General features: G+C 43.2%; 2 protein-coding genes and 1 long non-coding RNA gene across 3 annotated transcripts; all 3 read right to left on the reverse strand.

Moving 5' to 3' along the window:
* Positions 1 to 33,262: 33,262 nt before the first annotated feature.
* Positions 33,263 to 40,125, reverse strand: LOC126995039 (uncharacterized). Its single transcript, XM_050854341.1, has 2 exons — positions 39,799 to 40,125; positions 33,263 to 35,708 (listed from the first exon to the last, which is right to left on the reverse strand). The coding sequence occupies exons 1-2, from the start codon at positions 39,940 to 39,942 to the stop codon at positions 34,008 to 34,010; spliced, it is 1,845 nt and encodes a 614-aa protein (XP_050710298.1). The 5' UTR covers positions 39,943 to 40,125; the 3' UTR covers positions 33,263 to 34,007.
* Positions 39,799 to 52,543, reverse strand: LOC126995038 (uncharacterized). Its single transcript, XM_050854340.1, has 3 exons — positions 52,373 to 52,543; positions 40,578 to 41,814; positions 39,799 to 39,910 (listed from the first exon to the last, which is right to left on the reverse strand). The coding sequence occupies exons 1-2, from the start codon at positions 52,541 to 52,543 to the stop codon at positions 40,927 to 40,929; spliced, it is 1,059 nt and encodes a 352-aa protein (XP_050710297.1). The 3' UTR covers positions 39,799 to 39,910; positions 40,578 to 40,926.
* Positions 52,544 to 62,935: 10,392 nt separating this feature from the next.
* Positions 62,936 to 65,027, reverse strand: LOC126995040 (uncharacterized). Its single transcript, XR_007749840.1, has 3 exons — positions 64,421 to 65,027; positions 63,234 to 63,443; positions 62,936 to 63,000 (listed from the first exon to the last, which is right to left on the reverse strand). It is a non-coding gene; the product is annotated as an uncharacterized LOC126995040 (long non-coding RNA).
* Positions 65,028 to 72,089: the final 7,062 nt, after the last annotated feature.

Raw genomic sequence — 72,089 nt, forward strand, 5'->3', positions numbered from 1 at the left:
CGTTGACAAATGTAAAGTGTTGCACATCGGAAAAAATAACAATCGCGTTCGGTACGTAATGAATGGCCAACAACTTTCTGCAGTAAGTAAAGAAACGGATCTTGGAATCACTATATCAAGCGATTTAAAGCCCGGTCAGCATTGTTCAGAGGTAGTTAAAACTGCAAACAAATTGGTTGGCTTCATCGGACGAGTCTTTAACAATAAATCGGAAAAAGTATTATTAAAACTGTATAATTCATTGGTTCGACCCGGTCTAGAGTACTGTGTACAGTTTTGGTCTCCCTACTACAGAAAAGACATAGAAAAGTTGGAACGGGTTCAACGAAGAGTAACAAAGATGATTCCTAGGTTGAGAAATTTACCATATGAACAAAGGCTTAAAGAAGTAAATTTATTCAGTCTATCAGAACGAAGAATGCGAGGCGATCTAATAGAAATGTTTAAAATGTTCAAAGGATTCAGTGATATTAATGCGGAAGATTACGTTACAATTGATCGATCAAATAGAACAAGAAGAAACCACAATTTGAAGATAAGTGGTAAAAGATTCTCGTCGCACGAAGCTAAACACTTCTTCTTCAATCGAGTTGTTAATGTTTGGAACTCTCTCCCCTGTGATGTCGTTGATAGTACAACAGTTACGGCCTTCAAGAATAGATTAGACAAGTATTTTGAATCCAACCAGCAACTAAGATATTACTCATTGTCGTAATAACGTTAAGTTCTTTCGAATACTGGTGTCTTTGTCCGCTTTTATCGCCCGGTTAGTAGTAGCAGTAATGGTAGTTCTTTCCTCTTTCCTACATAATTTCCATGCAGTTTTTCCATGCTGCATGGTTCTTTTTCATTTCCTGCCAGCTTTGGCTGGAGGTCCCAGCAACTTCAGCGTGTTAGCATTGTGGTGAGTCAGGCGGGAAGGCTCACTTTCTCGCTTTGAACTAATATTTGTAAACACCTGATCCTCGTGGGTGTCAGCGGATTAGCCTGGCGACGGTTGCATTGGATTCCTTTACTGACACGCGGCGCATTCCTCCTGCCTGGCCGTGGATTGCTGCGTCATGTGGGTATTGACGTTTAAGGCGTGTATTCTCAACAACAAACTTCCCAAGGCCACAAAAGGAGATTAGTCCGGGTTCTCAAAGTGTTTTTCACGTTCATGGTGCAGAAGCCATGTCACACTATCCCTCTAAGCCCATAAAACTACCATGGCAATGCCTACAACCTTTACTGCCAAACGCTTTCGCCTCCTCCCCAGTCAATATTTTCAAAGGCCACAAGGAGGTTAGTCGTGTTCTCATGGGTGTTATTTTTACGTTCTGGTGCAGAAGCCTCGTCAAACTATCACTAGGCTCATAAAAACTACCGCCAAATACTAACATAGCAAAACATCTACGAAAGTCTTACCAAATGTGGGTGAGTGAGCGCTAAAATGATTGAGAATAAGGTAACACAAACTATCACTAGCTCATAAAACTACCCATGGAAATACCTAACACCACAACCTCTAGAAGATCTTACCAAATGGGTGTGTAGGCCCCGAATATTTGAGACTATAAGTGTTAAAGAGGAAGAAGTATGAGGCGTGGAGGAGTTAGATATGAGGAGTATGAAGGCGTGAAGGTGAGGATAAAGAGGAATATGAGGTTTGAAGGTATAAAGGTTAGGTTAGGTTAGGTTAAGGTTGGGTTAGTTATTAGCTAGTAGCACATTTTGGCGGACGAGCTCACCACTGCCGCTGGGATGACAAGAGCTCAAGGCCGTTCTTTATTGAGGGTAGATTAGGCGCTTCCTTGTTGTCCTTACGACGACTAATTCTAATGGACATGTCTGCGAGGAGCTACTGGGAGAATATGTGTTTGTTTATTATTGTGAGTGAATGTATGTATGTGTGTTGATTGTATTTATGCTAGTATGTATGTGGGCAGAAGGATGGTGGGAAGGAGAGAGAGAGAGAGAGAGCATCATGGATTAGGTAACAAACAAAAATAAAGATAATCTAACAACAAACAAGAACGAGAAATGGACTCAGCAGGACACAGCACGCGGAGAACTGCCATCAGGAGGACAACCAACAGCAGTGACGACCAGAACACACTTTACGTCAGGGCGGGCAGAGGGCGAGCAGGTGGAGAGATTACATTAGATCATTGGCCGGGCAGGATGGAGCACACTAACATCAAACAGAGAAGGTAGAGGAACAGACAACTGGGGAAGGCCTTTGTAATAGACTGATAATAACTTTTGATGGTGAATATTAGAGTATTGCAGTCACTTAAGTTAGAGCATTGCGGAGCAGGATGGCGTAATCTAACATCAAGCACCACACACTGTGCTGCCAATTGAAGACACCTAAACATCGTACCAACAATATCCAGAGCAAAAATCATTAAAAACACAGCAAACAAAACAGAAAAATACAAAACAAATCATAAGAAAGAAAAAGAGGCGTGGCAGGCCGGCGGGGCTTTAAATTCCCTGGGCATTTAAAGCGCCATTAACCTGAGAAAGGAATTACGTCGTGGGTCACGACAGCGGGTCGCCCGCGATGTGGTGATACGCTGTCTCACTGGCTTTGAATTTTCAAAGAGAAATCGATTTTTTTCACAGAAATGACAGCAGTTAAGTTAGAGCATTTGCGGAGCAGGATGGCGTAATCAGCATCAAACAGAAGGTGAAGAATAGAGATGGACCATTGAGAAGACCTCTGTTTACTGCCATAGACTGACGATATAGAAGTTTCAGTGTCAATCCTAAGTTGAGCATTGCCAGAGCAGGATAAAGAAGTCTAACACCTAACATAGAAAAGGTGGAGGACGTTGAGGAGAAGAAACCTGTTTTGTATTGGACTAGCAAAGATCTTAAGACGAAAATTAGATTAAGTTTGAGTATTTGCCAAACCACGATGGTATAATATCAGGGAAGGCGAGGACGTTGGGAAAGGCTTGCGGCTGTATTGGACTATGACCTTAAAAGATGAAGATTAGATTAAGTTTGAGTATTTTATGAAGCCACGATGGAATTATAATATCAGAAAGGTGTGGGACGTTGGGAAAGGCCTTTGTTTTGTAGTGGACTAACAAGGCCTTAAGATGAAGATTAGATTAAGTTTGAGTATTTGCCAAACCACGATGGAGTATAATATCAGAGAATTTGGAGGACGTTTAGGAAAGGCCTTTACAGTAGACCTTGTGCCTGAAGATGAAAGATTATATTAGTTAAGAGTATTTGCAAAGCACGATGGAGTATATATCAAACAGAGGGGTGGAGGACGTTGGAAGGCCTCATGCTGCAGTGGACGATCATGTTGAAGATTATGAAGGTCAGAGTGAAGTTAGCTTCTAAGTTGGAATTGGGTTAGGAGGGTGGAGGACGCTGGGAAGGCCTTTATGCTGTGATGGACTAGTAATGGGTGAAGATTATGAAGGTCAGAGTGGGTTAGCTTAGGTTAGGTGGGGTTAGGAGGTGGAGGACGTTGGAAGAGCCTCTGTCTGCAGTGGACTAGTAATGGGTGAAGATTATGAGGATCGGATTGACTAGTGGCGTTAGGTGGGGTCCAGGTTCACAGGGAGCTGCCTTGTATACGCCACCACGACCTCTCACCAGACTCCTTGGTTAGTGGCAGACGCTTCCCTCCTGCTATTTCCAAATGCAAAGGGATCAATTGGGTTCTCATGAGGTGTTTTCAGGTTCATGGTACAGAAGAATCAAACTACTACTAGGACCATTAAAATACTCCTGGAAATACCGAAAACTCATACGAAACCGTGTCAAGTATGTGAGCTCCGAGGCGCCAAGAAGTGGGTTAAGATTCGTTTTGGGTCCGTGCCGTGTCTCATTACCTGCACTTTTATGAAACATCAGTATCTTCATATATCTTTTCTACAAACCTTTAACAGTCAAGGAAACCTTTGAAACTGAATTCAAGGACTTTTTTACTCCTGAAAATAGGAGATAATGTTTACGAAAGCGCGTAGCCTCCTTTGGCGGCGGCCACCGGCGACACTGCAGCCAGTGTTGCGAGAGAAAACCTTCTCCTTTGAAATAAATCCTGCCATGTGGAGGGGGTCCAGGGGTGGGCGTAGCCCCCTGGATTAAATGTTTCTGGTCGAGGGGCGCCTTCCGTGCGTCGTCGTAAAGTTTGGTTGGAGTAGTTTAACTATGCTCCCCGACCTAAACCCTTGCGAGCTATTTCACCAGCTGCGGCGACTGCGGCGACACAGCGTCGCCGCAGCCGTCTCCAGAAAGGCGACACCTTCGTAAACATACAACACGTTTGTGGCTCCCCAACCGACACAAAACACGACGAAAATTCCTTGTATGGTGTTTTTTCATTTCATACGCGCATACCCTTGAACTGGCTCCTCTGCTGTAAGGAAAAAAAAAAAACGCCACAAATTTTTCGTCGTGTTTGTGTTCGGCTGGGGGCTTTAACGATGCTAACCTGAACTAACAAAGACTGGCCCTTAACATCAGGTTCTTTATTTTTCCTTTTGCTTTTTATTTGCATTATATTCGTCACATGAGTCATCCTTTACTTTTTAGTTGTTGTTGTTTCATGGAACCCTGGAGCCGAGATTTAGGTCAGATGAAATTATGACGTCATCATGCTGTACGTGGAACGACTGTGTATTCTTGTAGTATTTCACGAGAAACTATATAAAGTTACAGATAGAACCTAGAAGAGGGTAGAGTGGAGGAAGAAAGGAGGAAGAGGGAGAAGCAGCGGAAGGGGTGGGGAAGACTTTAATCCAGACCCAATAATTCTGGCGATAGTAAAACTTTCTTCTCTGAGATCGAACCCCATTTTGCTTCCCCATCTCTTTCATAACATTTACCATTCGGTCATTTTTTCCGACATACTCATGAATAAGTTCCGCACAATGGCGTACAAATAAAAAAAGCTGCATGCTGACTTCATCAACATCAATGAAACTCTATGATGTAAAACTCAATGATCGTGAAAGAAAAGAAAAAAAGAAAAAGCACTTGATGGCAGCTATTTTTCGTGTGTTTGTGGGAGGAGAAGTGGTGGACAGACTTTTTGTGTGTTGTTTTACCTTTGAGCTGCTTCCTGTGATGCGAAAATAAACAGATAAATGGGAGAGAGAAAAAAGGAAAGCACATGATGGTGACTGCTTTCTGATTGGGAGAAGTGGTTTAGTATTTTTGGGGTGTGTGTTGCCTTGAGCTACCTTCTGTGATGAAAATAATTAGATAAATGGGAGAAAAATAGAAAAAGCAAATTATAGTGACTGTTTTTCTGATGGTGGGAGAAGTGGTTATCGTTTTGTGTGTGTGTGCTGTGTAGTGTTTGCCTGCTATGATGCGAAAATAAATATATAAATGGAGAAGAAAAAAAAAAAACACATGATGGTGAGTGCTTTCTGATTGTGGGAGAAGTGGTTGGTGTTTTAGTAGGTGTGTTTTGTTTTGTCTTGGGCCGCCTCCTGTGATGCTAATAAATGAATAAATAATTAACAGTGCATATCCTTAACCCAACAGAGGACACTCGGCTCATACACTTGACAACTCTAGGCTGACGGGGGTCCAAAGCAGATCAGTCTGATTCTCAGGTGTTTTTTAGGTCCATAGTACAGATGGGAGGTCAGACTACCACCAGGGTCGATAGCTTCCCTGTATTACCCACAACGCCTACAGCTGTGTGTGTGTGTGTGTGTGTGTGTGTGTGTGTGTGTGGAGAGAGAGAGAGAGAATTAAATAAATAGAATTCATAGATGGAAACAGGATGAAAGAAAGGGAGAAATAAAATGAAATAGAAGATAAAAAATAAAAGAGACGGACGACTAAAGAGATGTGGGCTAATGCAGATATTGAAAACTCTAGCAGGCCGTCCTCATCGAACGTCACCACTCTCACTGGTATTTTTCTCTCGGCAGGTGTGTGGGTGCAATGTACACCTGAATGGTGTGGTGGTGGTAAAGATTCTACAAAACAAAATCAATCCATCAATCAATCAGAAGGAAATATAATAAAAGAAAAATTGGAATGAGAAAGAAGAAACGGATGCTACGTCGCGAGAGCCGTCGCGAGGATTCCTTTGGATGCTTGTGCGCGTTCCCGGCCGTCAGTCTTCCATCCCTGAACCGATAAACGCGGTGACCGGCGCCTTCACAGTAATTATAGTTAATTTTATAATCAGTCTAGTAGTTTTAAGAAGCGGTTCTTGCATCCTCGCCTCGGCAGGGTGTGCTGGGTGCCAGCAGCCCAGGTCTCCCTAGCGAGGCATGGCAGGAATGGAGACTCCAGGCGAGGCTCCTCAGCGTCCCTCCGGGCCCCGACGGAGGTGCCGGAGATCTTCCGGCTTCTGAAACCCGGGCAGGCAGACTCGTTAGCCGTGTGCAGAGCAATCTGCATAGGAGAGGAAACTCTATACAAACCCGGGCAGGTGGAGGTCGTTAGCCGTGGTGAGTAATTCACCAGAGGCAAACTCTGTAAGCCGGGCAGGTGAGCTCGTTAGCCGTGGAAGGCAATTCACCCTAGGAGAGCAAACTCTATACAAACCAGGGCAGGTGAGGCTCGTAAGCCGTGAAGCAATTCACCTGGAGAGCAAATAAACAAACCCGGGCAAGGTGGAGGTCGTTAGCCGTGGTAGGCAATTCACCTGGGAAACAAACTCTAAACAAACCCAGGCAGGTGGAGGTCGTTAGCCGTGGTGGGCAGATTCACCTGGAAGTGACTCTAAAACAAACCCGGGTGGAGGTCGTTAGCCGTGGTGAGCAATTCACCTGGGAGAGCAAACTCTAAACAAACCCCGGGCAGGTGGGGGCTCGTTAGCCGTGGAGCAATTCACCTAGGAGAACGACTCTAAACAAACCCAGGCAGGTGGAGGTCGTTAGCCGTATTGAGTGAATTCACCTAGGAGGAGCAAACTCCAGACAATAAGCCCGGGCAGGTGGAGCTCGTAAGCCGTGGGAGGCAATTCACCTGGGAGGCAAACTCTAAACAAACCCAGGGCAGGTGGAGGTCGTTAGCCGTGGTAGGCAATTCACCTGGGAGAGCAAACTCTATACAAACCCGGGCAGGTGGAGGTCGTCAGCCGTGGGAGGCAATTCACCTAGGAGGCAAACTCTAAACAAACCCGGGCAGGTGGAGTCGTTAGCCCGTGGGAGGCAATTCACCTAGGAGAGCAAACTCCGAACAACTCACAACCAGGCAGGTGGAGCTCGTCAGCCGTGGTAGGCAATACACCTGGGAGGCAAACTCCGAACAACAAGCCCGGGCGAGTGGGCTCGTCTGGCCGTGGTAGGCAATCTGCTGGGAGGGCAAACTCCGAACAACAAACCCGGGCAGATTGGGCTCGTCGGCCGTGGTAGGCAATCTGCCTAGAGAGTAAACTCCGAACAACAAACCCGGGCGGGTGGAGCTCGTCAGCCGTGGTGAGCAATCTGCCTGGGAGAGCAAACTCAGACAATAAACCCGGGCAGGTGGAGGTCGTCAACCGTGGTGGAAGGCAGTCTGCCTGGGAGAGCAAACTCTAAATAACCCAGGCTTGTGGTGCTCGTTATACTGTCATGAACAATCCACGCGATGGGAACACCAAGGAAAGAATAAAAAAAGAACACCAGAAAATGGAAAATACAGAAACGAAACATCAAGAAAAGAAACAAAAGATCATCCACCTTTAGAGGCCCTAACATCGCCAAAATTATGGGTGGGTCTCTTCACAGGGAGAAAGCAGCTCACCCAGACCAAGAAGGCACATCAACAAAAAAGGATAATGCTTGAATAAATGAACATAAAAAAACAAAGAAAAAACACATCAGGAAAAGAAAAATATAATAAACATCATCCACCTTCCAGCTGACTAACATCACCAAAATTATGGGTGGGTCTCTTCACCAAGGAGAAAACTGGCTCCTTAGACCAAGAACATCAACAAGGGATGATACAGAAAGAACACCCAAAAAATATGGAAAAAAGGTGAAAATATCGAAAAGAAAAGCAACGAAATAAATGAACAACATCAAGAAAGAAATACAAAAACATCATCCACCTTTCGGCCCAAACAGCATCACCAAAATTATGGATGGGTCTCTTCTGGGAGGAAAGCGGCTCATCGAACCAGGAACATCAACAAAAAGGATGATGGGAAAAAATAACAACAAAAACATCAAAAGTAAAAAGAAAAGAACAGGAAAACATCGAAAAAGAAAACAAAAGCAATAAAAGAACGAAAAAACGACATCAAGAAAATAAAATAAAACAAACATCATCCACCTTTCGGCCCTAACAACATCTCCAAGAGTATGGGCGGGTCTCTCTTCTGGGAGAAAGCAGCTCTTGGACAACGAACATCAACAAAAGGATGATAGGAAAAAGAACACCAAAAAGAACATCAAAAAGAAAACCAACAGCAAAAACACAAAGGAAAAAAAGAAAAGAAAAAGAAAGAAAGAAAACAAATAGAAAAAGAAAAGAAAGAAAAGAAAAGGAAAAGAAAAACAAAATAACAAAATAAAATAAAAATAAATAAACAAATAATACTATTAAAATAAATAAATAAATACAGAATATAGTAAGTTAGCTTACTGACTCTAACTGTAGCTAACTATCAAACTATCTGTTTAACTAACCTACCTAACTAACGGTAATACAGCTGTTTGACTACCCATTAACAAACAAACTAACAAACCCTTAACGATCCTAACATGGATGAGTGAGGTAAGGTGGGATTAGACTTACAGGAGCTGCCTTGTATAGACTAACGGCCTCTTGCAGACTCCTTACGTTCTTATGTTCTTTACGTTTGAAATATGGCCCTTAAACCCCATTCCACCTGTACTAATACCTGACTGGTTAGGTGACTCTCTTCACCTCTGCCTGCCTCCCTCCTGCTACTGTCTCCGCTATCAGCACACAATCTACGCTCCCCATAAAGCCCTTTCTTCTAACCTAACCTTCTGTATACCCCCCTTCATACCTGTGTGCTAATACCTGGCTGGTTGGGTGAAACTCCTTCTACCTCTGCCTGCCTCCTCCTGTTACTCTCTCACTATAGCACAAATCTTCCTCCCCATAAAACCCCACCTAACTAACCTAACCTTCCTGTATACCCCCTTCACACCTGTGTACTAATACCTGGCTGGTTGGGTGACTTCTTCTACATCTGCCTGCCTCCTCCTGTTACTGTCTCCCGCTATCAGCACACAATCTTCCCTCAACCATAAAACCACACCTAACTAACCTAACCTTCCCTAACCTAACCTTACTGTATGCCCCTTCATACCTGTGCTAATACACGGCTGGCTCCACTTCTCTACATTCAACCACTACCTCCCCACACACGCATAAAAACTATCAAACCCTCATTTAAACAATATATCAAACCTCTGAGAAAAAACACCAGGACGCAACACTGTATAAAGAGCGCAGGGAATGATGGTGGGAGGGGTGAGGGGGGGAGAATCACACGATAACCTACACGTACCCCTTGCGCTCCCTCCGTCCTTATTTGTGACTTCCCTTGCAAGTAACCTTGAACCCCCTCAGCCGGCGACACAGGACCGATTGTGACACGCAGGTTACCTCAGTTTACCTTTCCAGGCATATCCATTTTCACTGACCCACGCGTGAGGAGAGGAGGATAAAATAGCAAAAGGAAAAAGACGACGAGTGAGAGGTCAAGAAAGGGAGCTAGCGAGAGGAGGAGGAGGAGGAGGAGGAGGAGGAGGAGGAGGAGAAACCCGTGGCGGGTGGTGGTGAGCTGCAGGGTCAGCTAAGCTCCACACCATTATCCCCTATTTTCAGAGGTAAAAGTCCTTGAATTGGATTTTCAAAGCGTTTCCATGACTGTTGAAGGTTTGTAGGAAAGATATATGAAGAGATGGTGACGTTTCATAAAGTAGATTATAAGATACTGGCACGGACCTAATACGAATCTTTACCCCAGAAATGTTTAAGTATATGGCCCTTATGTTCTTACGAGCATAGAGGTTTTGATGACGTCACCGAAATAGCGTCGTCTGCACCTTGTGCGTCGTCTGCAGACCACGCTGGTGATGCCTCCCCAGCAAGTGAGCAGACGGACTACGTGTGCCCCCCTCCCTAAGTCACTACCCGCGAAACTGGCAGGACCTTCAGCATCATTTGTGTTAAGTGATTACGCGAGATCGCTTGAGAATGCTGCGAAGCTAAGATACATCGAACAAATCCCAGTGCTTTGTGGTTCATGAAGTGTGATTCCAGAAGTGGCTCGGCAGTGTTAATGCCTTCACCTGGCTGTATTTCGTGTAATAATTCTCTCAAATACAGTGGACGATAATCAAAGCTTAGTGTGTCGAAACACATAACTTAAATACTATCCTTGCTTTTATTGGTAACAAATTGGAGCTCTATCAGAACAGGAGAATTCTCTCTCGTGGTGAATTCCTTTGATTAATCTCGCTGCTCTATTTAAGACCATCTGTAATTTCGTAATTGGAGCTTTGGCAGGTTATAGTAGATTGGTTAATATTCACACTCTTGATATGATATTGTTAATCAACATTTCTTGATAGAATCTTCATCAGGTATTTCTTGATGAAAGCAATATTTCTAGGTGATATCCGGCAATCCTTACGACATTGATCTGACATTTCAGTGTCAGAATTGGAATCAACAACACTCCCAGAAGTCACGAACACTTTCAACAATATATGAATTTCATTACCACTTATAGTCTTATTGCACCGTCACCAAAATAGCGTTGAGAGTGTCCTTCTTCCCCACAAGCATGAATTCAGTCTTATCATCGTTTAATTTCAATTGCTTATAATGCATCCAATCCTTGACGAATTAATAACACTAATGATCTTAGCACTTGTATTTTCAATATCAGTGATGGAAAAGTAAACTGGGTGTCATCAGCAGAAATAACTTGAATCCTACACCATGTTGTTGTGGTATCTGGATAAACTAATCGATATTATATACAACATAAATAGGTCCCAACACACTTCCTTGTGGAGCTCTCTTCAGGCTTCATATGAAGAAAGTAATTTCAATTTGCACACAATAACTTCTAGTTTGTAAAATAACTCTCGAGATACTTTAACACATTACCTACCACTCCAATGTTCCTTAAGTCTTTTTTACAAGCAATTTATGAACAACGCCATGTCAAATGTTGCACTAAGATCTAGAAGAACAATATAACTTTGTTACCCCCATCCATCATTTCCTAGTAAATCATTAACAACAGAACAAATAGTAATCTCAGTAGAAAATATTGGCCTATATGCAGACTGACTATCAGGCAAGACGGACCTTCTCCAGTGTTCCATCAACTGCTCAATAATTGGATACTCTAATAGCTTAGACAAAAAGGCAAATTTGATACTGGTCTTTAGAGCTTACATTAGAGAAACTGTATTAACACAGTGAAAAACACACCCCAAATGAACACCACTGAGTGCCAGAATGCAGTATTGACAATTCTAAGCACCATATCCGCTGAAACTAAAGTATCTGCGTCCATGATATCTAATGGAGCAATGGGTCACTGGCACAATATGTTCTTGGCTTTCTTGAAAAGATCGAAACAAGATCGCCTTCCTAATGATTTTAAAACACAATCTACAATCCACCTCAACATCAGCAACTTGAGCATAAAGGTGTGTACCTGATTCCGATACAATATTCCTTAATCTTACTCTTGAAGAAGCACAAAGTTGTCCGCTAAATCTTTATCACAGAAACCATCAGGAAGCTGCTACTCAAAGTACCAATCAAGACTGTTGAAAAGTTGATATAATTTGTTCATATCTGATCCTGCTCAAGAATTTTAGTATGATAAAGTTTATTTTACTCCTACTTATCAAGTCATATAGCGATTTTCTCACATTTTATAATCCTCCCCAGGCCACAACAGATCCCCACTTATTTCTCCATTTACGTTCCTGGCGTCGTTTCTCTCTTTTCAGTGTCAAAATTTCACCATTAAGCCAGGAGGCTATCCTTGAGGTAATGACCTTCTCTAGGATCGGACACACATTGTTATTGTGTCTTAATCACCTCATTATAAAGTCAGTAAAGATAATTCACACATTTGATTTAAATGACTTAAAATCATTGTGATCCACACTCTCAGTCATATCTTCATAAAAAGTCTGACTAGTTTCACTGATAAATGTGGCAGCAGAAACCCACCTTATTCCTAAATAACTGTTCTTAGTTACCTTACATATTAGCATGTCAATTTAAATGTTATGAGCCTGTGAACTGGGGAAATAAGTAAATTCATATTTCAACATCACCCTACCTGTAAATTTGTTTATCATCACTAATGACTAAGTCTTACATATTGTATTATGTATGTGTGTGTGTGTGTGCGTGTGTGTGTGTGTGAAAAGAGGTAGAGAGAGAGAGAGAGAGAGAGAGAGAGAGAGAGAGAAGCAAGTCCACCAATTAAACAATTTGCTCGTGTTGCGTCATTTTCACTGCTACGAACCAAAACATAAAAGGCGCGAGTCATTTGTCTGCATAAAACACGTCAACAAATAACCTGGCAGCAACATGCATTGCGCGTCCTCACATCCACCTATTACTGCAACGTCAGATTTACCTGATATGTTCGGACGGAAATATAAACGACTATAAACACGGATCTAAGGTCTTCTATATATGCTACTGGACTCCTACAGGCGCGATGACGGTCTGTTCTTAGCGCCGTGACCCTGGTGCGCGATCCCTGATTCAAGCCGTATTCTTAACGTGTCGGCATTTGACCATACTGTTTAAAAAGAATTCCTCTCGGAGGTTGGCACAGGTTATGCATGGACTGTACATGGGAGAAAATATTTTCCACTGGGTTTTTAGCATGAGGGAAAAGCAACAACAGTGTAGCAAAAAGGGCAATCTATCAGTCTCAAATCCTGAAAACCACGTCGCTCCGCTTACTCTCTGTAACGAAGAACCTTATTATACATAGACTTAGGAGGAAAAATACGCCTCACTGCCTTTATTTATATATGTTTCCTTGCATCAAGGAAGGTCAAAGTGAACCGTGGAAAACCTCGCAAACAATTGAATCTTTCGTCTTTTGGAAACTTTTATGAATTGAGAAACAGCGCCGCGAAACTTGAAGAACAGAATACCCAGATCATGACAGTCCTAGCACCTATAGGAATTCTGAGTCTCCAGCTACGTACGTGTTCTCAACCTTTCGGGGCCTACACACACCCACACTTGATAAGGCTTTGGTAGAGTCTGTGTTGGTAAATTCATAGTTAATATTATGAGCTTAGTGATGGTTCTGACCTCTGCGCCATGGTGGCTGAAAATGACACATTATCAAACCTTTTCAGGGCACACCCACATAATAAGGCTTTGAAATAGGTTGTTTTGAAATATTTCCATGACTTAGTTTACGATCTAATGACAGTTTTGACCATGAACGTGGAAAAAGACACATTCTAAAACAACTCTTGGCTTACATACATTTGATAAGGCGTTGATTGAAACTGTGTCCAGTATTTCCATGAGTAGTTCAACGAGCCTAATGATAGATGGACAAAACTTCTGCACCGTGAATAAAACACACGCATGAGAACACGACCAATCCCTTTGTGGCCTTGGGAAATAGACGCTGTGAGGGCAGCGTCGAGAATACTGGCCTGTATGTCTTCTTATAGGTGACAGCAGAAGGCGCTAACAATGAAGGCTGACTAGCAACTTACCGGCAGAGCAGGTCGAATAATAAAAGGCTAATGAGCGTACTAATAAGCGTTGGAATTGTTTTTAGAAACTTTGTGAATAATGGAAACCCGATGAAAAATACCAATAATTTTAACGAGTTAATATAATATAAATAAATATGGTTATGAGGCGCTCTGATGAATATAATTATATTAATGACGCCGGAAAATTCATACACACACAAAAAAAAAGAAAAAAAAAAAACATTCACACTAATATATCTATCTATTTATTATCTATCTGTATCTTATGTCTATCTATCTATCTATTTATATATTTCACGATATCTCTGTCTGTATCTTCTATCTATCTAACTCTCCATCTATATCCTAAGTACTTATATATCTGTCTATACCTATCTAGCCAGCTTTGTATCTATTCATCAATCTATCTATTTAACCTTACCATAACTAACAATTCCCAGAAGAAGCCAGGAGGAGACCCTCACAAACATGCTGCAGGGTTACCTCACGTTCCGCCACCGTATTGCTTTACACACACACACGGCCTGCCGAGGACTGCACCAGGCGACCCAGGCTGCGGAACGTGCCTGAGAAAAATTAGATAAATTACTTTGTTTGCCTATGAAAGAGATGCCTGCAGAGAGAGAGAGAAGGGGAGGGAGAGAGGTCAGGAGTGTGTGTGTGTGTGTGTGTGTGTGTGTGTGTGTGTGTGTGTGTGAGTGTGTGTGTGTGTGTGTGTGTGTGTGTGTGTGTGGCTGTATATCTACCCCAAAACACCCAGAAGCACACACACACACCTACCACCTACCCCCTCCCCGACTCTCTCTCCCCTTCTCTCTCTCTCTCTCTCTCTCTCTCTCTCTCTCTCTCTCTCTCTCTCTCTCTCTCTCTCTCTCTCTCTCTCTCTCTCTCTCTCTCACACTGTTTCACTTATTCTCTCTCTCTCTCTCTCTCTCTCTCTCTCTCTCTCTTCCCTCCTCTCTCCCTTCCCTTTCTCCTCCCTTACAATAAATACATCCTTCCTCTCCCATCATCACCAGTACGTAAAACCACTACTAAAACACGCCCACACAATCACCACCACCACCATTACACCACCTCCTCGCAGCCACTTGGAAGCGGGTGTGGCCCTAGAAACAGAACCTGAGCGCCGCGCCTCATTAAACACACGACACACGCAAGAAGGGCAGCAAACACAGGGAGAAAAAGCCTTGTGTGTGTGTGTGTGTGTGTGTGTGTGTGTGTGTGTGTGTGTGTGTGTGTGTGTTATGATGACGCAGAACAGAATACCATAAACGTAAGCAAGAAGATGAGAAGTGAGGTGATAAAGAAAATATAAAGAAAAGCAAAAATAAAAGAAAACGAAGGAAAAATACAAATGGAAGAAGAAAAAGAAATTGCAAAAGCGAGAGCAAAACAAGAACAACAAGAACAAAAGAACAAGAAAAGGAAGAAAGAAGAGAAGAAAAACAAAAGGAAAGAAGAAAACAAACCTACCATCATCATAACCACCACCACCACCACCACCAACAACAACAACAACAAAATAAAACAAACCTCAAATGAATGCCAACAAAAGAACACCAAAGAGAAAATAACAGCAACAATAATAATAATAAAAATAAAAATAAAATGCACACGTTGAGACGAACAAAGTGCAAAGCTAACTAATGACGACAATATCGTAGGCTGCAGCACGGCAGGCAAACACCAGCCTGTGTGTGTGTGTGTGTGTGTGTGTGTGTGTGTGTGTGTGTGTGTGTGTGCTGGGGTCGTTGATTGTGTGTGTTTGTGTGTGTGTGTGTGTGTGTGTGTGTGCAGGGGTACTTGCTTGTGTGTGTATGTGTGTGTGTGTGTGTGTGTGTGTGTGTGTGTGTGTGTGTGTGTGTGTGACTGACCCTCCTTCCTCTCTCCCTCTCTCATTTCCATCTTCTCCTTCTTTTCTCATCCTATTCCTCCCTTTCTTGCTTCCTCTCTTTTCTCACTTTTATATTCTTCTGTATTATTGATAAGCTGTGTGTGTGTGTGTGTGTGTGTGTGTGTGTGTGTGTGTGTAGTTTATCTACCTACATTCATCTATCTATACCTTCCTCGATATTTGAATCTTTCTATCTATCTTGCCATCGATTTTACTATTTCATATATTTCTGTTAATCTAACTCAGAGGGGAAGGCAGTAATTGGGTCTTTAATGGGCGAAAGTGGCGGTGCGGGTCGAGGGTCGAGGGGATAGGGCGGTGAGGCAATGATCTTAATGACTCTCTGACCACAACCTTCGCCCGAGGTAAAACATTGCTTATTCTTAAAGGGAGGAAGGTGACCGGCCGCGTCAGAAGCCTAACTACAGGAGTCCTTTGATCGTCCAAGTCACGCTAGACACCGGCGAGCAGAGCCGTGTCCTCGTGGCCCATAAATGGACCGGAAAGTGGCCCGTGTCAAGCTAACCACAGGCGTCAGCACTGATCGTCCAAGTCACTAGACGCCGAGGGCACCGCGTTTCTTGAGCCAAAGCTGCCTGCTCATAGCCAAGTCTTGGTGAACCTTCCTCCAGAATATTGAGAAACAGAAACCAAGACCGGGCTTCGATATGTCTTAGGGCGATCTTGGTCTTCTGAATAATTATTATTGAAAAACCAGTCTGTCGAAGGATGGCCAGAAAGGAGAATGAAAACGTGTGTGATGCAGCAAGGATGAAAGAATCACTTGACAGGAATAGGGGTTACAGAATCATACTGAGCTTTTGCCAGGTGCAAGAATCATATCAGGAGGCAGGGCACAAGAATCATGACAGAGTACAAACCTTTGTGACGCAGGCAGAATACAAGAATCACGGGTTACAAAGTAACGCTATTATGAGTCTGACGCAGGCAGAGCAACATTCACAGCCAATCAGATTTTAAGTATCAAGTCCACGAGGAGATGAGGTACATGAATATTAATGTTTTACAGTACAAGAGGGAGCATAATCAGTCAAGTCCAATTGGGGCATAAGCCGGGGGCGCGTCGCCACGCCCACCGACGTCAAACCCGCAGGTTCCTCCGGGGCAGATACCCATAGCTCTCTTGTCCAAAGTACCTCCAGCGGATCCTGATGATTTACTCAACCCACAAACTATGGGCGACCCTCAGCCTCACTCAGGGGTTAACTTCTTACAAAAACAACCCAGTGATAAAGATTGACTTCTGCGTACCGTGCTGGGTTGGTGTCCACGCACTCTACGGGTAACAGGCCTCAAATCAGTCTTACGAAATGATTGCCGGTTTGACACAATGTCATTTCAGCGATATCCCGTGATTCTCCGCAGACACTTAGTACCAAATGCATCAATCCGCAGTTCAAGGGCGAAATAAAGATTAAACAAAAAAGTCCGCTGTAGTCAACCCCGCAAATAGTTGTGAAGTAGCCGACAATCAGGTGGAGAAGTGTCTTGGTGCTCCCTGGTAAGCGGTGGCCAACTGGTAGCGTACTGGACCCACATTCGCCGCGTGATGGACGACGCGGGGTTCGAATCCTCACGCTACCACCTCGGATTTTTCAGTCACCGCCGAGTGGCTTAAACTACCCATGCTGTCCTGAAGACCAACCCATCAACCCGGACTCTAGAGGAAGCCGTCAAGCTGAATCAAGAACGAGTTCCGGGGGCCAGCATGGTAATGCAAGATGGCGCCACTATAAACACTCTCGCCTGCGCCAGAACAGGCTGGGCTGGACCATCAGGCCCCCACCTGGGAAGAAGTTTGGGCCGACCATCAGGCCCCACCTGGAAGAAGCCTGGGCTGATTCCATCAGGCCCCACCGGGAAAGATGCCTACCGGCGCAACCAGGGCAACAACGTAAAAAAAAAGAAAAAGACGGCGGTGGATCGCATCTGCCTGACGTTAGTGCCGGGCGCAGCAGCCCGAGCCACGCGACGCCACTCAAAGGCTGTCACCACGCTCGCCGTCACGTGCGGTCAGATCAAAGAAGCCAGGCGCCGCGGACATGACTGGCTGCTTTTTGTTCGTTTATATGTTTGCGGCGCGCACACTTATTTTCTTCGGTTCCGATCACGCAGGTCATCATATTATTTTGCCCGGCAAGGGAGTGCAGTCTCAGGGCAAAAAATAAAACATAAACGAGAGCCTGCTAAACGCTGCCCCGGAAAAAAAGAAAAAACGGGGAGGTCAAGGAGGTCAGTTTCGGGTGGCGAAAGTCTGACTCTCCTCGCATTCTTAACGTGGCGGCGCCTCCTCCAGTTCGCCTGTTTGAAAAGCCTCCCGTAAAGCTGACGGACCTTTCACGAACTGCTGCTTTGTGATCGGTGATAGTTTTACGACTTCAGAACCAGACGGAAAAAAAACACTCATAAACGGTTAATCTTCTCCGTGGCCTCGAACGTAGTCGTAATAGCGGCGCGTTGATGAACCTGGACCTAATGTGACTTTAAGTTCATCAAATCGAATGTTATATAAGAAATGTGTGTTTAATATTCTTGCTAAAGTTTTAGAAATTACGGGATGTTGTTAGGGGCGCGTGTTAAAACATAAACAAGAGAGCCTGCCAAACGCTGTTCCCGGAAAAAAAGAAAGAAATCGAGAGGTCAAGGGAGGTCAGTTTTGGCAGGTCTTGAAACTCCTCTCGCATTCTTAACGTGTCGGCGCCTCACCAGTTCGTTTGTTTGAAAGCCTCCCGTAGAAGCTGATGGACCTTTCACGAACTGCTTCTAGTGATCCTGGTATAGTTTACACGACTTCAGAAACCATTTGAACCAAAAAAAAAACACCTATAAAACCTGGTTAATATCTTTTCCGTAGCCTCAATAATTGTAATGGCAAGCCCGAGGCGTTGATGAATATGGACCTGTGTGACTTTAAAGTTCATCAAATCGGTCGCTATAGAAATGTAGGTTTAAAATATTCTTACAAAAGTTTGAACATGGATGTTGTTATTTTCGTCTTCTTTCCTAGCATTACTTTTCATGCATTTATATTTTTCTCTATTTATTATCACCCTTTGGATATATATTTTCATAACATAATATACTTCTTTCGAGGCGATGTAAATAACACAATGATTATTTATCTATTAATTCAACGCTTATTTCTTTATTTCATTATTATTATATTTGTGTATTGCAGCAATACATCAATAACGGCTGACTAAGAAGGGGATACCACGCCCGCACGCTAACCACTGGCCACCGCCTCCCTACTGCCACAATTGAAGTGTAGAGGGAGACTTGTCTGAAGAAGTCAGCCTGTGTTTCCTCCCGCCACTCCTCGCTGCGCCATATCCATGTCCGAGGCCGCGCAGAAGCCTCAATGCAGGGAGCCAAACTTTGGGGTGGAGAGCATGATGATGGTGGTGTCAACCCTACCAAACGAACCGCCACACATTATGAGGAGGAGGAGGAGGAGGAACAAGAAAAAGAGAAAAAGAAGGAAAGAGGGAGAGGAGGAGGAGGAGGAACAAGAAAAAGAGAAAAGAGAAGAGAAGGAAGGAGGAGGAGGAGGAGGAAGAAAACAAGAAGATAGTAGAGGAGAAGAAGAAGAAGAAGAAGAAAAAGAGAAAGAAAAAGAAAAAGAAAAAGAAGAAGAAGAAAGAAAAGAAAAAAGAAGAGAAAGAAAAAAGATAAAGCCTAAGCTAAAGAAGAAGAAGAAGAAGAAGAAGAAGAAGAAGAAGAAGAAGAAGAAGAAGAAGAAGAAGAAAGAAAAGAAAAAAGACGAGGCGGAGGAGGAGGAAGAGGAGGACGAGGAGGAAGTGAAGGAGGAGGCAGAGGAAAAGGTGGTATAGATTGAATGTAAAACTGGTTGACATGTGGCTTCGACTGAAGAAGAAATTTCGAAGTGATCATCTAAATATTAGCGAACGAGAAAGAGGCGTTGCAGGGAGGGAGGGGGCAGCGGCTGAGGCTAAGGAAGGGTCGAGATAGATAGAGGGATGGTGTTCTTAGACGCTCAGTTCACTTACATCAATCACTTCTAAAAATCCAAAAATGAGGTCAAACGCGTCCCCTATGAGTGTTTCTTTAATATCACGGCGTAGGAACATTTTCAAACTTCCACCAGTCATACAACTACCCATGGAAATGCCCACAAATCCCATTAAAGCCTTGTTAAATGTGGGGAGGCGGTGGCTGAGTCGACAGAGTAACGGTACCGCGTTCAGGAGGACGCGAGTTCAATCTCGCCCGGTGCCACCCAAACTGGGATTTTCAGCCGCCGCCGAGTGGCTTACACCACCTTGCACATGCTGTCCAGAAGACCGCTTATCAACCCGGACTCTAGATTCTAGGGATTTTTAAAGATGAGCTCGGGAGGGCAACATGAGCCAATGCAAGATGGCGCCACTATAAACACTTCGCCTTCGCCAGAACGGGCTGGCTGACCATCAGGTCCCACTGGGAAGAAGCCTTGGGCCGTGACCCACTTCAAGGCCCCACCTGGAAGAAGCCTACCGGCGCTATAGGCTTCATCGCGACGTAAAAAAAAAAAATGTGCTTGGGCTCCGAAAAGCTTGATAATATGATTGATATTCTTAAACGTTCCCCTTCCTTTACATAAATCGCGCATACTCCAGAAGAGGCCAAAAAGAGTGTTTCCTGACGCTCATGGTGCAGAAACTTTGTCAAACTGTACCACCAGGGTCATAAAACTACCCTGAAATGCCCACAAATCCTACGAAAGCCTTGTCAATGTATGTATTTGGGGCAACGAAAGGTTTAAGAACATGACCCAAAGAGCGTTGGTGGCGGCGAGGAAGAGCGTGGAGGGCGAGGACCAAGGGCATCAGCAGGGGACGTCCTCGAGGTGTTAAGGGAGAATGTACCGGAGAAGCAAGTTTAAATAACTACCGAGGAAACTTCATTCACACGAGAAAAAGTTATATATGTTAGCAGCAAGAGCGAGTGACTGCCAGGAGGAAATTACATCAGTGGAAATAATAAAGTATCGAAAAAAATGTGATTAATGCAAAAGGACACAGAACAGAACAAGATCACAGAAAAGTTATAAATGTCCACGCTTTTGAGCGAGTGACTGCCAGGAAGGAAACTGTTAGTGGAAAATAATATTAAGTGTGTCGAAGAAATGGGATCAGTACGAAAAGGCACCTGGAGAAGAGAAAAACAAAAAACAAATATATTACTAAATGTCTACAGAACGACCTACGACGAGAGACAAATTCTTGTTAACTGTTAAAGTGCAAGGAAAACGAAAAGAGAAAGGAAAAAAGTAATTAATAGCCCAGAAACAGAACAAAAAAAAACAAGCAATAAATCACAAATGTCTATAGAACTGGCTCGACGACAGAAGGCAGATTCTATTAACTGTCAAACTGCAAGAAAAAACAAGAAGGGGAATTAAAAAAAAAAAAGTGATCAATAGCCCAGAAACAGAACAACAAAAACAAAACAAAAATAAATTACAAAATGTCTATGGAATCTACCGACGACAGGGAGGCAAATTCTACTAACTGTTAAACGGAAAGAAAACGGAAAGCGGACGATATTAATCAATACGGACCAGGAAACAAGTGACGCCCCACTCTTAATACGATCAAAAGGCAGCCAAATGGCACACCAGGGAGGGTAACGTTTGATCAGAAAATGTATGTCACATACGAAAAGTCTAGTGGACAGAGGTGGACGGAAATACAGGACAGACTTAACATATGGTGCAGAGAGGAAGCAAGTGTAATTTTTTTTTTTTTTACAACAAAGAGAGGCAGCTCAAGGGCACACAAAAAAGAAAAACAATAATAAAAAAAAGCCGCTACTCAGCTGCTCCTAAAAAAGAAACAAAAAGGTATGTAGCTGGTGCGGGCCATGGCACACACACACACACACACACACACACACACACACACACTTGTCATTGTTACTGACACACACAGCGGCAGCCTCAGGTCAGTATTGCCAGACAACTTCCATCTCTCATACATCAACGATTTCCAAAGGCAAAAAAAGCAAATCAGTTTGGGTTCTAATTTTTCTAATGAGTGTTTTTTTTTTTAGGGTCATGAATTGCAGAAAGAAGGTCAAACTACCACCAGGGTCATAAAACTACATTTCGAAATGCCCACAGCTCCTACGAAAGCCCTGTCAAATGAGTGGTTCTTTAGGTTCATATAGTGCAGAAGAAGGGTCAGACTACCACCACCAGGATGATAAAACTATACCCTCTGGAAATGCCCACAACTCCTCAAAGCCTTGTGAAATGAGAGTGTTTCTTAAGGTTTTATGGTGCAGAAGGGTCAGACTACCACCAGGATCATAAAACTGCCCTTAGAAATGCAAACTCTACCTACGAAAAGGCTAGTCATATGTGTGTTTCTTTAGGTTTCATAGGTGCAGAAGAGGTCAAACTACCACCACAGTCATATAACCACCCTTGGATATGTCCCAAACGCCTACGAAAGCCTTGTCAAATGTGTAAGTTCTTTAGGTTTATTATGTACAGAAGAAGGTCAAACTACCACCAGGCTCATAAAACTACCCCTGAAAGGCCCAAAACTCCTATAAAAGCCTTGTGAAATGAGTGTTTCTTTAAGGTTAGTTCCTGTATGTGTATAAGAAGTGTCAAACTCCCACCAGGGTCATAGAACTATCCTGGAAATGCCCAATAAACCCTAGGAAAGCCTGCCAAATATGCATGTGTTTGCCTCGGTTTAATAAGTATGCGGCAGTTCACTCAGTCCCCGCTCAGGTTCCTGCAAACACCCTCGGCAGCCGGAAAAAGGGAGCGTAAAAGGCCGTGAAGGACACTGCCAGAACAAACTCAACAATAGTCAAGAAAGAACAGAGAACTTTTCCAAAAGCTTTCCGAGCGAGTACAACGATAAGTGGATGAAAGAGAAGGAAGGAACAGTGTACAGGAGGCAGAGGAACGGGTGGAGAGGAAGGGATGTGACGGGTGACGGGTGTGTGTGTGTGTGTGTGTGAGAGAGAGAGAGAGAGAGAGAGAGAGAGAGAGAGAGAGAGAGAGAGAGAGAGAGAGAGAGAGAGAGAGAGAGAGAGAGAGTGTGAGAGAGAGAGAGAGAGATTTACATAGATTTACATAGAAAATCAGACCACACAGACCCCATGGTCCAGACTTGGTGGTCTGTCCTTAAACCTAAGTGATTTTAGATTAATCAGAAGACTCCAAAACGTTGCATTTCTACTCTAGTTGATATTAAGTTGAAGGAAGTGACGGTCGAGCTTGTTTTTGAAGGAGTCAATCGTGTTACACTGGACCACTGATGGTGGAAGCTATACCATTCTCGCACTACAACGTTAGTGAAGAAAAATTTGGTGCAGTCTGAATTTACTTGTCTACATCTGAGTTTTACGCCATTGTTCCTCGTGCGCAGAGTGTCATCGATCATAAACAATCGATCAGTTTTCCTCGGAGGCGACGTTTCTCAAGAGAGAACATGTTAAGGGTAGAAAGCCTTTCTTCGTAGGATTTGTTGCGCAAGGAAGGGATCATTTTCGTTGCCCGACGCTGAACACCTTCTAATTTAGCAATATCCTTTGCATGGTTGGGGGACCAAAACTTTACCGAATATTCCAAGTGGTGTCTGAATAAACTGTTGTAGAGCGGTAGTATTACATCTTTATTCTTGAATAAAAAGTTTCTTTTAATGAAGCCCAACATTCTGTTCGCTTTATTTGCTGCATCGATGCATTGCTGTGAGAATTTGAGGTTTGACGCGATTTTGACCCCCAAGTCTTTGACGCATTGAACGCTTTTGAGTTTAACGCCGCGCATTTCGTATTCGAACTTCTTATTCCTCGTTCCAACTTGAAGGACCTGGCACTTGTCTACGTTAAAGGGCATCTCCCATCTATCCGACCAAGCTGAAATGTTGTGCAAATCCTCTTGGAGGCTTTGCCTGTCTTCGTCAGTGAGAACCGAGTTACCAATCTTTGTGTCGTCTGCAAATTTACTAATGCGGTTATTGAGTCCAACATCCACGTCGTTGATGTAAATAATGAAGAGCACTGGGCCAAGGACCGAGCCCTGAGGGACGCCACTAGTGACAGGCGCCCACTCTGAGTTAAATCCGTCAATCACTACTCTTTGTTGTCTGTTGCTCAACCAATTCGCGATCCATTGGTTTACTTGACCGTCAGTACCTATTTGCTTTAATTTGTAAAGTAATTTATGATGCGGGACTCATCAAACGCTTTCTGGAAATCAAGAGGACTACGTTCAGTGATTTGGTTACGTCATAAACAGTGAAGAGGTCGTTATAAAGGTTAATAGGTTTTGATAGGCAGGATCTTTTGTTTCGGAAGCCATGTTGTGAGTCCCCAATCAATGAGTGGCTTTCAAGGTAACTCACAATTTGTCTCTAATTATGCTCTCAAGTAGCTTACCTACAACCGAAGTTAGACTAATGGGCCTGTAATTACCTGGTACTTTTTTATCTCCTTTCTTGAAAATCGGTGTCACGTTAGCCTTTTTCCAATCTGAAGGGACGATGCCTTGTCGCAAGGACATATTGAATACGGTTGTGAGGGAGGAGAGTATTTCGCTCTTTGTTTCTTTCAGCAGAGTTGGATATACTTTGTCAGGTCCAGGACTTTTATTTGTTTTAAATGCTTTAAGAACTTCATCGGTTGTTATTTCAAAATTAGGCAATGCATGCTCGAGATTTACAATAGTACTGGTGTTGGTGATAGCGAGAGGAAGACTGTTTGTATTAAACACCGAGGAAAAAGTAATTGTTTAAGAGGTTTGCAATGTGTTGGCTGTCAGTCACTAGTGCACCGTCGCTGTTTGTTAAAGGTCCAATACCACTTTTGATCGCCTTTCTGTTGTTTATGTAACTGAAGAAAGATTTCGGATTATTTTTACAGTTGGCTGCAATATTTTCTTCATATCTACGCTTTGCCTGACCTACTAGTCTTTTTACTCGTCGCCTGGCATCATTATAAAGTCTAATGTTTTCGGGCGTGCTTTGTTCTTTCTTTAACCTGTAAAACAATTTTCTCTCACTGACTGATTGTTTAATTTCGCTATTAAACCACGGTGGGCTTTTATTAGTGTTAATTCGCTTCTCGCGCAAGGGGACGAATGTGTTCTGCTGAGTGAGTAAGTGATTTTCAAGGCTTAGCCAGGCTTCCTCTACGTTGCCGTCATCTGATAGTTGTATTTCTGTTAGTTTTTGTCGGATTTCTACGAAGTTAGCTCTTTTGTAATTGGGCACCTTTACTTTATTTTCAGTCACTGATGATTGAGCTTTAATGTCGACGCGCACTAATTCATGATCGCAAGAACCAAGGTGTTCTCCTACCGTGACACTACTGACTAGGTTATCTTGGGTCGTTATAACAAGGTCGAGTATATTATTTTGACGAGTTGGCTCAGAAACCATTTGGCTTAGATAATTTTCTTCTAGAAATTCGATCATTCAATGTGACTCGCCTTCTGTACCTGACAGTGTCGCCCAGTCGATATGGGGGAGGTTAAAGTCTCCTAATATCAGTGAGTCGCTGTTATTAAGTGACTGCCTTAAGACGCTGTACATTTCAAGGTCGTCATCGAGTGATTGCCCGGGAGGTCTGTACGTGACAGATATATTTAAATTGACTTTTGCAATGTTTACTCGCACGCACAAATGTTCAACGTTACTGTTTCCCGGTGTTTTGTCAGTGGGTTGCAAATAGCTTTTGACATAAAGGGCGACGCCACCGCCTCTACGGTTTACACGATCTTTGTTGAAGAGTCTGTAGCCATCTATGTTGTATTCGGAACTTAAATCAATATTTGTGGTGTCGATAAATGTTTCGGTTATAGCAATTATGTCAAAATTTTCTGTTAAAGCAAGACATCTCAGTTCATCAAATTTGTTTCTTAGGCTACGCGCATTGAAACTAAGGATTTTTAAGTTATCTAGAGGCTTGGTAATAGAGGTGGTGGTACTTGCGGGATCACGGTTACGGGTTTGTTGCGATGCACAGCGTCTATTTACACGGGCGGGGTGGAGGGACGCCGTGACTCGTTTTTGCTCGGATGACACGCACTGCTTCGTTGAGGAGCCTGAATCTGGCTGCCCCGATGGGAGAAAGGTGCAATCCGTCCCTGTGGAAGAGCTCATTTTGTCCATAGAAATTGTCCCATGCGTTTAGGAACTCCACGTCAAGCTCCCTACAAAGAGTCTGTAAGCGGTTGTTTAGGCTGAAGGCCTTACTGAAAAAGTCGCTCTCCGCCCAAGTCCGTGGTAGAACTCCTGAAATCAAAATGTTAGGGGATTTAGTCTTATACTGCTGGATGAGCCTACGGTACTTCTCCAGGAGTTCCTCAGACCGGGTCGTGGTGACGTCGTTCGTACCTGTGTGAATAACAAACAGTGAATCATTAGTAGCCTGGGGGGAGATCTCCTCAAGAGCAGCAGTTATGTCGTCGATCCCAGCACCAGGATAGCAATAGTTCCGTCTTCGACGAGGAACTCTGCCGCAGAACTCAACGACCTGCTGGCGAATCATGGAGTCACCCACCAGGAAGGTGCTCTCCTGCTCGTCCTCCTCCTCCAGAATGGCAAACCTGTTGAAGCAATGAACAGGATAACTCGCTTGTCTGGCTGGTTTGGCTCCTCCATTCACGACGGTGAAGCCATCATGGTCGGTGCCATTAGCATCCTCCCGTTGCGTGGTGTTGTCCGCTGGAGTCGACGGTACCGCTGAGGACAAGGGGGCGGTTGGAGAAGGGTTTGGCACCACAGCAACGTTAGCCTGGATGAATTCCTGCAAGGAGGCAACAGTGCGAGAAAGCTCTATTATTTTATTCTGCCCTGCTTTCCTCTTCTCTTCTTGCTCCTGCAGTCTTGTCTCGAGATGTTGCCTGGTGAGAGAAAGCTCTATTATTTTATTCTGGCCTTCTTCCATCTTCTCTTCCTGCTCCTGCAGTCTTGTCTCGAGATGCTGCCTGGAGAGACACAGTCGACAGACAGCAGAACGCCCTGTAAAAAAGTGAGCTGAGAAGCTACCGTTACAAATACTGCACTTCTTAGGCGCCATCTTAGATGAAATGAAAGAGATAAAAACACAGAGTGAAGGGGATTAGGAAAGGGGGTGAGGTTTGTGAGAGGTAGTTTAGTAATGGAGGAAAAGTGAGAGAGAGGAGGAGTAGGAAGGGATGTGAGGTGAGTAAAGAGGGGGAAAGAGAGGTGTTTGAGATCAAGGAGGGTTAGGAAATAGGTGAGGTGGGAGAGAGGAGGAGTAGGAAGGGATGTGAGGTGAGTAAAGAGGGGGAAAGGGAGGCGGTGAGTGAGGTGGGAGATCAAGGTGGATTAGGAGATCGGTGTGATGTGTGAGTGGGTGTTTGGGAAAGGTGGGTAGTGGGAGAGAGGAGTAGGAAGGGATGTGAGGTGAGTGAGGTGTGTGAGAACAAGAAAGGTTAAGAAAGAGGCGAGGTAAGGTGGGTGAAGGGATGGGTAAATAGGATGTGAGGTAAGGTGGAGGAGGGAGGGCTTAGAAACATGTGGAGGTGAGGGAGGAGTAGGAAGGGCTAATCCTTTAGGCCTAGGGGATGAGGAGGAGCAAAAGGGATGTGAGGTGAGCGAGGGTGGGGGCTTAGGTGAGGTGAGGGAAAGGGGTGTAGGAAGTGTTAATCCTCTTGGGGATTTAAAGAGGGTGTAGTGAGGAGGAGCAGATTGAATCTCAGGGAATTCAAAGGTGGGTTTTCGACACACCCAAATCACGCGTGAGACACTCGGGAACACAAAGTCACACTCGGGACACACGAAACACTCAGAAACCCAAGCACAAGCACGACTAAACACCCTCAAGTCACTCGCAAAAACACCGGAAATACAACAGCACACTCAAAACACTCTGAAACCCACGCAGAGCACTATAAACAGCCAAATCACACGCAAAAGCACTGGAAACACAACACACTCGAAACGCAGAACACTCGAAAAACAGCCAAATCACACGCAAAAACACCGGAAACAAATCAGCACACTCAAACACTCTGAAACCCACGCAGTACACTTAGAAGCAGCCGAATCACACGCAAAAACACCGGAAACACAACACACTTGAATCACTCAAACCCACGCAGAACACCCGGAAACAGCCAGATCACACGCAAAAACACCGGAAACACAAATCACAGAGGCAACCACAGGCAGAAACCACAAGCGAACACACACCAAACACGTGTCGGGAAATCACAGGCAACACACAAGGTCCACAAGCGAGAACACACAAACGCAATCCCAAGAGCACGACGAAAACACAGGTCAAGCGATGTTGTGGAGCGCAGCGGGGTGAGGTCACGTCCTTCTCTCAGCAGAGGTCGGGTGTGAATGAGAGAGAGAGAGAGAGAGAGAGAGAGAGAGAGAGAGAGAGAGAGAGAGAGAGAGAGAGAGAGAGAGAGAGAGAGAGAGAGAGAGAGAGAGAGAGAGAGAGAGAGTCTACTAAATACAGCCTCCATTGAAAATTTGTATATCCCTCTATCTATATATTTATCTATCTATCTATCTATCTGTCTATATCATTACTTAGCTAAATCAAACCCAATCATTACTGAATATCCCACGCTAACTCCTCTTCTTCTGGCTACGTTGCATCCCGCACTGGCCGCCTCTTCCTGCCCGCCACGCCCAGCCATAACAGCCACAAACACCCCGTGCGGGCAGCCCAGACCCTCGGCAACACTCGCCAAGCCTCTGCCCAGCCACGACGCAGCCAACGCCTCGCTCAGGAAATACAGGAGCTTGCACACTCATAATTCCGTATTCTGAAACATTTCGGCGCCCAAGCACATCTATTTAACAAGGCTTTCGTAGGAGTTTTGGGCATTTACTGGGGTAGTTTTATGACCCTGGTGGGAGTTTGACCCTTCATCTGTATCATGAACCTAAAACCACTCAGTTGACAAGGCTTTCGTAGGAGTTTTGGGCATTTCCAGGAATAGTTTTATGACCCTGGTGGTAGTCTGACCCTTCTTCTGTACCATGAACCTAAAAACACTCATTTGACTAGGCTTTTGTAGGAGTTTGGGGCATTAACGGGGGTAGTTTTATGACCCTGGTGGTAGTCTGACTCTTCTTCTGTACTGTGAACCCCCAAAAAACTAGCCTCTCGTAGGAATTTTGGGCACAGTCAGGGGTAAAATTATGACCCTGGGTGGTAGTTTGACCTTTCCTCCGTACTGTGAACCCCAAAAAACTCACTTGATTAGCCATTCGTAGGAGTTTGGGGCATCTCCAGGGGTAGATTTATGACCCTGTTAGTAGTCTAACCCTTCCTCTGTTCCATGAAACTTAGAAAACACCCATTTAACCCGACTGACCTCCTTTTTGGTCTTTGAAAGTAGTTGACATGTGGAGTTTAAGCGTCTGACAATACCATGGAGGTAGAATCGGTGGAGTCGACACGGCCCGCTAATCCCATTCATTGAGGTGAAGCCGACGAACTGTCAAATTTACGGCCAAAAGATGGGGGTGGGCGAGCCTGGCCGAGCCCATTAAGAGGGAGCCTGACCTGACAACACCTGACACCTGGCCGTAAAAATGATAGCTCGGGCGGATTCACTTAATTGGGCTGATGTCGACTCCACCAATTCTACCTCCATGGACAATACCGATCTTACTCCCTTCCCTCACACCTCGTGCCAAGAGTCCGAAGAAATTTATGCACGGCGTCTATGCATACTCGAGCCTCTCAGTTACCTCATCGTACATCTCCTAACACCGTGTACGCCCTTTTTACGTACTTTAACCGTCCCCTTCTAAGTGCCATATCTACCCACTGAACAAGACGCTTTTCATCTCTACAAGTACTCAGTTTATGCACAGCGCCCATACTCAAGACTCTTAGTTACCGCATCTTACAAATACTAACACTGTGTACGCCCTTTTTACATAACTTTACCGTCCCTTTTTAAGTGCCATATCTACCCACTGAACGTAACTCTCTTCGTCCCATCAACCCGTCCAGCCCTATGAGAGATAATAAGGACGTTAAATGAAGAGAAGAAGAAGAAGAAGAAGAAGAAGAAGAAGAAGAAGAAGAAGACGACAAAGAAGAAACGGAAGAAGAAAAAGAAGAAGAGAAGAAGAGGAAGAATAAGAAAAAGAAAATGAAGAACAACAACAATAACAATAGCAAAACTAATATAAGAATAAGAGTAGGAATAATAATAAGAAGAAAAGTCCCATTCATTTCCATCATTACAATTCCTCACATCATCTTCGTGGGTGTCAACGGAAACACACACACACACACACACACACACACACACACACACACACACACACACAAGAACACGCGTCTCTTCCTCGCCGCCGCCGCGTCCTGGGTGCTCCTCGGCGCGGTGTGTTTATCCTGCTCAGCCTCAGCAGCCGCGACGTCTAGTCAGTCAAGGCGTGCAAACTTATTACCTCCAATTTGTCTTAAGAACGCGAGGCTTGAATATATTCCTCGTTCATCCTGATTACTGCACGGGGAAATTTGTCCTCCTCTCCTACTTCTGAAATTCGTGTTTTCGTATAAATATTGGTGGTTCTTACTTCTTAACTTCGGTTTTTATATGAAAATTTGTGGCTTTACTCGAAACAAGTTTATCATTTCGTGACTTTATTATAATCCATCATCTATACTGTCTTTTAAAGGGGCAGTCGTTGGCGGGCTTTTTCTTTTTCTCAATTATTTTTTGTCCTTGAGTTGTTTCCTTTCCTCTAAAAAAATAAATCTACAAATGGCTTTTCTTTATATGAGTTCGTAACATTAATTTTCATTGCCGTGAAACAGATGAGAATAAGCATTTTCATTTTAAAACAATTTTCAATATTTTCTTCTATTTCTGGGGAATGGATATTTGATAATTGGCTACGAAGTTGAAAAAATAAACGAATCGAAAAACTGAAATTCAATTAAAGAAAAAAAAAAGGTTGCAATGTTATCCCTGTACACAGCAAGAACCGTAATGATAGTAGAAATCTAAGACACTGAAGACTGAAAAAGAATTATAAAAAAAGTGAAGAAGGACAGTAATGGATATTGAAATCTAAGACACTGGAGATTGAAAAGGAATTAAAAAAAGTGAAGAAGAGGGACAGTAATGGATATTGAAATCTAAGACACTGGAGACTGAAAAGGGATTAAGAGTTAGAAGACGAGGGACAACCATGGATATACCAGTTGAAAAATAAGAAGCTGAGCACTGAAAAGGAATACAACGATAAAAGAGAGGAACAGCAATATCAGTGTAATAGAAAATACTGAGGACTGAAAGGGAATCAAAAGCATGGAGAAGAGAGGTTTAATGAATATCACTTGAAACTTGAGACAATGAGGACAGAAAGACAATTAAAAAGATGAAAAAGAGGGACATTAATAAATATCAGAAGAAATATAAGACAATGAAGAGATGAAAGATGAAGAGATGAGAGATGAAAGGGAGTGACGGTAATGCATATCAAGAGAAATATAAGAGGAACAGCAATGCATATCAGTAGAATTATTAGACACTGAAAACTGAAAAGGAATTAAATGGATGAAGGACAGGGAGAGAAATGGATATAAATTGAAATCTAAAATACAGGAGACTGACAATTAACCAAAAGGATGAAAAGTGCCGGTTTTGCATATCTACCGAAGACAGAAAAGGAATTAAAACGATGAAGATGGGAGACGGAGAGAGGGAGGGGGAGAGAGGAAGCACAAATGACTCCCTGGGACATCTCGGCCTCTGATCTCGGTATGCAATGTCTCTGCAGCCTTCACTGATACGCGTCGCGGAGATCAAAGGTTTATGGATCCCTGACACCCCAAAGACGTGGCATCTCCAGAGCCTGACAGCATCCCAGCCACACGGGGCACGAGGAATGTCACAGATCAAGCCGGGGAATGAATAGCTTGCCCTTGATGCCAATACGACCCCATTGCCATCACTTCCAATACCAAAACTTTATGTGCCGCTACGAAAAGGGTGACAGTTTTGATTCGTCACTAAAATGAAGTTTCGCCGCATATCCAACGAGGAAATAAAGACGCAACACTACACACGAACACGACTGCCTTGAACCGCCACCACCACCACCACCACCACCAATACAAGCAGAGCAATTACTGAGAACACGTGCTGGACTTAGGTCACAAGCCAGAGCCATAGGAAAAGTATTCAACACAATTTTTTTAGGTGCTGCCTCTAGCGCCGGTAGGCACTCTAGAGGGGCCTCTTGGACGACCGGAGTCTGTTAGTGGTGCAGGCGTTATTTTAAGTGGCTGCCGTGATGTATGACTTGTTTGGCCCATGCTGCCCCCCGGTGCTCCACTTGAACGAAGTCGCTGCAGCTAGTGTTGACTGAGGACCTGGCCAGCATGAAGGTAATCTTTTGACACTTGGCGATGGTTGAAAATTGTCATCGTCCTTCGGTGTGACTCGAACCCATGTCCTCGGTTTGACACGATCCTCTTCACTGCCTTTAATAATTCCACTACAAGAGTCATCATTACGATATCAGATTTAAATAAAGAAAACAATACATCACAGAAGATTAGCAAAACGCCAGCGGTACATCTCACGGGATCCAAGCGCTGCCACGGTAACACTAATATACCATACCGCACTCAAGACCAAGCGCTCGTTTCCTCCGTAGTCAAGAAAGGCAGTGGCCCGGAGTGAACCCTCAACAAAGGGTGAAGGGAGGTGATCCAGGACGGAAAAGAAGAACAAGTAAAAACCATTACACCTCACAAGACATGGATATCAAAGCGCTGCCACCAGTGTATCATCCCGCAATGAAGACACAACGCTCGTTTCTTCCGTAGTAAAGCACGACAGCGGCACGGTGTGACCCCTCAACAAAGGGCGAAGGGAGGCAATGCAAAACGGAACAAAAGAACAAGTAAAAACCAGTAAACCTCACAAGATAGGGGTATCCAAGCGCTGCCACCAGTGTATCAGTCTATACTCAAGACCCAGCGTTCGTTTCCTCCGTGGTAAAGCAAGGCAGCGGCCCGGCGTGACCCCTCAACAAACGGCGAAGGAAGGCGATGCAGCGCGCGGCCACGAGGTGAAGGAAGGAAACAGGTAATATTTATGTGGTGCTCCTTTCGCCCGGCCACAACTCCAGCTTCTAACGACCCCCACGACACCGGAAATTTTTCACAAGGAGCGTATACGTACAAGCGGCGTGTGTGTGTGTGTGTGTGTGTGTGTGTGTGTGTGTGTGTGTGTGTGTGTGTGTGTGTGTGTGTGTGTTGAATAATATAATTTCTTTTTCGGCTTCAAAAAAAATTTCATCCATTGTTTTCACTATATTGGGAGAGAGAGAGAGAGAGAGAGAGAGAGAGAGAGAGAGAGAGAGAGAGAGAGAGAGAGAGAGAGAGAGAGAGAGAGAGAGAGAGAGAGAGAGAGAGAGAGAGAGAGAGAGAGAGAGAGAGAGAGAGAAGAGGGAGCCGAGAGAAGAGATACAGAGAAAAATAGAGATAGCGCCAGACACACATAAACACACACACACACACACACACACACACACACACACACACACACTCACACACACACTGCACCCCCCTCCCCCCTCACACACACACACGAGGAAAAAAACAAAGTAAACCCGGAAATACGCCAGAAACCACACACACGCACCCGCCCACATTGTAACGGGCTTGTCGGGGGGCGTTTAAAGGGTGTTGATTAAGACTTCAGCTTCCTTAAGGCGAATTATATTCGTAGCCTTTATGTACAAGAAGCGACGGAGCGAGAGCGACTGTCGTTGTGTGTCAGTCGGACTCTCGTGAAGGAGTGGCGAGTTACAGGTTGGAAAATAATTGTTACAATTGGTCACGTATGTCAAGGTGACCTCCACGCACCATCGGAGTGCTAAGTATACAAAACTGAGACGGTAAACACTGACGGATGACATTCCTATAAGGTGGCGTGATCTATCTGTCGTGGGGTTTTTCCATTGACAATTGTATGCCTAATTCGTGGTGATACTAAATAATAATAATACATTGATATCCTACTATAACACTGCTCGGTCACCTACCAGTGATCGCGACCTCGCGATATATAAAAATCGAAATAGCAGTCTAGGTACCATGAACATACATAGAGGGAGTTTGTCAAGCAGACTGCCTATGATACAATTATATTAAAACACTGGCTAAGGAAGAACAGATGTGGAATTATAATATAAATAGGGAGAGGGAAACCACAACGTGTGTGACATGAAACATAAGAAACCTCTCAAAAGATAAATATAAGGACACATGTATAAGAAAATATCAACTGGCATAGTTACAGACAATGAAACGTTGATCTAGCTCCCCCCCAAAAAATACAGTAGTGAAACACAGCACAATGTTAAGTATAGGAGCAGCCAGGTTTCTGTCCCCTGACTTGTCCGAGAAAAGGAAAACTACCTTGCCAGTGGCCTCCCGGCATCCAGTCGCCGCGTCTGCACAACCAAATAATCGTGCAGGACAGAGTTTCTCCTAATAAGGTAGCACATGACGACGAGACTGACGAACATCAGAAACATTGGCACAAAAAATCCAGGGTACAGGTAGGGGAGATGCAAATAATCAGGCAGCGTTTCCTCCAGGGTTTCCGCAAACTCTGTTTTGTTCGCGAAAGACAATGAATTAAGGGAATTAGTCACATACGAGATGCTGGAGAAATGAATGTCATCGAGAGACCGTAGAGGAAACACTCGATGGGAAATATTGGCCGTGAAAACCAGACGAATCCGGGACGGGTACGTTGTTATGTTAGTGGAGCGGATATAGCATGCTTCCGCTATGGCATAGGGACCAGTAACCCGTTGATAAGTGGTACCCTCCGGGCAGATGACCGATACATAGAAGGACTGAGGGAAATAAAAATAATGCAGACCCTGAAAGTTCTTATGGAAAACAGGCGTTGGTGTTAGCTGCTTGTAAGGGCACAGGGAAAGAGCGTCAGACGCGTTCACGCGGGTGAGGGCGATCTCGCATACCCCTCCCCGAACTGGAAGAAAGGCAAAGAGAGACGCAGAGCAATAGAATCGCCCGAAGACCGTCTCCTTGCAATATTGCAAGAGTGAGTAGCTACCCGTTGAATACAGAGCGAAATCCTTCGCGATTAGAACAAGAGACGGGGACGTGTCCAGGGCCAACACACTGTCCTTTGCCGAAAAAGGGAACGGGACAATTTCGTGTGCCTCAAACACGTCCGCCGTCTGAAATGGAACATGAATGATTATGGCATCAGGGGTGAGGCTGGACTCAATCAAGGGGTAAAAATATTGACTCATGTCCGGGGTGAATAAAGGCGTCAGGCTATAATTTTGATACCCGATCTGGACAGTCGTTCTCAAATCGTGTAGAGGGAACAAGGCAGGTGTGACTCTACCGTGCGCTGCACCAACCATGTTGCTAATAACCTGCTGATTAGCCGTTGCGACGGAGTTAATGACGTTTTCCAATACATGCAAGGCCTGATCTAGGAGGAGAAACTGATTCACCTGGTCGATCTGTTTGACAACTATGTTGATAACCTCTACCATCTTATTTGTCTGCTCTAGCAGTTCCTCAATGTTAGTATGCAATTGCGCAAGTTTTCTACAATTGGCGTTGATCACCCTGCGATTTCTAGCAGCAAAGGAAAGTACATGAGCGTAGTGGTCCCGCAAATCGCGAACGTCCTCGTCGGTAGCCGTACCGAAAAGGAACTTTGAGGCGGACCCCACGATGTTGAGCAATCCCCTCATTACCCGAGAGTGAACTGAGTGAAAACTATAATCCATGTTTACCTCATCAACTTTTCCCCGTAAGAACAGAATCCTATCCTCCAGTAGTTGAAAAAGAGTCAGAGAGTTGGTACTAGAAGGAGCCTTTGATTCCCTAGTCTTGGTAGCCCGGATAGCGTCTGCCATGCCGAGTAGTTTTTCTGAGACTATCCTGATTGTGTCCGTGGTGTTGGTCAAGGAAGTATATGGATATTTTACGAAGAGCACATCTTCTATGAGGAAGACCTCTCCTATGTGTGCCGTGAGGGCACCAGGCTTCAGGTGGATGGGTGTTGTTGCAAGCAGGGAGCCGAGGGACAACAAGATGGTCAGAAAACGCAACATCATGATCTGAAAGTGGTGGGAATGAAGTATTTAAACCCGTGGTCTCAAGTTATAGCTATGGGTGTTGGGATTATCTTGTTGAACATTTGACTCTGAGGGGGAAGTACCAATATCAAGGTCCAAAGGTGAGGGAATTACTTTCAGACGATGAACTTCTAGACTGACTCCACTATTCGACTCGAGAACCTCGAACCGATTTCCCCTGACATTCCGAACAACTCGGTAAGGACCCACAAATTTAGCCCCCAGTTTCGAACTCCTTTCCGCTTGCTTAATCATGACTGTGTCACCCTCTTTGAAATTCACCGGGACGGCCTGTTTGTGTTGTTTTGACATCATTTCAACCTTCGTAGCTTTTAACGTACACCTAACTTCTGAGTGTATCTTGGAAAACATATGCATCTGCTGTTGTGCGTACCTATCAATGTTGTAGAGAGGTTGCTGTGGGGTTGTAAGGAAGTCGTACGGAAGACGTTTCTCCACCCCATACAAGATGTAGTAGGAGACTTCCCGTAGAGTCGTTTACCGACGTATTTATGGAAGCAGCTATATGCGATAGCCAATCCTCCCAATTATCGTGGAGATCGTTCACGATAGGCCTGAGGACCTGTAAGATTTTCCTATTAGCCCTCTCCGCCAACCCATTAGCAGCTGGGTGGTAAGCTGTGATGAAGGATTGCGTGATGTTAAACTGAGCGCATATTTCGCTCAATACTGAGTTCCTAAACTCGGTGCCATTGTCACTCAGAAGAATTCGAGGAGACGAATGTGGACACAACACGTGAGTCACGAGGGCATGGGCCACGCGTGTGGCTGTCTTGTCCTTGAGAGGCGCTAGAACTAGAAACCTAGAGAACTGGTCGACGCACACCAATAAGTAGCGCGAGCCATGATGGCTCTGGGGGAGCTGTAATAAGTCTATATTAACAACATCCCATGGCGCCTCTGGTACTGGGTATTGCAACATAGGTGCTGGCCCTTTGACGGACCCCTTGTGCTTAGCACAAACGACGCAATGTGCGACATGTTTTTCTACATCAACCCGTAATGTGGGCCAGTAGAATTTTCGTCTGGTGACAGATAGCGTCTTGTCTCTTCCTGGGTGACCCGCAATGGGTGTGTTATGGACCAGCTTAAGCGTCACGGGGACGTATATGTCTGGGATGACCAGTTGGTCTATAGGTACCGGTTTGGTTGGCCATGACCTACAAAGGAGGTTGTCCTCTGATAGGAAGAATTGTGAAAAGGGAACTGGCAATTCAGGAAGGTTTGATTCGTCTCCCGACTCGAGGGCGTAAATTAACCTCTTCCACACAGGGTGGTCACGCTGAACAGTGTGTAGCTCAGGTGAAGTGAAGTTGTGGATGACCTATGGGGTGGTAATCGCGCCTATCGGAACATTCCGAGATAAGGCATCTGCGACCACATTTGTTTTCCCGGTGATGTATTTTATCTCCGGATTATATGCTTGGATCGTTAAGAACCATCTTGCCAGACGACCGTGTAGGTTTTTTCCCTTGAAAAGATCAGTTATGGCCGCGTGGTCCGTAAACACCACAATTATGTACCCCATCACAATGTCACGAAAATGCTTCAGAGCCCACACAATGGCAAGAGCCTCTAGGTGGGTAACAGAATAGTTCTTTTCCGGAGCTGTAAGTACTCGACTGGCGAACGCTATCACATGCTTTTTGCCGGACTTATCTGTTTGCATCAGCGCGGCTCCTACTCCACTAGCCGAAGCGTCGGTACAAAGCTGAAAGGGGTCCTTGAAATCCGGAAAGACAAGGACCGGAGCCCGTGTAAGCGCTTTCTTTAAATCCTCAAAACTCGTTTGTTGAGCTGGGAGCCACTGAAATGGTACGTCTTTCTTTAAAAGATGGGTTAGGGGACTCGCGCGAGCTGCGAAGTCCTTAATGAAAGGCCTGTAATAACCTGCGACACCCAAGAAAGACCGTACCTTGTCCGCAGACGTTGGCTGATGGAACTCGGCAATAGCCTTTATTTTGTCGTCCACTGTATGGATGCCGAATTCGTCCACGACATGCCCCAAGAACTTGATACGAGGCTTTAAAAATTCACATTTGGTGATTTTGAGCTTTAATCCGACCTCTTGAAGTCTGTGTAGGACTGCTTTTAGTGTTTCCATGTGTGCATGCACGTCTTTACTTGCTATGATGATGTCGTCTAAATACACATAGACAGAGTTGCCCAGCAAGTCACCAAAAATACTGTTCATTGTCCTTTGGAAAGTCAAGGGAGCTCCTTTGAGCACGAACTGATTACTCGTCAACTCATAGTGGCCATGAGGCGTGCTGAAAGCCGTTATTTCACGTGACTCAGGGCCATGGGCAGTTGCCAGTAGCCACTGACCAGATCAAGACTCGTAAAGACTTTATTTCCTCTACCGAGACACATCAGAAGATCTCTAAGAACGGGAAGCGGAAAATGATCATCCACGGTCGTGGTGTTCACACGCCGGAAATCAATCACAGGACGATAAGAGCCGTATTTCTTTGGAACCAGGAACAAGGGCGAATTCCACGGGGAATTCGATTCTTTGATGACACCTTGTTCTAACATTTCAGAGATAAGTTGTTGCACCACCTCCCTCTGACTGTGGGGAAGCTTGTACGCATTGATATATACAGGATTTGTATTGGGTTTTAACTTAATGTGGTGTTCAGAACACTGCGTAACTCCAAGCGGCTCGCCTGGTAGAGCAAGCGCCCCCCGATAATGCTCCAGAAGCTGGACTAAGGTTGGCTTAATTTCGGAATAGTGTGCAACTTTTAGGAACGCCTCTAAATGAGCTGTGTCTTGTTCGGGAGAAGCCTGACACGCCGAGGATATGCCTGAAACTTGGGCTGAAGGGTATTCAGCTGGTTCTGGGGCGACATTTCTCCCATACACTAGACACTGGCATAATCGAACACCGTGTTTTAAGGATACAGGGGATCCAGACGTGTTTATTACCAATGCCTCTGCAAAACCTCCCTCCTTGACTGTTGCAAGAGTTACCTCCACCGTCACGCGGTGTACGTGAGGAACTCCGTCGATACACATCACTGCCCGCCGGAGGGCGTTAGGCAAACGGATTTTAACAAGTTTTGCAGCACGATCCGGAACTATATGAGGACCTTCTACGACTGCCGTTACTGTCCGCCACAAGTCTGCAATGGTTTCGTGTGGTTTGACCGTAAGAGGGGACACTTGGGCGGTGGCAGCCCCTGAGTCTGTGGTGGGTTGGTCATTTTCCACCTCTGAGGGTGAGATTACAGTTGACAGAGGCGATGGATTGACCATCCCCTGTACGCGTCGGCCTTGATACACGATCGCGTTGTTTTCAGGGTTTATGGTTATGTGCAGGTCTTTCATGGCGTTCAATCCTAAGATCCCATCTACAGGTAAAGCAAACCTGCTAGAGACATAAAAGAAATCTCGAAAGGGACATACTTTTTCATGTAAGCTGACTGTTAGTGGTATTCGCCCAAGGATTCCCAAAGTGGTGCCCGTCACGCCTATCACATTCAGGTCGTTCTCTTGGAGCGGCCAATTTTCCCCACTCGCTTGTCGTGGCAGTGACCTGTAAGCGGAGTCGGATATGACATTGACTGTGGCACCTGTGTCAACCGCTAAGGTGAGGGAAGTGTTGCCCACCTTGCAAGGGAGGGCAATTATGCTTGTCCGTCCCAAGGCGGCAATGACGGAGTCAAGTTGCTCCCAATTAGTATTTTCCTTAAGGGACACTTGGATGTACGCCTCGGGGCTGTCACGAAGTCATGTCTTTTTATTCTGAGAAGAGGAGTGTGGTTTACTGTCCGCTGAGGACTTGTACTTCTGTTCCTCCTTGGCCTTTTGTATTGCAGAACAACTGTCTGAATCATGAAAACAATTCCCGTGGATATGGCAAAAGGCAGCCTTCCGCTGATGGTTTGGCCTAGGGTTCCTGTGTGATGAATGATGCCCGCCCTGTAACCTCCTGACCTCCTATCTGAGTCCTGTCTTGAAGGTGTTGATTCCCTACGTTTCGCGAAGCAAGAATGTTCAGAATGTCCTGATTGCTTGCAAAAACTACAGGTGAGAGAGACCTTACTTTGAGCCTGTAATACTGCGGCTGGTGCGAGGGGATGCTGGTGAGGGTGTCCTTGAACCTTGAGTGGGTTGTAAGTATGCAGACGAACCCGGGGGTGAACGAATTCTGCGGCCTGTAATTGATAAATAATGAGTGCCTGAACATAAGATTACCTTAGTAAATTCACCGGTTGAGGAATCGTGTTCCAGTCCCTCTTCACTTGAAGGACGAGCCAACTGTTTAAAGGTGTCGCCGAGTTTAGCGAGAGTGTCTTTGTTCATACTATGGTGTAAATCATTTACAAAATAGGAGCATATGTTGATAGCTGTAAATATGAACCAATAAACGGAACGCGTATGAATGAATAGTTTGCGTTGAAACCCTAAAAACGCAAGAAAGAATGGCTAGCAAGGTGTCTGATTAGACGTAATAGAAGTTAAGGTTATAATGGAATGCCCTAATGATATGGGTATAATGAAAGAATAATTATATAAACAAAGTGGTATGGTAAGTGAGTATACCATTGAAGCTCACGTTTTCTCTCGAGCGGTGAAAAGAAAACGGAGGCAGGGCACACTGATGAAGATTAACTTTGATAAGGGAACTCACTATACTCAATAGACTCGCTAGCAAACAATAAGAAAGAATCAATATCGTATGCGAATGAACGTTACTCTCACAATTATGACTGAAGAACAGTGTTAGGAACACAGAAATAAAAAAATCGTGCCTCTGCACGGATAATAATGAAAATGAGCCGAGTCGGCATATTTGGACAAGAAGGGAATATCCACAAATACCAAGATTAGTCAGCTGATGTAGTGGAGAGGGCGACGGCTTGTGATGCCCTGGGTGACGTGCAGTCGTTGTAGGCGCGTCAGGAAACCTCGGCCGCGGCCACAGCGGCGGTGAGAGGTGAGGGATGGGCTGACATCGGAGGACTCGCAATGGAGGTTGAAAAACTGCTGACCCAGCAAAATGAGCGGCCGCGGTGCGCGGCTGGGAGCTGGTACACTGCCGCCAGACGTATGATGGCCGCGTCGTCCTTGTTATAGTAAGAGATGGGCGGCGGTGGCAGACAAGACGACTTGGGTGTGTAACCTCTTGAGAAGACGCCTTGCAAGAAACGGTAGTGGGAACAGCTTGCAGTCACCGGGAGATGTCCGCGGGTACCCTTGCTGACTGTTTGTCGGAAGAGGTTTGGGCCGATGCTCCCGGCAGCGGCGGTGGTGCCGCCAGCTGTGGAGCGAGGGGCATGCGGGGTGTCCCAAGGTCAGCGGGGCGTGCCTCCTCGTTGCAGGTGTGAATACCTCTGCCGTATCGTGGAGTGGCTTGCAGGGTACGTAGCAGTGCTGGCTTGAAGCGGGGGAGCGGCTTGTAGATTGTGGCCCTCGCTATCGGCTGCGTAGGCCTGTGGGTGTGCTCGGGGCTTGTAGGCTTGACGCCTGTAGAGTTGCTTGAAGCTGGTGTGCTCGAGGCTTGTAGGCTGTAGAGCCTGTAGGCTTGTAGCTGGTGTGCTCGAGGCTTGTAGGCTGGACGCCTGTAGAGTTGCTTATAGCTGGTGTGCTCGAGGCTTGTAGATGGCGCCTTGTGAGTTGCACGTAGGTGGCGACTTGTGAGATGCTTGTAGCTGGCGCCTTGTGAGTTGCACGTAGGTGGCGACTTGGGAGATGCTTGTAGCTGGCGCCATGTGAGTTGCACGTAGGTGGCGACTTGGGAGATGCTTGTAGCTGGCGCCTTGTGAGTTGCACGTAGGTGGCGACTTGTGAGATGCTTGTAGCTGGCGCCTTGTGAGTTGCACGTAGGTGGCGACTTGTGAGATGCTTGTAGCTGGCGCCTTGTGAGTTGCACGTAGGTGGCGACTTGGGAGATGCTTGTAGCTGGCGCCTTGTGAGTTGCACGTAGGTGGCGACTTGGGAGATGCTTGTAGCTGGCGCCTTGTGAGTTGCACGTAGGTGGCGACTTGTGAGATGCTTGTAGCTGGCGCCTTGTGAGTTGCACGTAGGTGGCGACTAGTGAGATGCTGGTAGCTGGCGCCTTGTGAGTTGCACGTAGGTGGCGACTTGTGAGATGCTTGTAGCTGGCGCCTTGTGAGTTGCACGTAGGTGGCGACTTGGGAGATGCTTGTAGCTGGCGCCTTGTGAGTTGCACGTAGGTGGCGACTAGTGAGATGCTTGTAGCTGGCGCCTTGTGAGTTGCACGTAGGTGGGCGCCTTGTGAGATGCCGCGGACGGCTGGTGCGTTGACTCCTTCTTCCCTTGTACGCCTGTCCCCGGAGTTTTGTTGGTGAGTTCTCGTGGCTTGGAGGAGAACGAGGTAGCGAAGGCACAGGCGCGGGGTGACCGCTGCCAACCAAATGTAACGGGCTTGTCGGGGGGCGTTTAAAGGGTGTTGATTAAGACTTCAGCTTCCTTAAGGCGAATTATATTCGTAGCCTTTATGTACAAGAAGCGACGGAGCGAGAGCGACTGTCGTTGTGTGTCAGTCGGACTCTCGTGAAGGAGTGGCGAGTTACAGGTTGGAAAATAATTGTTACAATTGGTCACGTATGTCAAGGTGACCTCCACGCACCATCGGAGTGCTAAGTATACAAAACTGAGACGGTAAACACTGACGGATGACATTCCTATAAGGTGGCGTGATCTATCTGTCGTGGGTTTTTTCCATTGACAATTGTATGCCTAATTCGTGGTGATACTAAATAATAATAATACATTGATATCCTACTATAACAACATAAACAACGCAGGAAAGCCGAAGTGCAAACATCGTATTTTGCATAATGCCGCCTCGCCGGGAAGTCAGTCCGGGAGATAAGGACACGCGCGGAGAACTACAAGCACGCAGCGAAGTGAGCACAACGAAGTGGACGAAACGCTACTCATTACCGATTTCTTAGACGTGTCCTTGGCAAAATAACCTTAAATTACGGGAAGTGAGAAAGATAGATAGATAGATAGATAGATAGATAGATAGATAACTAAGTAAGTAGATAATATACAGACGGATAGATAACAAGATAGATAGATAGATAGATATATATATAGAGAGAGAGAGAGAGAGAGAGAGAGAGAGAGAGAGAGAGAGAGAGAGAGAGAGAGAGAGAGAGAGAGAGAGAGAGAGAGAGAGAGAGAGAGAGAGAGAGAGAGAGAGAGAGAGAGAGAGAGAATTAGCTTTTAAGGAATAAATAAGGTGAAAGAAAATATAGCAAGGGCAAAAGGGATAAATGAGAGAGAGAGAGAGAGAGAGAGAGAGAGAGAGAGAGAGAGAGAGAGAGAGAGAGAGAGAGAGAGAGAGAGAGAGAGAGAGAGAGAGAGAGAGAGAGAGAGAGAGCGGTGGTCTATCAGCTGACTTGAACCTTTTCCGTCTTTTTAAACAGTGAAAATTCGTATAATAGCCTTCAATACTAAACTAGGATAACCTCTTTATTACTACCCAGGCTTTGTATTTCTCCTCCTCCTCTCCTCCTCCTCCTTCTCCTCTTTCTACCTACCCTTTTCCCGCTCCTCATTTTTTAACTCGAGATCACAGGCTTCCTCATAATTGACAGCCTACATAAGCACGCCGCCTGCCCTAAAAACGGTGAGCGCGCGTGTACACGAACTCGAAGGAAAGAAAGGAAGGAAGGAAAAGGAAGGAAACCAGGAGAAAAGTGAGGAAAACGCCCGTGAGTAGAAGATGAGGGAGGAAGAGAAAGAGAGGAGGAGGAGGAGGAGGAGTGGATCAGGGGTAGCGTAGAACAAGAAACATAGAAACATGGAAATGCAGGCAACAGAAAGCCTATTGGCTCATTACGAGGTCGCCCGCTTTGGTGATTTAATCTGCTCGACAGCCACTTGGGGCTTGAGGAGCAGATGAAAGCACCTCGATGTTGAGGAGCAGATGAAAGCACCTCGTTATTCAGTTTACTTCCGACGCAGCGAAATGACGGTCGATTCTACATTTGAAGGAGTTGATGTTATTCGCATTTACTACTTCTGAGGGAAGATTGTTCCAGTGGCGGATGACTCGGTTTGAAAAGAAACTCCTTCCAATGTCTGTGTTACATCGACTCGACTGAATGGGTAAACCGTTATTTCTAGTTTTTGTGTTGGTTTGCAGTTCAAAGAATTTGGAGTAATCGACGTTATTGAACATTTTCAGGTACTTGAAGACTTGAATCATATCCCCTCGTAGGCGTCTTTTCTCCAATGAAAAGAGATGGAGTCGCTTGAGTCGTTCCTCGTACGGTTGAGCCCTGAAGGTTGGAATCATCTTCGTGGCGCGTCGTTGAATCCTTTCCAGTAAATCAATGTCCTTTCTGTAACTAGGAGACCAGTACTGTATTGCATACTCGAGGTGCGGTCTTACCATGGAATTATACAGGGATAGCATCACGTCTGGTGTTTTACACTCGAAGTTCCTCGCTATGAGCCCGAGCATAGTGTTGGCTTTGTTGTATGCTTTTTTACAGTGGTGCGCGTGTTTCAGGTCACTGCTGATAGTGACTCCAAGATCCTTTTCCTCCTGCATCGCCTGCAGAGGTTTCCCATTCATGATGTATGTGTGGTTACTATTTTTGGACCCAATGTGCATGACTTTGCATTTTTCAACATTAAAGGCGGGTCAAGGCCCTCGGGAATGGTTTCGATGTCCTCGACTGTGAATACGGATGCGAAGTTACTGTTGAGGATTCTGGCCATCTGTTTACTGTCCTGAGTTACAGATCCAGTCTCGTCTGTCAGGGGACCAATATTGGCTTTTACTTTCTTTTTCGATCCTATGTACGTGAAGAATTTCTTGGAGTTAGCTTTGATTTCGCGCGCTATTTGTTTTTCATAGTTGCGTTTGCTACTCCGAATAAGGCTGCGACAAGCTCTGAGGCTGTTGTAGTACTGTGTACGGGCTTCGGCCGTGGCATTCTCTTTCATCAAATTATAACTTTTTTTTTTTAGGTTTACTGCCCTTTTTATTTCTCTGATCATCCACGGTGAATCTACGGCCCCATTTACTCGCCTGGATTTCGTAGGCACTGTAGCCTTCTCTACCTGGAACAGCTTATCTTTGAATACGTTCCACGCGTTGTCGATTGTATTTTCGGTGACGTCAAGTTGGTCCCAGGTCGTAGGGGGAAGCAGCACACGGGCTGAGTTGAAATTTCCTTTTTTTGTAATCTGGTATCACTGACGGATTATCTACGAGTTTGTGACATATGTTGATATTAAAACGGATTAAGTGGTGATCGCACCCATTAAGTTTCTCGCCAACTGTACAGTCGCGAATGAGGTCGGGGTCGCTTACTAATACCAGATCCAGCAGATTGTTTTCTCTTGTCGGTTGAGTTACAACTTGAGTGAGGAACGAATCCTCCACCATTTATATAAGTCTGTTGCCCTCTTGATCTCCAGTCATCAGTCCCCAGTCAATGTTAGGGCATTTAAAAGAAGAGTAAATCTCTTCGTAGAGGGCAGTGTCATCGGCTGCCTGTTGTTTTGGAGGCCTGTATACGGTTGCAAGTGTTAGTTTCTTGTTATTTGTGGTTATTTCCACATAGACAGAATCGTATTTCTCTGCGTCCTGTTTGTCTATTTTTATGACAGGGAGTGTACTTTTTACGTAGCAAACTCCTCCTCTTTTCTTGTGCTTTCGACTTTTGTGGAAGTTTTCGTACCCAGGGAATGACAAATCGGATTCTAGATGTGCAGAGTTGGCCCAAGTCTCTGTGATGGCTACCACATCTGGTTTCTCTGTTGCAATATACGCCCTAATTTCGTCCTTTTTGGGTATTAAACTACGAGCATTTGTGTACATGATAGAAATGTGACCCCTGTTTTTGCCGTGACGAGTTGTACCAGTTCGCTTGTCGGAGAAAGGAAGAGAAGTAACGAAATGAACGTGAGCATAAGAAGAGGAAGAGAGAGAGAGAGAGAAGGAGGAGGAGGAGGAGGAGGAGGCGATGGAGGAGGCGGGGTCCCTCTCCCTCTCTCCCCCCCTCTCTCCGTGGCGAGTCGTATCTACTATGCAAGAGTTAACCAGAATCTTCACTCTTTCATCCCTTTCACTGGTAAAAACGTGCGCTTAGGTGGTGTGTCTTGTAGTAACCGAGGAAGAGGCTTACTATTACACTATTTACTACTGTACTTTGATGCTGTACTAGTGAGGGAAAGGCTTACTACTCCACTATACTATGCAAGAGTTAAACAGCATCTTCATTCTTTCATCCATTTCGCTGGTAATCATGTGAGCTGAGGTGATGTGTCTTATAGTAACCGAGGGAAAGACTTACTACTACGTACACCATTTACTACTGTAATTTGATGCTATACTAGAAAGGTCACTGCTACATTATACTATCCAAGAGTTAACCAGCATCTTCATTCTTTCATCCCTTTCGCTGGTAATCATCTCTTCTGGACAGAGTGGAGTCTAAGGCTCTTCGTCTCATCAGCTCTCCTCCTCCTACTGATAGTCTTCTACCTCTTAAATTCCGCCGCGATGTTGCCTCTCTTTCTATCTTCTATCGATATTTCCACGCTGACTGCTCTTCTGAACTTGCTAACTGCATGGCTCCCCCCCTCCCGCGGCCCCGCTGTACACGACTTTCTAGTCATGCTCATCCCTACACTGTCCAAACCCCTTATGCAAGAGTTAACCAGCATCTTCACTCTTTCATCCCTCACGCTGGTAAACTCTGGAACAATCTTCCTTCATCTGTATTTCCTCCTGCCTACGACTTGAACTCTTTCAAAAGGAGGGTATCAGGACACCTCTCTTCCCGAAATTGACCTTTCTTTCGGCCACTTCTTTTGATTCTTTTTTGGGAGCAGCGAGTAGCGGGCTTTTTTTATTATTGTTTTTTTTTGTGCCCTTGAGCTGTCTCCTTTGTTGTAAAAAAAAAAAAAATCATGTGAGCTTAGGTGATGTGTCTTGTAGTAACCGAGGGAAAGACTTACTACTACACCACTTACTACTGAACTTTGATGCTATACTTGAGAGGTTACTGCTCTACTATACTATGCAAGAGTTAACCAGCATCTTCATTCTTTCATCCCGTCCGCTGGTAAACTGTGAGCTTAGGGCTGTGTGTGTCTCGTAGGAGCTGAGGAAGAGGTTTACCACTTCAACATTTACTACTATATGCTATTCCCCTACCAGTATTTCCCTTACCCAAACGCTGACTACTAAAAAGAAATAGCCACTCCATAAAGAAAATGTATAAGTGTAGCTTCCACATATTGAAAAAATGAAGGCATACATAACATTCTAATCTCGCAGGTCAGTATAATATTTTCTGGCGGCGGGGAATAAAAAGGCAAAAATGTCGCCCGTTAACCTTAAACACAAACCCTGTGTTTAGCACCTGACGCCAAGGTCGACCACGTGGTACCCACTGTTGCCTTGGATCTAAGCGCGTGCGGTTCCCAGTAGCTTCCGTTCTCCCTTTGCTGTTGTCGAGGAAGGTGCTGCTCCGCTCTCTTGCCGGGTTTTTCCATAGAGAGGAGTTCGGGTGTTTTCCACCCGACGTTTGTGATAGACAGTGTGCACGTATGACCAAACGTTGGCCTATGTGTGTTTTATGGGATGCTGAACACTGTTTGTACTAACTACTGTCTCATACACAGTGAGAATATGATAAGGAGAGGTGGCAAATCCTGATCAGGCGCAAGTACATGCAGGTGTTGGCACGGTCCCTCATCGTACCATGGGCACAGAAGAGGCTTACCTCTCCATTCCTGTCACGCACCCTCAAGACACTCATCAGTATCGTCTGTGACCTCCCTTCACCTGGCACTTCTGCAGGGACACCAGGGACACCAGTTGCAGACAGTGAGGGAGCAGTGGTGCGCTGTGTGGAGTGCCCTGGGAGATCCGACAGGAAGACGCGGCACAGGTGCAACAGCTGTCGTCAACCTGTGTGCCCTCATAATCCAGTCTCTTCTTGAAATACCCAAACCGCATACTGGCTTTAAAATCTTCACTGGAGTCAGAGGTAGTATCACAAATAAAGATCACCATGGAGCCGCCTAACCTTCGCACAAATTATGCCCTCTGACATAGAATCACCAATATCTGCCTTTCGTTTATCCACCATCAACAATTTTTCCATTTCTTCCACTGCAGGTCGCTTAAAGTTACTTTTTTTTCACACCATCGCCCACATTAAGCTCCCTTAATGGCCTCCTTGTTCTTCAGTATGGTGGCTACTGTAGATTTTTATATGCAATACTCAGCTGCAAGATCAGTGATTCTTGCTCTTCTCATGTTTATCAATAATCTCCTTTTTTTCGTTCAATGGTCGTCACTACATTCTTCCTTTTAGGCTTATTTTCACCACTAATAAGCCTCTTTGGTGTCATTATATAAGTTTCTAATGAAAAACACCAGACAACGCAGGAGATGTTGTTGTTCTCGACCGTGGCAGCGGCTTGACGGGGAGGGAGAGGCCAGGACCTTTGTTTACAACCACATGCAGTTTCGGTACAGATATTTTTCGATGCAAGTCGAACTTTTGCGTTCAGTATCGAAGTTCAAACTTCCAAGACGTTCAGTATTGAGTCTTCACTACAAGCAAATGAGTGGGGTCGTGGTCACATGTCTAGAAAGGTGCATGATTGGGTCGCAGAAAAAGGTTAGAGACACTGCATGACCCATGGCAAATAGTCTGAGTTGTTGTTCCTTTCATCATTGCCTGGTAAGACCTAGAACAGCAATGACGCTTCGAGGCACAACAGGAATAAGCGTCCAACTCTGTTGGTAGAGGTGGCCATAGCTGGTCTGAATGAGATCCTTCACATCTTGATGGTTGATTGGCAACAACCTGGCATGAGGCTTCAATACCATCTCTTGATCTTTCAAGATCCTTACTCTTTTTCTAAAGAGCCCACAATACTCTATGACCAGCATTTCCCGGGTGAGACTATCGGGGAATCAGGACTTTCCCATCATGATCAGAAACTGAATGATACTGGTGCCAAATTCTTTGGCAAGATTTTCCTACTGATGTGTGTTTTGGGTAGAGTGTTTAATTTGTCACACACCGTCTGCTCTCCGCGTTGGATCAGCTTATCTAACAGATGTGACTATTTTACAACGAGCATTCTGGAGCAGTCGTATTCCTGATATAAGCATACAGTTTCTTATCAGCCTCACTCAACATATGACAATACGATTGTCATCATGATTTAGTAGTTCTGCCTGATTTGTGAGTGCAAGGAACCACTGCAAAATTAATAGTGATGCTATGAAACACGATGATAGTGTGCCTCAGCAGCAACAAAATCCCTGGAAGTAATTGCTAGGATGTCGCATCATTTCTCTTTATTGCTATGTTGCGGACTCTCATCACAACGCAACTCTGCACACATTTCTGAAACTCCCTTGTGTGAATGCTTTGTATTTGTCCTGCTTTTTGCAGAATGCTACAAATCCTGTCACACACTGGTTGTTTTGGTTGAGAACATGGATCCACGAGCCACATCTTTCTGGGTAGCTCGAAGTTGTCCCTGTATGTCATTGGAGTACATTGCTTAATGGCTTTCCAGGACTTTATTTTCTCAACTCTAGCCAGAGTCTTTCTTGTGGGTAAAGGCACTTCTTGCATGCCCTGTGATAGTACACATCAAGAACGCGCATGCACATCATCGTCACCTAGACTTTCTGCTACCTTGAAGACAGCTTAGAAACTGACGAATGTGGGCAGCTTCAAGCAGAGACCACAGGATGCAATATCTGTGACCTTCTGTCAGACCCACACCAGGATCCTCATTGCTCTTTGAGTTATGGAAGATACAGGAATGGGGAACTTCATTCTCTCTGCTGCGTGACTCCATCGAACTACCCCCTTCTCGACATGCCATATTTTCAGTATTCAAAGCATGGCTACCTGAAAAAAGAAGAAAACAAAGTATTACATAATATCTTTTTTGCAGAAACGTGCTACAATTATTAGGGTGACTTCTGTATTTGATTTTTTTTTTTTTTTACTCAGGGATGGGCAGTCAAAAATGTTCCATTTGCTCCAAAAAACAAGGTATGCAAATTTATTTTTAAAAATAATAATATTTATGGGTAGCTCAATTAATTAATGTTCCATTTGCTCCAAAAACAAGGTATACCAAAGTTATTTTTAAAATAATAATATTTTATGGGTAGCTCAATGAGTTTGAATTTTATTATTTTTTTTTTAAAGAGTATGGACATTTTTCCTAGTGCTTGTCATTGGTAATTTAGAGAAGTGGTTTGACACTACTTCAATTTTAAAAGTCACCTTATTTAATGCAATAAACATAGTTATAAACACATTTCATTTCATAGCACTGATTCTAGGTCCCCTCTCTCGAGTATTATCCCCTCAGTGGGGTCTCATGGTCACCTCCATCTCCCCACTCATTGGTAGTCTAATCTCAAAGTCACTGTGGGACTTACGGGCATTAGGGTAATTCCTCCGGTGTTTCTCCACCATTACTTGAAGAGGAACTGCCTCTGTCCTTCAAGTCACTTTGTGATGGCCAGGTTAACCCTACAAGCACAGGGGGGGCAAATCTGGCCCCTCCTGAGCCAATTTCTTCTATCAAAACAGAAACACTTTCTGTTATTATCGATTGTAAAAACAGTCCTCCAGAAAATGCAGAAAATACCTTGGATTAATGTGTGATATCAGCCAGAAGCATATGAATCTTCGTTATTTAGCTACACACGGAATATTTCTGAGAAACTGACATAATCATTTTGAAACCCACAGTCAATAACATTATGGAACGATTTGAGAATGGCTGCCAAACTACCAGATGTACAATAACCTATAACGATACCACGATACTATTACTGTTACATAAGTGTATATATATATATATATATATATATATATATATATATATATATATATATATATATATATATATATATATATATATATATATATATATATATATATATAGATATATATATATATATATATATATATATATATATATATATATATATATATATATATATATATATATATATATATATACCTATATATATTTCGTGTACTGCATGTTTTGCATTTATTGTTTATAAAGCTTTAGCTGACCAACAAACAAACTGGCTTTGGTAACTAAAATGAAGGAAACCTATAGGCTATATCGTCGTTGGTAGCGGTGCGGCCAGTGACACAAGCTTGTGATTGATGATTGATTGATAGTTTGTCGTTGCAAGTAAACAACAATAGGGAGGGACATGCTATCCCAACCCCCAGGCAGTACAAAGTGTGATGGTACAACTAGTAGAAGGGGGTAGTATGACGAAACGAAAAAGACAAGGGCAGGAATAAATGCACAAGGGAGGAGGAAGGAAACCTATGCGCGTGCGTTCGAGTGTGCGTGTCTGCGTGTGTTAAAGGGTGCGAGTCTCTGGGGGTGGCGGCGGCTACACATGCTTGTTTTGAATGATGAATTCTGGTACATACAATACTTATTTTGGTATTACCATGAGGTGATAACTGTCTCGTACATTATAACATTTTTACTTTGGCCAGACAATTCTTATAACTAATAAAGAAAAAACAAAAACGTCCTTGAGTGACGGTAACTCTCTCTCTCTCTCTCTCTCTCTCTCTCTCTCTCTCTCTCTCTCTCTCTCTCTCTCTCTCTCTCTCTCTCTCTCTCTCTCTCTCTCTCCTGCAGCAGGTTTCAGAGCTGGTTATCCTTCTGCTTTTTTTCTCCCCATAATGGAAAAGAGAAATTAAGATATGTGATTAGTTAACTAGACAAATTACTGGTACGATTTTGATGGGGTGAATTTTTTTTTTTCCTGAATGTCAAAACGAGGATATAGAAATGGAAATGCAAGTTGACTGATTGATTGTGTCTTATTGTCCGTCTTTCCTGACCAGGTTATTTAGGTATTTATTTATTATCACGATGTAACGAATCTTTCTCCTAAGGGTATTTGCAATGTCTGTAGTGTAATACTTATGATTCTTATCTCTGTATAAAAGCTCTCGCTGTCCCCGCCGCGCCGCCCCAGCAATGGATAAAATTGTTTCCGGTCAACCTCTTTCCACCCCCTTGACGTATAAAAAACTTACTAATAAAAAAAAAAAGGTAATTCAAAGGCTCTCCACCATGGATGTGTCTGTGTGTAACTGTGTCTTACTCAAGTGGCAAAAATTCTCTCTCTCTCTCTCTCTCTCTCTCTCTCTCTCTCTCTCTCTCTCTCTCTCTCTCTCTCTCTCTCAGACACACTTGTACATATCTCTTATCATCATTGCTGTCCATTTTGTGCTGATTTTTCCTGAATAATAAAATCAACAGCGAGGTAGCTACATACATGATGCGTGTGTACGACATTTGTTTGCCGAGTGGAGATGTCTCCATTCTTCCTCCAAGCCTGTGATGAGCGACAGAGGGAGGGAGGGAAGAAGGGAGGGAGGGAGAGAGAGAGTTACCTCCGTTTTTTCTATACACTTTTTCTTTTTACTTTCCAGTAGCTTCTTTTCACTCATTATTCATTATTGTTTTACACTATTGATTTGGTACCAGTACTTAGTGTTCATGAGCATTATCATTGTTCAGATAAATGAGTACAATGCTAGGTGTTAGAAGCGCGAAAATTTGAAAACGTTGGAGCTTACAGGGTTAAAGTCCTGAATCAGGGCGATGCCCCGCTCAGCAAAGTCATTCACAGTGTGCAGTTCCTTGACACAGGAGGAGGCGTGGATGTATCCCTTATTGTCGGGCCACTTCATTGGGTTAAGTGTCAGGAAACTTGCATCCAACCCAAGGATCTCAAAGAAGGATGGCATGGCAGACGTCACAAAACTTGCAACAGTTTTCTCTGCAAGTGCAGTAGATGTTAGCTTGACTGCTGCTCGTCGATGAGGATCGTCAGAGCCCTCTTCCTCCTGTAAAGCCTTCAACATCTCCCTCTTTGTCTCAATAGCCAGGTGATCATAAAAAATGCAGGAGCAACCAGCTTCTCACTCAAGTACCAGAGATGGCGCCTGTTACAGGTTTTTATAGTGTAACTGCGGGTAAGTGTTATGTTTTGTGTTAAGGGCACGAACTGCTATCTCGTCAGGTCTGGTGTACCATTGCCTGCTTCACCAGTTGATTGAAGATGGCGAGATAACACAGTAGCCCTTTAATTTAAGTGATGTGGATTATGTTTGGCCGAGTGGAGCCGTATTTCACTTTGAGTTCACTTAGCTTAGTTCACTGTCTCTCTCACTGGGACATAAAAAGGTATGTGGTTTTTAAGAGTTTTAAGTATAAAAATGGTATTGACAATTTTACACAATAGTTACAAAGTTTATGTGAGCGGCCGCACGAAAAGACAAAAGCCACACCCGAGGACGGAGGAGCTTGTCTAGTCTTGACCCTTGCCCCAGTTCTTCTCCTCTCATGAGTGCGTGGCGAAGGTATATATGTGCGTTGCTCTTTCACCAGAAGTGTTGATCTTCTGGTGATGACTCGCCGGAACTTACAACGTTCCGGTGTCATCATTTGCTGATTTAGTGTCAGCCAAGCTTCTGTTCTCATAGCCATAAGCACCTACGTGTTCCATAACATCCTAGCAAAGGCACTGAGCTTGTGTTTCGACACATACATTCTTACATTAAATATCGTTAACTATTCCACACCTTTACACGCCCAAAGACTGTAGCTGTCGCCTTGGCCACTACCTTTTCAGGGTAAGATACCAGCATCTTAAGAAATCGAAGGTCTTGTGCCGGGGCTGCAGCTGGAGATGGTGTGCGAAACCAAGACACAATGTACGTCGAGATGCTGAAAGTGATGAATCGGTGAACTCCATATTTTTCGCTTGCAGTGAAGCGAAAATGCTCTGAATTTCGAAACAGGTGGATCTTGATGGCGTAGATGATTTTTGCCATCCAGCGGGCACGGTGAAGGGCACCAGGACGCAATATCCTAATCCCACACCTTGGCTGTCCACCCAAGATGATTATAGATAGCTCAAGTAGCTCCCTGTCGTCGTCTCGTGGCATGTGTTCTTCCAGTAGTTGGTTGAACTCAATCATGAGGTCATTGCCACGTTCAAGATGTGGAGGCATGTCATTGTCTGTGAACGGCTCAGGCAGAGATTTGTCAAAGTCCTTCCACTTGGTCTGAAATCACTTGAAGAGAGAAATATCAGGCCTAGAGGAATGGCCGATGCATGCTGTAAATGCCTTCTTGTACACCAATTCCATGATGTGGTGACGACAAGCGAGGTGAAGAACTCTACTGTTGAGCCGTTGCTCAATTATGGCACATGCCCCTGCCGAAATCACTGTGTTCGAAGCTGTGGTGTCACAGGATAGGGCAGAAATGCGATCCATTACTCTCCAGTTTTCGAGAGCAGCCATCACAGCATCGCCCATTGCTTGTCCAGTGCCACTGGGAAGGATTGGGACTCCCAATAGCTTTGCAGCGCCATATCCTGATACCAGAACAGAAAGTCAGTCACCTGTAGCTGCAGCACCACCTGCCATTGTCTGCACCATCTTGCCATCCCAGTGCACAACCAGTGGCACCAAAGGCCTGAACAAATTTTTAATTTCTTTGGTAGCTTCTGCACGAAACCTCATCTGGTCTCGCCAGAAGAACTCACAGTTTAACACCAGCTCTTTGGGGTCATGACCTAGGGTTTTTGCAGCTTCTGCAAGCACATGAACTCCTGCACGATCGGATATCTTGGCTCTATCCATCAAGGCTGAGAGTTGTCCATTCCTGATTTTCTTCGAGCTCCTGGTGCACTTTACTGGGGGTATGACAACTGAAGGTGGCCCTGCAACACAGCTGTCAGCAGCCTCTTCTGCACCACGACACTGAAAAGGGGAATGAATGGGACTGGAGCTGCTGGAACTTGATGTAGAGCTGGATACGAGTTCAGTTATTTCTTCCAGTTTACGCTTTTCAGCTTGAGAGCGCTTCATTCGCTGTTCTTTCTTCTCCTTGTTCTTCTCAACGTGCAAGAGACATGTCCTGTGTTGTTGCCATTGTGCCCCTGCGCACCTCCTCCCTCTGTGCTCCTAGAAACTCCCTGTCCTCGGCGATTGTAATCATTGAAATTGCATCTTCATGTGCAATGTCAAAGAGGCGATCAAGGGACAGAAGGAAATCATTCTCGTTCTTCTGTTGTTTTTCTGTTTGCCTGTTTTTGTTCTTCTTTAGACTTTTCCAGTTATCATGCAGTCGTACAACTTTCTCTCTTGCTTGCTGCACTTTCTGTATTGGAATACGTGCTCGATCCCATAAGGTACTCACTAGTTTGATCGTTTCCGCCTCTGCTTCCTTTGTCGTCATCATCTGGTTAAGATGGAGGTAGAGATAGTAATGAAGCACCTGTTTACATGTTGGCAGCATGCTCCCCATGATAGTAGACTCGAATGAATCAAATAGGGTGACACTTGTCATAGCTCTGGTTCCAGATGCCATGGTACCAGTAGGGGGTGGGGGGGCTTATTGTCAAGGCTGCAGTGTAGAACTGCTTATAGTAGAGAGGGAAGTGACTGTGCATCTGTCTCTCAAAGCATCACCCAAGCAACTACTGTAGATACCACGGCATATCGGAAGCTGTAGTGAGTCAGTGTTAGGCTGTTCCCAAATTCTACAGGATTTTTTTATGACATTAATGAACAGTGGCAGATCCAGTTTCAGGTGAAGGAGGGGCTAATATACAAGATGGGCGCCATACCATACCATATTGTGTTTGTATATATATATATATATATATATATATATATATATATATATATATATATATATATATATATATATATATATATATATATAGATAAGTATTTGTATGATATAGATCACATGGCATGCAGAGTGGTTGCTAGGCTACATCTTATTCATGTATTTCATTATTTATTTCTAATAACGTGACATACAGAGTGGGTGCTGTGCCTTACTTTGATTTTATTTAATTTGTTTTTTGTGCATAAATTGGTATTTCTATTGTGTTGATTAGTCTTCTACTTAAAATGCTAGCCAAAATTTAATTATGAATTATAATTATAAGTCAAGAACCATAGTAACATAATTTTGAAAAATGTTAAACTTTAAGCTCATTGAGCGACCTCTAAATAGAAATATTTTTCAAAAATATTTTACACTGTGTTTTTTGAGCAAATGGAACATTCTGACTGCTCGTCCCAGTTGAAATTCATAAGTCGACAAATAAGTGTCACCCTAATGCATATCTACACCCTTGGAAATTATGATTTGCGTCATCAGCTGCATGTCATCATTCATTTGGGTGTAAATATGCATACATGTCAAGTGAGCTGTGAATACTCCATGCCATTTACTGATCTTGCACCTGAAAAAAGATAAAACACAATGCTCTTGTCTTGATTTCACTGAACACTTGTAATTCTGGGATATGAGAACATGTACCTACATAGTAAATGCCTACAACATATTTTCATTATTATTGTTATTATTAGTAATTATTATTATTATTATTATTATTATTATTATTATTATTATTATTATTATTATTATTATTATTATTATTATTATGAATGTATATTATACAAATGTTATATATCATTTGAAAGAGCATTTCATTGGTATTTCAAGAATGTATACATCTGTCTTTACAAAAATTATGGACTGGGAAAATAGAGAGAAATATGATATCATTTGTGCGAAATAGTAAAAAAATGTGATTGACCTTATATAGCAGTGCCAATGTCATATTTAGGTTTGCCATGCCCTAAAACATTGAAATCCATGCCTCATTTGTTGTTATATAATTTTTTTTAAATTTTGAGATATCTTACTGTTCTGCTTTGGTTTATACGCTTAATTTTCGTAACCTTAGTTTACATTATGTGGGATAACTTGTAACAGCTACGCTTCTCAGATGGCCATCATATCTCATTAAAAAGCTGAGATTCCAGGCTCTCAGAAAATGTGATATCATTTGTCCAAAAAAGTAAAAAAGATGTGATTGACCATGCCAAAAGATCAAATATCTTGTCATATTTGGTTTGCCATGCCCTAAAAGATAGGAATCCATGCCTCATTTGTTGTACCATTTTTAGATTTTGAGATATTGGTCGACCGGGGTGATTCAGAGCAGGTTTTGACAGACTTTGATTTAGTTCCCATATTTATTGAAACACAAAAAAAAAAGACTATTCAATGCAAATATAAGTGAGTCATTGCCTATGTAATACTGGAGTTAAAACTAATTTCCACTGTAACTTATAAAGATACATCCCAAAAAAGTATGGACCACATTGTACAAAAAATTGGGGTGATTTAGACAATACTCTGGGGTGATTGTTGACCAGCCTGGGGTGATTATGGACCAATATAAAAATCATTAATTTCCTTCGAAAATATTAGCTTGTCATATCCAGAGGTTAACAACAAATGTAATTTGGTTATGACATGACTTGGATCTCACAGTAAAAAAAAAAAAAATAAATAAAAAAAAAAAAAATCATCTGCATTCCATATACACTCAGGCATGTTTGAAATTCCCAGTCTCTTGAATTCATTTTCAACTTAACTGTAGAAACTGTAAGTGACTTCAGGATCACTAACTGCACTCTTTTTAGCCCTTTTCAAGTGTTGATGCCTTTTTCACACACACAAAAAAATCTTTTCAAGAAATAGTAGACCCAATCTTCACCAGGCCTTTTGTCTTTGAATCTGCAATATTTTCTTATGTAATCACCAACTTAAGATTCTTCTTTCTTCTTTTCTGTCACAAACTGTTTCACATAATCACATAACTCACTAGGAGCAAGCCCAAAGCTCCATTTTGTCATTACTGTTAGACACTGCAAGTTGCTCTTCACACTCTTTTGGGAGGTTGAATGGATTTCCAGCACATTTTGGCTTATCAGATTCACTACCCTCAGTTGTCATCACTCACATTGTTTTTCAGATGTCTTAAGAGGGTTGTTTTACTGACTTTGAACATCTTAGCAGGATACTTACAGTGTATAGTTTGTTTCTAACACCTTGTATTGCATCTTTTAATCTTCGCTTTTGTTTCTGGGTCTTTGCTGTTTTTTCTTATATATTTTCTAGGCATGTTGCCTGTCACACTTATAATTGGTAGCACACTTAAAAATAGTCACCTCTAGGCTGCTTTCAGTAACCTGAATTGAAAGAAAAAATGTACATTACCAACTAACTCTCTCCCAATGGGCTTTACAGCTGGCCCATAATCACCCCGGACATGTTTTCATCACTGGGGTGATTATGGTGCAAAACTGAACATGAATATGAAAAAAGCAAGTGATGTTAGGACTTTTATGATAATTCCATGATAAGATAGAGGAAAAAAACTATATAGATTGCAAGTTTTAAGGATATTCTGCGACTCTTACCGTGCGTCATCACAAAGTTCACCGAAGCAGCTGTTTTTGTAAACAAAGTTCGCCGGAAGTTAATTTTGTCAACATTTTCATCTCATTCATTTTTATTTCATCATTTGTTACTCATCGATTTATGGGTCCATAATCACACTCAAAATGCTAGAATAGTTGCTCAACTACATGGGATATGCAAAACAGCATAACTTCCATTTATATAGAAACTAGAGCCCAAAGAAAGTAGGTGGTCCAAATCACCCTGGTCCACCTTAAGGTCCAAATCACCCGTCGACCTGTTCTGCTTTGGTTCACGCATAATTTTTGCAACCTTTGTTTACATTATGTGATAACTTGTAACAACTACGCTTCTCAGATGGCCATCACATGTCATTAAAAGCTGAGATTCCAGGCTTTCAGAAAAGGTATGGCAACCTTTGACACTCTTTTGGTAACGATAAACCCTCAGTGGCAGATCTAGCTCGAGGTGAAGGGGGGAGCTGAAGTACAAGATGGGTGCCTTACCATACCCTGTATATATATATATATATATATATATATATATATATATATATATATATATATATATATATATTATATATATATATATATATATATATATATATATATATATATATATATATATATATATATATATATATATATATATATATATATATATATATATATATATATATATATATATATATATATATATATATATATATATATATATATATATATATATATATATATATATATAATTGATATTTGTGTTTTTGTTCATTCATATTTAATTTGTTGTTAGGTAATGTATTTATTTGTGTTTATGTATAAAACATGATTTTTCTCTTTTTTGCTGTGGGAATGATTTGGCCCGAATATGTATGAAAAGGTTATTATACTTATACACATGATACCTGCATTATTTATTGATTTTTTTTTAACATAAGGAAAGAAATGATTACACTTTTGAACAATTCTAATATTGTTAGATATTTACTAAAAAAAATATTGTGCATTGAAAATTATAAACACTGTTGAAAAAAGATGCAACAAGATGTATGAGCTTCAATTTGGCTACAAGTTTATAAAATGTAAACACATTGAATTTTAGTTACTGTCTGTGTAAAAGAACACTTTTTGTTTCATTTGAAATACATTATACACATGTGATATTTATGCAAAATGTAAAAGATATAACAGCCAGGATTATGCTTTCTTTCATCATTTAGATCAGATAGATGGAAGGCACTAAGATAAGTTTGTGGTATCAGAGGAAAAAAAAAATATATATATATATATATATATATATATATATATATATATATATATATATATATATATATAGATATATATATATATATATATATATATATATATATATATATATATATATATATATATATATATATATATATATATATATATATATATATATATATATATATATATATATATATATATATATATATATATATATATATATATATATATATATATATATATATATATATATATATATATATATATATATATATATATATATATATATATATATATTTCTTTTGGAACATATTTTTATCTTTTTTTTTTTTTTCCTGTAAAGGAAACTATATCTATTTAGTATTTAGCAGCAAATCTTTACTTTTCCTACTAAGAAAGTATATACTGAATAAAAAATTGTTCAATGTCAATTAATTACTTGCTACCCTTGTCTCTCTTAATAATACACCAGTGACCGGGCGCCGGATGCTCAAAGGTGGTGGTAACTTATCCCCGGAGACGGTTGTAAGTCACGGGTCGCGTCGCAAGTTTGCTCCCCGCTAGGATCCTCCTCTGCAGCGATACACAGCGCGGTCGCCGCGGCGTGCTAAGGGTCAGCCCTATGGTTCACGAGTGAGGCGGTAGAGGGCGGGCAGCTCACCAGCTGAAGTGGATGCAACCAATGGAAATCAGTGAAACAAAAAAAGACAGCCAATCAGGATCAAGGAAGGTGATTGCAAAAAACCGGCGCCAGAGACGAAAACTACCGCGAGTCAGTATTTCCTCAAGTCCGTACAGCCAAGCTAAGATGGGGAAGACTAGTGAGTATTGGCCGGAGAGGAGGTTGCCGTGCAGGAAATAACGACGGTCAAGATTTTAGAACTGGGGCAGTTGTCAGGCGCGGCAAAGAGGTGTGGGTTAGAGGTGAACAACGTATGCTATGTGTGGGTACGAGAGGAAGTTAGAGGCTCAGGAATGCATAATACGTGCATTGAGGAGTGAGATGAGGGAGCTAAGGAAGAGGTTTGACAGTGCTCAGGAGAGGCAAGTCCTGGGGGCCGGCCTGGCAAGGGCGATGGACAAGGGAGAGGCAGGTGTGAGCACGGGTGCCTGATGGGGGGAAGAAAGGTGTGACATTCATGTATGGGTGAAAGGGGGGGTGACGATATGATTGAGCACATGCTACTTGAGTGATGTATATGAGAGAAAAGGGGATTATGGTAACAGTTGTGACCGAATGGAATAGGATGTTGGAGAGGGATGTAAAAAGGTTAAATGCATGCAATATTATTTCAGCTGAGGTAATTTTCAAAGCAGGCAATTGTTGTCATTCAGTAGATCATGTCATCCTTCATCATCAGAAATCATTTTCAAGACTCAATTCTGACCTGTCACATTGCGTAGATTTTAATTGTCATTCTTAGTCAGTTGAGGTCATCTTGAAGCCAACAATTCTTGTTTCATAGTTCAATTCTTGTCATTCTTTCTCTTTTTGTTCCTCAGGTATATTTTGCAAATTGATATCATATTTATTTCCATTTATTTAATTTTGGCCAGGTTACCTTATATTTAGTTCAATTAGGTCAGATCAGGTTAGGTTAGATTTAATTTGATTAGGGTAGTTAGTTTTAATTGTGTTCAATGAATGTGTAATATGCTTCAGTTATATGTGTACTCGCCATTGCCAATGGAGCTTGGGAATAATAACACATGACTTAGTCATTCACTTTTTTTTTTTATTGGATTAACCCGCAGCTTGGGTAGATATTACAGCTTGATGTAGCACGTAACAGCTAATACAGCACAACAAATAAGTAATTACTGAGAAATCATATATACAGGAAGGTAGTTGGTGTGGAAGAGAAATGGCTACTAACTCTGCCCTGTGCACAGGGAGTGTTAAGTGGTGCCACAAAGAGATGCTCAGGGCTGAGAAATGTAAATCAAGTAGGGGTGCATTACAGGTGCCCAGTTTGTGAAAGAGGGGACAGGAAACAGAGGAAATAGGTAATTGGAACTGTGTGGCAAAGCAGAAGGGAGGAAAGGACCTGCAGAAGCCACTGCCTCAACAGACATTTTGAAATGGTTTGACTATAGTAAGTCTGCTGGTCAACAGAAAAATATTCTTAATGTCGTGCCTGGCATGGGCACTCCTTAATAATGTTGGTTAATTATACCTCAAAGTAGAATTAATTGTTGATCACTTAAACCAGAGAGTAAAATTAGTAGTTTATTTACGAAGTCTTATAAGGCACCGTTATCGCATACAGGGTTATCATCTGCCAAATAATATGGGCAGCGTGACTTTAAGAATATTACTTAAGGTAAATATATTTGTTTAAAGATTCTGATGATGAATTAAGGGTCAAGGGACAGGATTCAGCCATACAAGACTAAATTGTCGCTCATAACACTTAGAACTCAGTCTAATTATAAACTAACATGTAAACACAAGAAACAAGTAGCACCAACACACAAACAAAACCTATCAAGTGTTCCCACTAACATGTGGTAAAAAACCTGCTCATTCAGTCTAACACCACTCATCAACTTAATTAAGCCTTGACTACAACTACTGAGTGTTTGCACTCCACCGTGGTTACCCCTGATAATGACACACACACCATTTGTCCTTTTCCCTCTTTCCTCCTCCCGCACACAACCCCCAGGGCATGCTGGCAGGTCCCGACAGCAGTCAGCCAGCCTACCATCAGACAGACTTACTTCGACACCTCTGTCTGGGGCGATACCTCGTATAAGAGTCCTTAAATATAATATTATAGCCTAGGTATATTGAACACTTCTATGTATGTGAGGCCGGTTATGCTATACGAACCAACAAGTTGGAGAGGATGACATGGAGCCAAGAGTGCAGAATGCTGAGATACATGGGGCATGTGAGAACAGTGAGATGGACAAGTAGGGTATCAAACTAGGTGATAAGAATGAGTGGTGTGGAGGTGGTGCCCCTCTTGATCAAAGACGCTGAAGTTAGGGTTGACTGAAGATCTGCCGGGCAGCATGTTGGTAACCCTCCGCCACTTGTCAATGGTTGAAAACTCTCAGCGTCTTGCGGTGGGAGTAGAGTCCTCTGGATCACCACGTACACACGCTGACCACTCGGCCACCGGTGCACCATATGCAATCTGCAGGTGTAAGCTGATATTAATTACATATTAATAATAATCGCCATATAAATTATGATCAAGAATGCCGAACATGTGGCCATTATGACTTCTTGTTTTGTTCTTATGCACATTCACATTTGAAAGTAATCTATTACTAACTGCAAGGTCTACATATATGCATACCTGTACTCAGGAAAAGAAGTTTCTAATAAATTCCTGCCTGACAACTTGACCAGGAATCAGTCTGTTGTTTCTCACAGGCTGAACTGTTACTTCTTCTGCAGCGATCCACTCAGTAGTTGTGCAGGAGCATACAAGAAGTCGCAATCTTCATAGTCTTCTTGGGGTCATACTGCAAACTTCCTCCTGACTTATGTAGGCACCTGCACCTTGACTTGAGGATCCCAAAGGTCCGTTCGACAACGCATCTTGTCCTGTGATGACTTGTTGTAGCGCTCCTCCCAGGTGTTGTCGGCCGTGCAACTGGGGTCATCAGGAATGGCTCCAGAGGATACGCAGTGTCTCCTGTGAAGTTGAAAATTCATTAATGCATTATTTATCATTATGAAATGCATGAAAACTATCTTAAAAATTCTATTAATATCTATTGCTGTGGTTGACATCTTTATCTCATGACTGGCCTTTTCACAAAGTACCCGAGTTACTTTATCAATGGCCCTTGATTGGCCATTTCCAACACCGTTTCCAATAACACCTTGAAAGCTGCCACTCGCAAAAAACCTTAGTGTAGCCAAAACCTGGGTGTGTGTTGGGAGTGCATGTGCCCTCCTGGTTCTCCTTTCCAGGTGGGGGCGAAACTCATCACAGAGCCTGATGATTTCTTGACGGGGAAATCTATACACCTGCAACAGGTGTTCATCACTGACATGTAGTGGGTTGAGTGGGTCCCGATATCTCCTTTCCCTGCACAGTCTGCGATTGAAAATGTATGCCGCAACAAGCTCCATCTGTGAAACACAGAAATAACTACATTACTAGACAGGACTAGAACATACGGTAATTATTTAAGACACATAATTGTAACCTAATTAAATGGCCCTTAAAAGGAAAAGAAATATCAATGATGCTGTTATCTAAAAATAAATTGAGGACGTAAAGCAAATAACAATAATAATAAAGAAAGAAACATCTTTAAAAAATATGAGTACAGCTCCCCAGCCAAAGCCTTCTTAGCTACACCTACATCTCCACAACTACTGCACAAACCATGCATGAGTGACATTTATGTGACCCCTGCCACGTTGAAATAAAGCTATACACATGTATGGAGGCTATTACAGCTTCATGGGATAAGAAATACTAATCCAAGCCACCTGAGCCAAAGCCTTATTGGCTACACCTAAATCTCCACAACTAATGCACAAACCACGCATGAGCGACCTTTATGTGACCCCTGACACGTTGAAATAAGGCTATACACATGTATGAAGGCTATTACAGGTGCATGGGATAAGAAATATTAATCCAAGCCACCCGAGCCAAAGCCTTATTGGCTACACCTAAATCTCCACAACTAATGCACAAACCATGCATGAGCGACCTTTATGTGACCCCTGACACGTTGAAATAAGGCTATACACATGTATGAAGGCTATTACAGGTGCATGGGATAAGAAATATTAATCCAAGCCACCCGAGCCAAAGCCTTATTGGCTACACCTAAATCTCCACAACTAATGCACACATCATGCGTTTAAGACGTTCCTGTGAACCTTGTCACGTTGAAATAAAGCTATACACATGTATGGAGGCTATAAGAGCTTCATGAGATTAAAAAATATTGATGTATGCCAACCAAGCCACCGCCTAAATCGGCTACACTTAAATCTCCACAACTAACCCTCACATCATGCGTAAAAGGCGTTCCTGTGACTCTTGCCACCTTAATGTAAAGCTATACCTAAGTAGAAGTGCAAACACGTACCTTATATTGTGTATAGAGGTGGAGATGTGGATGAGGCGGAAACACTCCTTTAATGGCGACGGGCTAGGACGGAAACTGGTCGGATCTAGCCCCGCTCCCGAGCAGTCAGGCTGAGGGGCGACCTGACGTCACAAGATGGCGTCTAGGACGTTTTTTGAACATCGCACGGGGCAGCACTTGCGACCACAATGGCGGATTTAGGACCAAATGTTGAGATACGACCGTTTGAGCATCCGCCGCCAGGACAGGATGTTGGTGGTCTTAGGCCACTCGGCGGTGACTGAAAAATTCCAGGTGGTAGCGGCGGATTCGATCCCGCATCATCCACAACGCGGCAAATGCGGGGCCGACACGCTAACCACTCAGCCACCGCAGAGGCCCGTGTAAATCATTCCACTTCTTAATAAACTGTTTTGGCTATACATGCAGTGGAACGCGCGGCCGCCTGGAGAACTGTCAAAGAGGTACTTTTCCTATATAGTGAAATCGGTTATCTTTTTCTTTTTCTGGATTCCGGAATACAAGTTATCGTTTGGTGCCAAGTGGTCAAACACGGTACCTGCTGGTCGGGAAATAATATACTTTACCCAGGTTTGCGTCTCTTTATGATATATATATATATATATATATATATATATATATATATATATATATATATATATATATATATATATATATATATATATATATATATATATCACTGAGTGCCGAATGTACGCGGATCCGTATCCACCTCATGAACAGCCCCACGCTGGCTGAAGGCAATCATGAGATGTTTCGTCTCCTGAAAATTTCGTTCATGGTTGTATTTAGGTTTCTAGCATCTCTATTATAATTTGATTTGGTGTTGGTTGGTATTACTTCTGAAGGTGCGTTTATATCGACTTCTGGTCCTAGGATAAGTGCTTTACACACAGATGCTGCGGTAGACAACACCAGAACTGTGTAAGTGTTATTAAACCAAATAAGATTGTATTAAAACAACTTTAAAGAAATGGATATCTTAAACGAACACCTCAAAAACATAATATAGAAACAAAACACCAAGTAAAGGAAAGGATAGAAACAACATGGAGATAAGGAAGACATAAACATGATCCACCCCTCGGCCCTAACATTAATATCATCAAAAGTGTGGGTGAGTCTTTCCTGCGAGGAGAGAGGGTCGTCCAGACTAAAAAAGAACACACAAAAATGGATGATATAATAAAGATAACAAAATTACGGGTGGGTCTCTTCTGGGAGGAAAGAGTCTCACCCAGACCAACGAAGAACGCCAAGAGAGGATGATAAAAAATAGAGAACAGCAAATAAAACAATATCGAAAAAGAAAACCAGGAGCAAGAAAAAGGACTGCAAAAAATATGACACAGACACGAAAGAAAGGAAAAAAAAAGTAATAAGAAAGAAAAAAGAAAGAAAAGAATAAGAAAACATCAATAGGAAAAAAAATAAAAAAGAAACAACAATAAAATAAAATATATAAATAAATACACCTTAAAATAAAACATAGTAAAGTTAAATATACACACCCACCATCTTTTTCCTCCACCTGTTGCCGCTGCTCTACCCAACCTCCTTCCTCCTCCTTCTTCTGCGTTAATCCTCAGGTCATTATCCTTTCAGCTTTGACCTTCCGAGGCATGGAGGTATAAAGGGTGGAGAGGCCGTGAGGCGCTCGGGCTGATGCCAGCGAAATGTCAGTCGGCCATCTTTTTGTAGGGCTCGGCAGCGACTGCTGGGTAGTGATGAAACATGTCATGGAAGTATTTCGCTACGTTGGAATGTATGTTTGTCCCCTGTCTAAGAGGTGGGGTTGGGGTGAGGTCACATAGTTAATAGGGAGAGTCAGGTCTGTTTATGGGTTGGGCTATGATGACTCAGGTCGAGAAAAACCGAGGTCAGAGTGAGGACAGATAATTAATAAGGGGTGTCAGGTCTTGACCCAAGTCCATCCACACATATTCTCTGTCTATAATTCAGTAGAGCTCTCGTGCAGCGAGAGTAATAAAGGCAGGAGTGTCGCTCTGTGTGTGCTCTTGAATGCTGACTACCTGTGTTTCATTTGGGTGCAATGAACAAGCGAACAAAAATCTGATCCATCCATCACTCTTCATCAGTAAGTTATTTATTCATTCATTTTTATATCTGATATTCAAGCAAGCGTGTATAACTTTTATAAACAAGACATGCACAGGACAAATGCACATTGATTATTTGATCAAAGTGTTAGCAACATCTCTCTGGCAAGATCGTTGGCTATATAGCCGGATTTGTCAGCTTAAAACCTAAGAGATCTTTAAAGTGTGAGTCGTGCTGCAATGCTTTATTTACCCAACATCTGGATGCAACTCACTGATTTATCTCAGTTGAAAATAAAGGCCACCTATCTTTTCCATCCAGAGATGTTGCCATTTGTCTTGTGTGTGAAACAAAATTCAGAGAGAAAGCTTTACAGTATAGTGACCAACCATATGCAAAGTTGTCAACACATGCTTGGCACAACATTGTAACACTTGTACGGTACTGTCTGAGTTCCAGGAGAGGGCTGTCTTCTCCAGCCTGGCACAACACATGTTAGACAGTAATCCGTTCTTGTGTTACTGATCAAGGCTGTAGGCGAGACCTATCTGCAGGTCAGGCACAGATATGCAGCCAGACAGTTTACTGCACTCCATGTTCCGAGGGGTGACGGGATCGAGCTGTCAGTTGACTCCTTTCACTCGTGCAGCATTTTTTGAAAAAAAGTATTTATCAATAGATTTTAGGAATTACTCCAATTATTATCTTGAATATTTTCCATGCAGGCGATAAAGTAGCCATTTGCGATGAGGACGGAACGTCTCAAAACACAACTCTGGCAGCCCCTGACGACATGATAAGCGACATGAAAGCGATCCTATTTATCACCAGTTACCATGCTTTCTGTTGACCAGTCAGAGGTGCGGGGCTCCGGGTGGCTACTTCTAAATCTAAAACTTTGGGAAAAGAGGGAACTCTCGCTACCACAGCGTTCGGCGATTATAAATCACAATTATAATATCTGACGATGATATTTTTTGTATCTATTTGATTATATAATTGGCTGTTAGATAAGAGGATAGTTCTGCATTGGAAAGTGAAGAGGCAAGTAGTTCTGTGTTGGGAGTCAAAGAAGAGGATAAGGCAAGTAGTTATGTGTTGGCAGGGGAAGAGGCATTACATTGCTCTACATTGGGAAGTGAAGAAGTAGGCACTTCTGCATTGACTTCTAAAACAAGCAACAGATTGTGTGAAATTGAGCACCAAGAAAACAGTGATGATGACTTTATTGATGTGCATCCTAGAGATTCAACAGGTCCAATGGCTAAGCAACAATCTTCAGAAACTACATTAAATGAGTATCTGTGTTTCATAAAGGAAATGGTGAAAGACTATGGAGATGGAGAGACTGATGTGGCACTTAAAAGAGTAATGAAACTGGGTAGAAAGTATTGTAAATCAAGCAATTATCTGAACATGTAGTGCTTTCTGTGCAATGTTTTCCCAAGGCACGAGCAAGGTTAGTGGTGGTTGTGGAAGGGGAAAGATTCCATGTCAATCATGGCAACATTCATTGCAAGACACAATCCTGGTGTTCCAAGAGGTGCTGCTCCTGTTGGTAAAGGGCGGAAGAGGACGGGGAACTTACTGGAAAAAGCAGCAAAAAGAGAAAGAAGTTTAAGTGCAAACATTTCAAGAAATTTGCCCAATGCCAAAAAACACGCATAGCGTCACGCAAACTCAGGCATGTAAAATTGGTTTCTCTCTTCTGCTTTGCCCCGCCTCTCTGCCTGTCCTTATTGCCCTTACCCTGTCTTTGTCTCTCCTCGATCTCCTTGCCTCTTGCTGTTTCTCCTGTCCAGTGCTCAATCTCCCTTTTTCTCATGTTTTATTGCATTGTACTGGGAGGTTTCTACCCCCACCTTTTACATGTTAACGGATAGGTCTATTTCTCTTTCATTTTTTCAGTGACGGTCATGGTTTTCGAATATGTTATATTTCAATGCATTTCTAATAAGATCCCGAGGGCAGATTTATTATTTAGGTTATTGATTTTCTTTATCTGAATTTTAAAAAAAGTAACTAAGAAGAATAAAACAAAATTAACAAAAAAATATATAAAAAAATAATAGACAAAAAAGGCCCTCGACAAGCTGTTGCAAACTTCTTGATCTTTAAAATGCACTTTGTTTCATGAAAATCGGTTCATAAATAGGGACAAAATAGCATTTTTAGTTTGAAAAACTGCTTTTTTTCAGGAGAGCTAAAAAAAGAAAAAGTTTCCAATTTCTTTAATAACTCTATTTCTTTTTGCTATACAACTATAAATTTTGGTATGGAAGTACTTCTGGGCACACCTGATCATATGTAAGTAAATCAATATCATACAGTGTTTCTAACCTAATGAGCCTTTACCGGTACATAAGGCACCTCACCACTGGGGGTTCTCGGAAAAGCAGTTTCATCATCAAGGGGTGTTTTTGTACCAAAAATGGCATTCAGAATGCCATTCTCATCTGGTGTATGGCCTAGCCTTCCATAATGATGGAAAACACATTTTTTCATTGCCTCATTCTTTTCCATGTTTTTGTTCTCTATCATATTTCCAACTTTCTGTCTGATCTTATAAAAAGTTCTAATGGTTACTGGTTTCAATTTCATATATGTCATCAAGTCACAGTATCCAGTATAACCTAAGCCATGCTCCAAACAGTACAATATAAGAGTCTCATTTGAGCCCAACACTTGCTTCTCTTCCTCCTCTTCCTCCTTGCTCTTATCTTCTTCTTCACTACACTTTCCCTTACACTTCACATGAATATTTGTAATAGTGGGTGTCTTATCAAAGCATATCTCAAGCCTGGCCAAACAATTGCCACAGAGTGGTGAAGCTGCTTGGAATGATGTTGTCACTTGATCTGCAGATGTTAGTATGTTAGGTTTATCATTTATCTGCATAGCTTTGTCACCTATAACATCTCTTATAAGTGACATTCTCTTCTCAAGAGTACTTGTATCTCCTTCAAGGACTTCAACTGAAGTGCTTGGCAGGAGAATATCATCAGAGGTACTCACATTAGCAGAGCTTGATGGACGTGGGCTGATCTTCAAGGTGTTTTCTCTCAACCCACTCCTTATGAGACTTCTGAAGCCTCACCAGACTTTTCTTTCTCCTTCCCATCCTCGAAAATATAGGTAGAGAGCAGAAAACACAGTAAATGTCCTTCACAAGCTTGTAAACAAACTCCTTATCAGCTTCTGTGGCTTCCCCTTCCTCTTCACAGGTCACAATCCCGTTCTCTCAAAGGGATAGCTTTGAGAAAACGTATGTAAAGGAGGTGAGACTAAAATAAACTATTTTTTTTGCGTAATTTTCGAGAAAAATTACTGTATTCACGATTTTTAAAGGTATTTGACAGATCTGACAGCTGGGCAGCCTTTTAAACTGACAGTTGGGACCTTTAAACTGTCACGCGGCCTTTAAACATTGCTGGGAATTAAAGGCCGGTCATATTAGCCTCCAATAAGCGAATAAAAAAATTTTAAAATTTTTTTTTAATTATTCGGGTAGAACCCCCCCTTAATGTTACAATTTATTTTGTAAGTGACATATCGAAGCAAAGGGACCACTCTAGTGATTTGTTCTTGTCGTTCAGGTCAATATATTTTTGGCTCCCCCTTCAGGATTTTTCTTTTTACCTCTACAGGATAGTTTTTGGGAGAGAGAGAGAGAGAGAGATAACAGGTGAGAGAGGTACTCTTTCAAGTCAGATACCCATAAAGTTACCAGAACTTGCAAGAGAGAGATAGGTAGTCTCTTTCAAGATTAGAAGTCTATAAAATTAACAGAACTTGCAAGAGAGAGAGAAAGAGAGAGGAGTGAAGGGGGAAGGAGAAAGAAAAAAGCGTGTTAATAGCACAAAAACTGTGCTAGATCGGCGTCGCCTGACCCTCCAACACCTCCCAACTAGGGGTTTCAAATGGAAAATGCTGAAAAGTAAAAATGGCGCCACTATAAACACTTGCCTGCGCCACAATGGGCTGGGGCCGACCATCAGGCCCTACTATGAAGGCCTACCGGCGCCACAGGCCAAGACAGAAAAAAAAGCTGACTGTTTATAATGCCATGTTGTAGGGTTCATCAGGGCTAACAAATGTTATTATACAATGTCATGTCTACAATGCATGGGTAAGCCAGGAAAACAACTTGAAGAGAACAACAACAACAACAACACTAAGATGGACAATATGTTGATCGGCGTCTGCGACGCCGATAAAAATCTGTAGTGGTTGTCCAAGTGCTCAGTTTTATTGCTGAACTCGATTTCACGTATGAGTTTTTGTACTGTACTCGAATCCGAATACAAATATTTTACTGATTTATACTTAAAATTATTTTCCTCTTCTGCTTGTGACAAGTGGCAAACTGCCAACCCCTCTTTGCCCTGAGTCACCTCACTTGACCTCAGTGTCACCTCGCCCCAGGGCCCAGGCCATCCCAGCTCCCCAAGGCCCAAGCATGGGATACACCTTCGTTAATTCCTCACCCTAACCTCACCTCCACCCACGCAGCTCGTAAAGCACCACAACAGCCACACGTTTGCATTATTTTATTGTACTAAAAATACTTTTAAATTGTCGAGTATTTCGAGTCCGAGTACATGTGCTAAGGAACTCTTGACCCTGAGTACAATTAAGAGTACAAGTACTTAAATACGCGTATAAAAACAGTATAGGCCTACATTATGTACTTGGGCCCAGGCCTGGTGCCTATAAGTCACATGCCTCCATTATTTTCAGTGCTCCTACTGGAATTAGCTGATCAGTCAAAGATGTCTGAAACTAAGAGCAACAGACCCAATGTTGAAACAAAAGGTTCACATTAGGAAAGTCGATCCAGATCTAAATACACAGCTATAGGGGTTGTCGAATGGAACAAGCCGCATATAGACGTAGGCTAGCTCTCTACAAAATATTAATGCTAAGAATAATTTTAAGAAATCAAGTCACATCTTATGTGTATAGCCACTGTCGTTCAAAAAAGAATTCAAACCTGTGCAATTGTAGTAGAATAAAGGTTTTTCTCATGCATGTAATTTTCACAATTAATTTATTCTATGCATTTAATTTGGAAATTATTATTTCTATTCATTAGTGTCACTTATAGGATAAAGTTTAACCCTTATAGGTTGTATTAGCAGCACCACAATGGAAATAAGTCTACTGCGGACTTTCTTGTGTCGGCCTGAGGAGTGCACAATGTACCTACACATAGGGCCGCTGTCACAGTCATCTGGTACACACCAAAGACCCTACCATCGCCTCGATCCGTTTTCACAGTCGCTGTGTTCGTGGTATCGGTGACTACCAGCGTGGTAACGATCAGGACAAGACGAAGTCGCGCGATTCGGCAGTGTTGGTATGCCGGAACGGCGGGAAATGTCAACATTACATGAGCTGAGCGGAGGATTATGATGGATAAATGTGAAAAATAGAGTTACAAAGAGTAAACGTGAAGAATAAATATAAAGAATAACTGAGAAGAATAGATATTGTAACTCCCGGTGTGTGGTCCGGTAGGCTCATGATGTCGTCATCTCCATGTTCGGATGAGGTGTCGTCCGCCTCCTGCTTCGGACCCCAGGTG

This window comes from Eriocheir sinensis, unplaced genomic scaffold (genome assembly GCF_024679095.1).
Source record: "Eriocheir sinensis breed Jianghai 21 unplaced genomic scaffold, ASM2467909v1 Scaffold965, whole genome shotgun sequence".
NCBI classification, from domain to species: Eukaryota; Metazoa; Arthropoda; class Malacostraca; order Decapoda; family Varunidae; genus Eriocheir; species Eriocheir sinensis.

Excerpts from the sequence above, each read along its gene's own strand:
- LOC126995039 (XM_050854341.1), bottom strand. The coding sequence starts at position 39,942 with ATGTTCAGGCACTCATTATTTATCAATTACAGGCCGCAGAATTCGTTC. Across the intron at positions 35,709-39,798 it reads CGCAGTATTACAGGCTCAAA|ATCATGATGTTGCGTTTTCT; the intron begins GTAAGGTCTCTC and ends CACCACTTTCAG.
- LOC126995038 (XM_050854340.1), bottom strand. The coding sequence starts at position 52,543 with ATGCCATCCTTCTTTGAGATCCTTGGGTTGGATGCAAGTTTCCTGACA. Across the intron at positions 41,815-52,372 it reads TGATTCAGGACTTTAACCCT|GCGCCAGCTACCAGCATCTC; the intron begins GTAAGCTCCAAC and ends GCAACTCACAAG.